Source organism: Lontra canadensis, unplaced genomic scaffold (assembly GCF_010015895.1).
Source record: "Lontra canadensis isolate GAN:19392208 unplaced genomic scaffold, GSC_riverotter_1.0 scaffold42, whole genome shotgun sequence".
In the NCBI taxonomy this organism is placed as follows: domain Eukaryota; kingdom Metazoa; phylum Chordata; class Mammalia; order Carnivora; family Mustelidae; genus Lontra; species Lontra canadensis.
The window spans coordinates 11,059,647-11,131,735 of record NW_022631036.1 but is presented as its reverse complement, the minus strand read 5'-3'; positions in this window follow the sequence as shown (position 1 = coordinate 11,131,735).

Here is a 72,089-nt window from a genome sequence, read left to right as displayed (position 1 = left end):
GAGATAAAGGCATTAATATTGTAAAAGCCAGAGAATGGAGACTGAGGAAACTGTAGATGTCTTACTTGACATTAAAAAGAAAAAAGAAAAAATCAATACAATATTTAGGACAAGCTTATTGATTTTTTTAAAAACAATCATTATTTATATACTAATTTCTGTGTTCTGAAGCACATCCACAAAATCTTGTTGGAGCATCACAGTTACTCATTAAGGTATTATTTTATCCCCATTCGTAAGTTAAGGTGCTGATAATTTAGGAGATTTTGAACTGCCTAAAATGTTATCATATTCAAGGAACAGAACTGGAACTGGATAGAATTCAAGTGTTTCAGCATTGTATCCAGTGTAATTTGTGCTATGTCAAATTTCCTACATGTGTGTTCAAAAATTTTTTTTAAATTTTTTAATGATTTTATTTATTTATTTGACAGAGAGACAGAGAGCACAAGTAGAGCAACAGGCAGACAGAGAGGGAGAAGCAGGCTCCCTGCCCAGCAAAGAACCCAATGTGGGGCTCGATCCCAGGACCCTGGGATGATGACCCAAGCCAAAGGCAGCCGCTTAACTGACTGAGCCATCCAGACACCCCTCAAAATGTTTTTTGAAACAATTTGTAAAGTGAGTCAGAACCAACCTTGGGATATATAATATGAACAAGTCAAACATATATTGGAAATTTATTAGTGTATATTAATATATGATTAAAATTATAGGAAGTAAATACATTCACAAGTTTCACAGGAAATCAGCCAATGTACATTGTTTATTTTTATTTAATTATATTAAGTGAGTTTTCTTTTATATTAAAATATTTTCAACTAATTTTTGCATAGAAGAGACCACATTTAGTTGATTTTATATGAAGGTAATACAAAGTCACAACATGCCACTGTGTTTTCTGAGTTTTTAATGTGTTTAGAAATATATACATGTGAGGAATAATATACTAAGATTAGAAAATAAAAATTTAGGATTCAATCAATGGAGTTACACTTTTGTTATCTGAGTAGGCTACAGCTGAGATATAGTGTTTAGTTCTATATAATGCTAAAAATAGTCTTTTATAAATAGTCTTTAAATAAAAATTTATTAACTACCTAATGTATATTAGACAATGTGTCGTTAGACAGGTGTACAAAGCAAGACAAGACAATATCCTTATTCTCAAGATTCCCATGGTCTAGTTGTGATGTTGGGTAGAAATACACATCTTTATTTTTAAAATGATATAAAAACATATGAAATATTTTCTTTGAATTTTAATGAGGGTTTAGTCCTTGATTAATTGAGTAGAATGAATCTGAGTACTCCCATATAAATAATTATTGGAGAAAATGGAAATAGTTAATATAAATTGTGAAAATTGGCAGTTGCCTTACAATTTAAAATATTTTCACATAGAAGAAAACTTACACTATATAACTCTAGCAGTTGTAAACTTATGGCTTTTTTGTCTTTGTTTTTGTTTTTTTGTTTTTATTTTTGTTATATTTTCTTTTTGTAATTAAGTACAAAGATATTCTAGAGATCCCTAGGCCTCAGTATAATGGAAGATATTTCAAACAATCAGAATGTTCCTGAGTTAATTAGATTGCTATTAAAAAGAATAAGCTCCCTGACAAGGGACATGTTCAAAGAGAAACTGAGTTATCTCTGATAAAGAAATTACAAACTGGGTTAGTGCTTCGGCTAGATTATATTGAAAGACTATTCTAATTCACAAATTTCATGAATCTGGTAGATACTTGGAGGGAATCCATTATGTCATTTATTATAAATCAACAGGCCCAGAACTGAATGATTAAATGAGTGCCAATAAATTTGTCATATCCTATTAAGAATGACAAAAACAAAATGCAATTCAGGAAAAATATATGACTCTTGAATAATATTTCAAGTTAATGAGTTGGTAAGAGGATGTAAATATTGTTAATTCTGTCCTGTGTTTCTTTAACTCACTAAGGAAAAGTAAACACATAATTGACACTGACTTAGAGTTTTGAACGAGTTTAATCAGTCAGGATAATTCAACTGACCTCAAAAAATGCACGGTTGACCCTTGGACAACACAGATTTGAACGGTGTGGGTCCACTTATATCTAGATTTGTTTTTTTACAGGATTCTAGAAATGTATTTTCTCTTCCTTATGATTTTCCTATTAATATCTTTCTTTTACTCTTAGTCTATTGTAAGAATACAGTAAGCCATGCCTCCTTTTGCCTTGCATCTTATATATACCCTTATTTTTTTTAGTTAAAAGTAATGTATGCTGTATGAAAGAGACCAAAAAATACACAAAGAAAATATCAATCATCTGCTCTTTCTGTATTCTTCAGTCTTATCTCTCTAATGAATCCAAAACTACCAATCTGGTATATTTACTTTAGTATTTTTCTCATGCTTTTATGTATGTATATATTAGGTACATGAATATATATTTTTTTGTTATAGTTTTATTTCATAGTAATAAGCATATACTGCAATGCACTGATTTGCAACTTTTGACATAATTTAACAAATACCATGAACAAAATTTCAGTTGGACAAAAACAGTGATAATTAATTATTCTATTCAGGTATATAATTTTTTGAGAAGGCAAATACAACATTATTTAGATACAATTCCCCAGCACTCAGTTCCTTTTTTCCCCCAACTGAGGAAAGTTCCCTGCTTAGGCTCAGGACATGATCCCAGGGTTCTGGGATTGAGCACTGCATTGGACTCGGTGCTCAGAGGGAAGCCTGCTTCTCCGTCTCCCACTCCCCCTGCTTGTGTTCCCTCTCCTGCTCTGTCTCTTTCTCTGTTAAATAAATAAGTAAAGAAATCTTAAAAAATAATAATTTTATTATTATTTCCATTTGTTTTACAAGTGTTTTAACTTTTTAATTAATCCACAAGCACTTTTTCCTAAGTCCATTTGCCCTTTGTTCTTCAAGAGATCATAGTAATCTGAAGCCAACACGGAATTTAATTGAGCCCCATGCTTAAGTCTGGGCACATTTTTTTTTTTTTTAAAGATTTTATTTATTTATTTGATAGAGATCACAAGTAGGCAGGGAGAGAAAGAGAAGGAAACAGGCTCCCCACTAAGCAGAGAGCCTGATGCGGGGCTTGATCCCAGGATCCTGGGATCATGACCCGAGCAGAAGGCAGAGGCTTTAAACCACTGAGCCATCCAGGTGCCCCTGGGCACACTCTTTTTAATGCAGTTTGTTGGCATGGCTTGATGCAGACTTCTAGAGCTGTTACCAAAAGGGGCTGTTTTCTCTTTAATTACTTTCTGTTATTCAAAAGTCTTGATAATGTCTTCCATGCAGCAGTTGCTCAATAAGCTCCATTTAGTTACTGAAAATTGATCACTTGCCCTTAGTGAGTACGTTCCTGTTACAAACGGCACAGCTTATTATGGCCAACTATTAGGATGTTTTGACTAAATGCATCTTGGTAGTAAGTTTTAGGCTCTAAGTGCCTTTTTTCAATGTGAAGGGCTACCCTGATCTATGAACCCTTTAGTTCATTTATATAAAATTAAGAATGTAATGTTTTAATACTATCATTTTATTTTCTATTTACCATCATGTTTTCTTGAATTGGAAATAAAATCTTGAAACTTTATTTTGAGGAAGGTTCTTTATTCACCAGATCATCTCTGTTTCACTTTATTTTTGTTTTTGTCATTGACAATATTTAGTCACTGGCAAATTTTCTAAATACACTGATGGCAAGAGATGGTAATGACTATGTTAATAAGTACTTCATTGAATTTCTGAACCAGCAGAACATTAGCACATTATAATCTATCTCTGGAAGAAATATGTCAAGCACTTCAGCTTATTGGTATCAAAAGCCACCAAGTTTTGATATTTGTTGGGTAGTTGGTGGGGTGGGAGGAGGGCATGGGTAGGGGTGAGCCAGTTCACTACCCAGGTGTGATTTACCACTGAGAATGAAACCTCCTGGAATCATGGATTTTTGGCCAAAGTGAAATGAACTCCTAAAATACAGATGCTGTATCAGAACAAAAGTGGCTCTGGACAGACTCTACCTCCAGTAAATGTCTGACCTAAGGCAAATTATGATAATTTTCTTCATTGTGATTCTGAGAGCCCTGTAGACCATTATAATTCTAAGTTACCTAAAATCACTTATTGCATTTAAAAAGTAATTTTCTAAAATAGACCTAGAGTAATTAAGCCTCTTTTAAAAGCAGGCATGGTTATGATTTATACTGAAACATTATAAACTAAAACTCTTTCAGGAGGTAAATGTTATATTCTGTGAACCTGTTGGAACCCAAAAGCTGCAGGTGCTTCTTTGAAAAATGACATTTCCATCATTTACCTGACAAGCACAGCTGAAATATCAAAGTTATAAACATTCTGCTTGTGTGCCAGCTACTGTTTCCGTGGAAACAGCCTGAGATGCAAAAGGAAGGTAAATGTCCTTACAATAAAATTGCGAGGTTTTGAATGTTTTACTAAATATGTGTGTGGATATATCTGACATTTTTGAGATAATTAAAAGATCCATTTTGATTATTTTATTCAAATATGTGTATATCTATATATATAAGATCAAATGTTATTAAACTATTAAATAAGGGGCACCTGGGTGGTTCAGTCAGATAAGTGTCTATCTTTAACTCAAGTCATGATCTGGGGATCCTGGGATGGAGCTCTGAGCTGGGCTCCCTGCTCAGTGGGGAGTCCGCTTCTCCCTCTGCCCCTACTCCCACTTATGCTCTCTCTCTCTTTCTCTGTCTCAAATAAATAAATAAAATCTTTAAAAAAATTAATATTTGGTTTAACTTTAATCTTGCATGATACAATGTTCTAACTTGCAACATGAATTATACTTATCAGAAATATGTTGATTATTATTTAAATATTAATAAATATTGATCAAAATCTTAGAAAACAGAGGAAATGGCATATGTAACATTTTATTTTTTGTATGATCTATAACACCTAAAACCAAAACAAGTTATTTATTAGTCTATAAATAAACTATTATGTTTTATTATCTAGATTATTTTTATGAGGAAAGAATCAAGTACACTGTTGGGTTTATGTTAATGGAATCTAATATTTTTATTTTCTATTTCTCTGCCAATACACTCAAAGTTTGATATGGCCAAAATGTTATGGCATGATGTCTGAAGCAAAATAGCAACCTAGGTATCAAGATTAATCTTGATATTTTCTTGTGCTATGTAACATTTAAATTTGTGATATGTGATAAGTCAGTGAAAGAACTTTGCCCTCTTCAACATATCTTATGTGGAACTCACAAAACAATAACTTTTATAACTTCAGGAAAGTTTAGAGTATAATTTTATGATGCCCTTTAATTATGTAAGAACCAATGAGATTTAAAATAAACATATGAGTGCTCCTGGGTGGCTCAGTGGGTTAAAGCCTCTGCCTTCAGCTCAGGTCATGATTCCGGGGTCCTGGGATCCAGCCCCGCATCGGGCTCTCTGCTTGGCAGGGAGCCTGCTTCCCCCCTCTCTCTCTGCCTGCCTCTCTGCCTACTTGTAATCTCTGCCTGTTAAATAAATAAACAAAATCTTTAAATATATATATATATATACATATATATATATATATATATATATATATATATATATATATATATATACACATATATATATATAAACATATGTGCTAGGCCCTAAGATCATAGCACTGGGTCGTATTATTAGAAGATATGCTTTCTTCTGTTATCGATAAGGTATTGTTAAATGTTCCTTCCACTATTTTAGTTACTTGGAAGATAATTTTTTAGTAGCAGTGATAATCATTTTAAGAGTTTCCTAAAGCTCAATGGATTAACTTGAATTTCAAAGATACATAATCATAGATGGCTGAGCCACTGGCAGAATTTGTATCATCATCAGTTCTTAATTAACTTTGTTATACTGCAAATACTGTTCATCTCATAGTATTCGAAAGGGAATCAATTCTATTGCCTCTTGTTAGATTAGCTAAATGGAAGATCTACCAGTCTTAGAGGAAACCATTTTAAGTTTCTTTTTCTTTCTTTCTTTCTTTTTTTTTTTTTCTTATGTTAGTCACCATACAGTACATTATTAGTTTTTTTGATGTAGTGTTCCATAATTCATTGTTTGTATAACACCCAGTGCTCCATGCAATCTGTGCCTTCCTTAGTACTCATCACCAGGCTCACCCATTCTCCCAACCCCCTCCCTTCTAAAACCCTCCATTTGTTTCTCATAGTCTCTCATGGTTTTCTCCCACTCTGATTCCCCCCCTTCATTTTCCCCTTCCTTCTAATGTCCTCAATGCTATTCCTTATGTTCCACAAGTAAGTGAAACCATATGATAATTGACTTTCCCTGATTGACTTATTTCACTTAGTATAACTCCTTCAGTCCCATCCATATTGATCCAAAAGTTGGGAATTTATCCTTTCTGGTGGCTGAATAATATTCCATTTTTTCCTTGTTGTGTTATACTGCATTTCTGGTTTCTAATTCATCCCTGCTCTAATCTTTATTGTTTCCCTCCTTGTGCATGGGTTAGGCTTAATTTGTTGTTGATTCTCCAGTTCTTTAAGGTATAAAGGCAGTTTGTGTATTCAGGATTTTTCTATTTTTGGGGGTGAGGCTTGGGTGGCTATATATTTCCCCATTAGGACTACCTTTGCAATATCCCATGGGTTTTGGACAAAAGTGTTTTCATTCTCATTGGTTTCCATGAATTGTTTAAGTTCTTCTTTGATTTCCTTGTTGACCCAAACATTCTTGAGCAGAATGGTCTTTAGCTTCCAAGTATTTGAATTTCTTCCAAATTTTTTCTTGTGATTGAGTTTCAGTTTCAAAACTTTGTGGTCTGAGAATATGCAGGGAATAATCTCATTCTTTTAGTATCAATTGAGACCTGATTTGTGACCCAGTATATGGTCTATTCTGGAGAAATTTCCATGTGGGCTTGAGAAAAATGAGTGTTCTGTTATTTTAGGGTGGAATGTTCTTTGTATATCTATGAGGTCTGTCTGGTCCATTGTGTTATTCAAAGCTCTTATCTCTTTGATTATCTGCTTAGAGGATCTGTCTGTTGCTGAGAGTGGAGTGTAGAGGTCTCCTACTATTAATGTATCATTATTAATATGTCTATTTTGAGTAACAGGCTTATGGAGTTGGCCATTTGCATGTTGGAGGCATAGATATTTATAATTCTTAGACCCTTTAAGAAGAACATAGTATCCTTCTATGTCTGTAACTATAGTCTTCAGCTTAAAATCTAATTTGTCTTATATGAGAATTGCTACCCCAGCTTTCTTTTGAGGTCCGTTGGCATGAAAGATGGTTCTCCATCCCTTCACTTTCAGTCTGGATGTATCTTTAGGTTCAAAATGAGTCTCTTATAGACAGCATATGGATGGGTCCTGTCTTTTTAGCCAATCTGCAACCTCATGCTGTTTTATGGGAACATTTAGGCTGTTCACATTGAGAGTGATTATTGAAAGATTTGATTTTATCATCATCATCATGTTGACTATGAAGTCTTTGTTTCTGTAGATTATCTCTAAATTTCTGTTCTATATCACTCTTGGGGTCCTTTTCCCTTTATGGAACCTCTCTTAATATTTCTTGCAGGTCCAGCTTAGTGGTCACATATTCTTTTAGTTTCTGCTGGTCTTAGAAGCTCTTTATCTTTCTGTCCATTCTGAATAACAGCCTTGCTGGATAAAGAATTCTTGGCTGCATATTCTTCTCATTTAGTACCCTGAATATGTCTTGTCAGCCCTTTCTGGCTTGCCAAGTCTCTATGGACAGGTGTGATGTTAATTCTAATGTTCCTCCATCTGTACATAAGGAATCTCTCCCCACTAACTGCCTTTAAGATGGTTTCTTTGTTTCTAAGACTTGTGAGTTTTACTATTACATGCTGGGACATTGGTCTGTTCTACTTGATCTTGAGAGGAGTCCTGTTTGCCTCTAGGACACGAATGCTTGTTTCAGTCCCCCAATTACAAAAGTTCTCAGCTACAATTTGCTCAAATACATCTTCTGGTCCTCTCTCTCTTCACCCTCTCTGGGATCCCAATAATTCTGACATTGGAATGTTTCATGGCGTCATTTATTTCTCCAATTCTGTTTTCATGGATTTTAAGCTGTTTGTTCAGGGCCTCCTCCTGTTCCTTCTTTTCTATTGGTTTATCTTCTAGGTCACTAATTCATTCTTCTGCCTTGTTTACTCTAGCTGTTAGAGTAACTAGATTGTATTGGACCTCACTGATAGCATTTTTAAGTTCTACCAGATCAGCTCTCATTTCTGCCCTTAGAGAATCTATGTTGCCATTAATGGTTTTCTCCATCCTAGCTATTGTCTTCATAACTGTTACCCTGAAGTCTATTTCCAACAACTTTTTTATATACATATCCATTAGTTTTGTGGCAGAGGTCACAGTCTCTGTGTCCTTCCTATGTTGGGGGTTCCTACTCTTAGTTATTCTGTTGAGGGGTGGTTGAAGGAATGTACAGAGTCCAAATTATTGACCATGACCCAAGCAAGATGCATCTGTTTTATAGGGACCTTAGGATTCCCAGCCTCTTGTTCTTCCAGCATGTCTTCTGAGGGAGGGTCCTATTGCATTGTTACTGCAGCAACCCTGTTTGGGCAGAGTTTCCCTGCCTACTGGGGGGAAGGGATGGGCTCAGTGAAAACATGTTTTGGGATGCTTTTGTTCTCTGGTGGCTTTCCCTAGTAGGTTTCCGCATCTCTTCCAAGAGTCAGAAGTGACCATATCATATCCAGACCTCTGTCTCCAAACAGAGAGATCGCTGTCTGTTCTCCAGTGAGCTCTCCAGGCCACACTGTCTTCATTTCCGTCCGTGCTGCTAAAAACCCCAGTGTCCTGGGTTGTGCACCCCATAGCAGCACTCCCAGCCCTTGCTTCCAGGTCTGGGCATGTCTCTGCCCTTTGTGCTTTTAAAACCTCCAGCCACCCTGAGTTCCCATGTGCACCCCCGCAGCTCCAGGCTTCAGTCTGGGGGGCTGCCCTAAAGTCATTTCCCCACCGCTACTGGTCTGTGAGTCTCTGCCCAGTCCCTAGCGCAGGAGGCTTTTCGGCTCTGGTAGCACAGGATCTCAGAGGCTACCTCCCCCTTTCATTTATCTTTTGATATCTGCCCATAGAATCATGGTTCCTTGCTTCATAAGTTGAGACCAAACCACCTGAGATATTTTGTTGGTATAGATCCAGATATATCTTCTTATATCTCAGGCTGATTTAGTGGGTGTTCAGAGTGGCCTGGTAGAAATTCAGTTCAATTTAGGGGACTGGTTGAAATAGGGTCCCTGCTCGTCTGCCATCTCTGCATCCTCCTATTTTAAGTTTCTTAACACTTCTCATTAATATTTTCAAAATACTAGAATGAAAAATATATAGTATCATAAGGATTAAAAAGCAAGGAATAAACATATACACATATAAACATTTCCACTATGTTGGGTGATCTTTAGTAGCTATGTTAAACATACAGTTTAAGATATTTAGAATGAGTAAAGATTATGAACTTTATAGCAATGAGTTTTCTTATTCTTTAGGTTATTATCATTCCACCTAATTCTGAAAGTGCTAGAAGTTAATGTTTCTTTATTAACTTTGTTTATTTTCTTTAGTACAAGTGATAGCCTGGATCTTAGGCTGAGAAATGTGAATTTGTTGTGGCCATAGCATGTAATTCAGCAGCAGGATTAGAAACTCAGTGAGGAGGGGAAAAAGAAAAAAGAAAAAGAAAAAAAAAAAAAGAAAGAAAGAAACTCAGTAAGATTCTACATGGAATATTAATTTTGTAAACCAACTTGGGTCTTACTAGGAATAAATGTCATAATGCTACTTTTTTTTTTTTACCTTTTCCATGTTTTAATTAGTTAAGATCTATTTCTTCTCTTCCCCTTTTCTATACTCTTTCCTCCCCCTAATAACCTGGTATAATGCTTTCACCCTACTCTGAAAAAACAAAATAATATTATCCATTCTCAGTCTGATTATATTTCATATTATTGATAGAAATAAATTATTTACAAACCATAGTGTTGGTGGAAAGTACAAATTGCATTTTCATTATCATCCATTTGTTATATATTAATATATCATGTGGCTCAGTAAGTCACGAACTATTTTTTCTGCTATCCCTCTCCCTTCTCTAAATTTACTCTGTATGATAATACAGTATGAATGGAATGGCTAAGGTGTATAACCCCTTTAGCATGATTACCTAGCTACTCAGGGATAGAGTTAAAAGTCAAACTCAGTTTTATCTGTTGATAAAATAGCATGTGATATTGTACCAAAATTATCTCAGGGTTCATATATTCTAACCCACAGTGCTCTGCTCTTTTTTCCTTAAGACCGTGTGATTATTTCCTTTGCCCTCTCATAATCCTAGTGAAACAGTAATGAATATTATAGCAGAAAATGCACTAAATATTAACCAGAATGATAGATTATTATGTAAATAAACATGAATGATAAAATATAATTCACTTATACATGATTTTATAATAAAATTGATATATTATCTCATTTATTCAGTAAGGGCCTCTCTGATGCCTTCCATGCTTTTCTCAAGCCCAGAGAGTATCCTTATGGTTGTTCCTTTAAATTTTGTCTCTGACATATTATTTATATCTGTGTTGATTAGATCTCTGGCCATGACAGGAAAGGGTTCATTCATTGGGATGAATTCCTCCATCTTAGCATTATGTCTAGTTCTCTGTCTTTTCTGTGTTAGAAAATCTCATTATGTTTCCTGCCGCTGAGAGTAATGGTTTTATGAAGAAGAAGTCATATAATTTGCAGGGCCTGGTGCTGGAGGAAGTGTCTCTGGTGTGTGCTGCATGCAGTTTGCTGCTGTGTTTTGGCTACTCTATCACTTAGGTCAGTTGTCTATAGAGGTTCTTCTTGCCTGCAGTGGACAGTGTTTGGACCTTGGCCAGAATTGGCAAGTTATAACTGAGTGTGCTCTAGTCTGCTTGTTAAATGAGACTTAATACTCTTTCCTCTAGAACTGAAAGTTTGCAGTGACCTAGAGGATAAAAGAATGGAAAATAATGAAGTTAAACAAAAGAGAGAAAAAAGAATTATGCAACATGAGAAAACACTTGGGGAACTCAGTGACTCCATCAAACATAGTCACATCTGTATTATAGAAGTCCCAGAGAAGAGAGAGAAAAGGGGTTAGAAACAAAGTGGGTGGGGCTCTGTGGGAGCAAGTTAGGTAACAGTACAGGTACAGCACTGGTTCCCACAGGTGGTGGTGTGTTTATGCTGAACAACAAGAGGAAAATGGTGCCTTCCAGCTTCTTTCTTCCTGGCTCAGTCTCCTTGTGATCCTAGCCTTTCTGGGACAGGCTCTGCGATGAGCAAATAACTTTCCCTCCCATGAACCCCAGGCATTTTTCAAACTGCTGCTTCTACGCTGTGTCTTTTCCTGGTGGCTAGTTGTTCTGTGTCTTTTAATGGGGGTGGGGGGAAAACTCAGCTTCCTAATGCCCTCCAGGCTCTCCCAGAGTCAAGCCTGCTGATTTTTAAAATTCTCAGCTTAGTTCTGCTGGTTGTAGGAACTCATGAAATTTGGCCTCTCTTGATTTCAAAGCCAGAGGTTATAGGGATTCATCTTCACCAATGGGGGCTTCCCAGCGTGGTAGTCTATTTCTTACCCTTCACCACACCCCCAGCTCACTTAAGAGCATGGACAGCCACAGTCCCCTTTACTCCCAAATTGTTCCTCAGCCCTTCATACCTTCTTGAATATTGCCTCTTTCTACCTTTAATTGTGGAGTTTGTTCTGCCAGTCTTTGGGTCATTTTATGGGTAATTTACACTGATGTGGGCATGAGCTCATTGTATCCCTAGGATGAGGTGAACTTAGGGTCCTCCCACTCCCCACCATCTTTCCAGCATAGTATATCTTATATTTTAGTAATCATCTAAGTTCACTTTATTTTTTCTTTATTTTTAATTTTAAAAGTTTTATTTATTTTAGAGAGAGAGTACACACATGCAAATGGGCCAAGGGGTAAAAGGAGAGGGAGAAAATCTCAAGCAGACACCCGGTGAATGTAAAGCCCAAAACAGGGCTCCGATTTCAGGACCTTGAGATCGTGACCTGAGCTGAAATCAAGAATCAGATGCTTAACTGACTGAACCTCCCCGGCACCCCTAAGTTTACTTTAGAACTAATATTTGTCTTAGTTTTAACTTGATAATTCATTCCAATATGTACATATTTTAAGAAACTGTCATTGTATGTAGGATTTCAATTTTAAAATTAGCAACTAAAGAAAATTTTAAGAACTTATCACAATCACATATGAATATGAACTTAGGTTGTTTTCTATATTCTTTACTTCACTAGAGATTTTAATTTGTTAACTACTATTAGGATTAAACAGAAGGAACAATAATGGAGAAATATCAATATCATTGCTTTCTTGTTACAGTTGTACTGTTAATTTTAACTGCATTTTGTCAGTTGACAGACTAATAAATATTGTTTCTTATTGTGAATACCTCAGAGAAATGATTTGTTATTAGAAAACTCATAAACATCCTATTGTTTTCAACCAGAAGAGTGATTATTATCTAGCTTAATAGGAATAGAATTGTCTGTGTGATTATGACTTACTTGAATGCGATCTGTATGACAGCAAGTATCTGTCAGTTTTGCTCATTTGTTACATCTAATATACCTATGACAGTGCCTAGTATCTAGGAAGAATTTAATAATTGTTGAATGAATGAAAAACTCTGTAGTTTTAAGTCATTTTACTATTCTTCGGTAGATGAAGAATATGCTATGAATTTATTGTGTTTATATATGCATATGCCTGTTGGCATGTGTAACTTGCCAACAAATTATTAAATTAAACAACAAATTATTAAATTAAAAGTGATGATCTAGGAAATTAAATTATAAAAAATCAGCTTTAAGTATGCCAGGGGAATATTGATATGGGGCAGTCTATTTTTGAGCCGGTTTAAGTCTTATAAAGTAACTCTTTAATGCCATTGAAAATGTGTCTTAATGTTTGCTTGCCTCTAGTTAGTGGTAATAATAGCTTCTAGTTGATGAATCACTATCGTGTAGCATGCAGGGAAATTTCTATTAAATAGTATCTTATAATTATTAGCATATATAAAAATAATTAATCTAAAATCCCATAGGCCTGAATGGCATTTCCATATATTATAACATGCCTAGTTCCTTATAAATAGCTATTTAAATATTGTGAGAGTCTAATCCATGACAATTTGCATTTCTATTTGATATTTTGAGTATCATAGATACCAACTGAGACTAACAATAAACTCAGGAATTAAAAATAATATAGAGAGAGTGGCTTTAGGCATGATAGTGTGAGGAGCTCCATGAGCCCTCTCCCCAGTGAAACTAGTGAACATATTAAAAATAAGAAAATAATTGAAAACCTATGGAAACAGTCTCAAGGGCAAACAGCAAATGAAGAAATTCTTTGAAGAAAATCAATGAAAATTCAATAAGAAAGTTGAATCTTTGATATTTGGACCAAGACCATTTACCCTCTTCTTCAGCTCAATAAGCCAGAGATTCTAATCCAGACTGGCGCATGTAACAGCACAGGACTCCTTTCTTCCTGGATCTCAATTGGAAGTCTTTCTTCCCAGGAAGAGGATGACGTCAGTTTTTCTTTTCTTGCTGCCAGCTATGTGCGGCTGAAGCTAACTAAGTCTTAAATAAGTTCAGTTAAGAGATAGGTATTCTTCTCTTTCACGCAGCCATCACTCATGGAATGAAGGCTCTTCCTTGGATATGGTACACTGAGCATACTGGGGCTCTCAGCACTCTTCATCTTGCTTGTGAGGCTGCAGATCTATGCCAGAAGAGATGAACCAAGAGGACCTCAGATTATTGCTTCGCCTTCACCAAGCATTCAGCTCCTAGAGCAGAACTAACACTCAGAAAAGCTTGTCATGGTCACCAGCCCCAGCTCCAGAACCCTGGCTTAGTGATTTTACTGGAGAGAGAAGAATGCCTTAAAAGAGAGAGTTCCTGACCTTTTACAAAAGGGACTGATTTCATTTTAATCAAAGTATGGAGAAGTTTAAGTTTAAGCGTGTTCTCAAGGGTAGTAGGGTTATGGTGAAAGGCAATTGGGAGGGGTTTAAGAGACAGGTTAAACTGTAAGTCCAGTAGTTTTCAGGAGAGAACTAGGGGATATGACAGCTGAGAGGAGCCCTCCTGGGTCAAAAAATATATATATATTAAATACTGTCTTCAGATACTGTGTCTTTAAAGGAACCAGAATTTGATTGGATTACTTTTTCATTTATGCCAGAAGGCATTGTTGAAATAAGAGAGCAATCAACTAACAGTTAGTGGAGCTTAACAGCTGGGCATGGTCAGGGAAAGAGGAAAGGAGCCCTACCAAAATCAGTCAACCCAGAGTGAATGAGGTTCACTGAAAGGTCATCTCCCAAAGGAAGAATATCAGAGGCTGTGTTTGTGGGGTGAGGTAGTCTTAGGTAATATGCCACTAAAATAATTCAACCAGTCACTAAGCAAATAAAAAAGCAAATAACAGTAAAAATCCTGGGAGAGAATGAGATCAGACCCCAGAGTTACTACAATATATTATCTAAAGCTTCGTGTTTCGAACAACAACAACAACAAAATACGTTGCATATGGAGACAGGAAAGTATAAACCATACACTGGATAAAAAGTAGGCAACCAAAACTGCCTGCAAAAGTGACCAGATGTCAGACTTAACACAAAAATACTCTAAAGATCCTATTATGTTTACAGAACTAAAGGAAACCACGATCAAAGAAAAAAGGAAGTTACAATGAAGATATTGCATTAAATAGAGAATTTCAATAAACAGAAATTATAAAAAACAAACCAAGTAGAAATGTTAATAGTCGAAAATGCAGCAATTGAAATAAAAAAATTTCAGAGGGATTCAACAGTAGATTTGAATTCAGAGGAAAAAGAAAAAGTGAATTGAGATAGGGTAGAGGCCATGCAAGCCAAGAACAAAGGGGAAAAAAATGAAGAACGTCAAAGAGATATGACGAAGAAGTAGGCAAACCAAGAAATCCAAGTTGGGTATGTCAGAATTGGGACAGACAGGAGAAGAAATAATATTTGAAACTAATGGCTGAAAACTTCCCAATTCTTTCATAAAATAATAACCTACACATCCATGAAGCTCAACAGAGTCCAAGTAGAATAAGTGCAAAAAGATCCACAGATAGACACATCATAATAAAAGTATTAGAAGTCATATGCAGCCATCAAAAGAAATGAAATCTTGCCATTTGCGATGACGTGGATGGAACTAGAGGGTATTATGCTTAGCGAAATAAGTCAATCAGAGAAAGACAACTATCATATAATCTCCCTGATACGAGGAAATAGAGATGCAACGTGGAGGGTTTGGGGGGTAGGAAAAGAATAAATGAAACAAGAGGGGATCAGGATGGAGACAAACCATAAGAGACTCTTAATCTCAGAAAACAAACAGGGTTGCTGGGGGGAGATGGGTAGAGAGAGGGTGGTGGGGTTATGGATATTGGGGATGGTATGTGCCATGGTGAGTGCTGTGAAGTGTGTAAACCTGGCGATTCACAGACCTGTACCCCTGGCGCTAATATTATATGTTTATAAAAAAATTATAAAAAAAAGTATTAGAAGTCAAAGACAAGGAACAAATCTTAAAATCAGTAAGGAGAAAAATAAAAAAACACTTACATGGAAATTTCAATAAAACTAATAGTTAATTTTTAAGCAGAAGAGCAGAAGACATCAAGAGACTGAGATAACATATTCAAAGTGCTCAAAGGAACTTTGAGTTCCTCAAAGTGCTCAAAATAACTGTCAAACAAGAATTCTGTATCTAGCAAAACTGTATTTAAAAAATGAAAGCTGATCTGTTACTTTTCAAGATGAAGGAAAATATGAGAGAATTTGTTACTAGGGGACCTGTTTTATAAAAAATACTAAAAAGTTTTTCAGGTAGAAAGAAAGTGATTATGATGTGGTAATTCAAATCTACACTAATAAAGATTACTGTGTAATCATATAAACCATAAGGATGTATTTTTTTTCTCTTTTCTTCTCTTAACTGTTTAAAATGCCATTGTATAAAATTATACCTTTAATATATAAAAATGTGTATACATGATTTGTAAAATATGTAATGTGATATATAATGGATAATTATAACATGTATAGTTATATATTAGTATTTATATGATATATATTTTATATAAATATTTATTTTTGGGCCTATACCATAGAAGTTATGTATGTACAATGTATTTTCCAATGATAGCACAAAAAGTCACATGTGAGCAAAGCTGTACTAGCCTAAGGAAATGAGTATAGATGGTAAATAATAATTAGAATGATTTATTATTGAGTTTGCAGGTTAATGCAATATGCATAATGGTAATACCACAATGACAGAGAAATACAGTAGAGATATGAAAGTGTGATTTTTGTATATAACGCTAAGATTAAGGTGATATAAGTTGGAAGCTGATTCAGATAAGTTGAGATATATGGTAAATCTTAGAGTTGATACTAAAAAAAAGACTTCAAGAACACAGTTGAAATTATTAAAGAAATTAAAATGATACATTAGAAAATATTTATTTAATACAAAAGAAAGCAGTAAAAGGGGAATAGAAGAACAAGACAACATAACACATATAGAGAACAAATAATTTCAAATATATCTGTAATAATGTAAAAGATACAAATAAAGTGGGAGTAAAAATAAAATATGAAAAGAGAGTTCAATGAGCGCCTGGGTGCTCAGTTAGTTGGGTGACTGCCTTCTGCTCAGGTCATGATCCTGGAGTCCCAGGATCAAGTCCCACATCAGGCTCCCTGCTTAACAGGGAGTCTGCTTCTCCCTCTGACCCTCTCCCCTCTCATGCTCTCTCTCTCTCTCTCTCTCTCTCTTTCTCTCAAGTAAATAAATAAAAAAATACTTCAAACAGCAACCACAAGATAGCTAGAGTGGTCATACTCATACCAGACAGAATGGACCTTAAAACAAGTAATGTTTCTATTGGTAAAGAGAGATATTTTACAATTATAAAAGTGTCAATACATCAAGATGATATAACAAGTATAAGCATATATAGCATCAAAAAGCAAATAAAAAATATGAAACAAAGACAAATAAATGAAGAAAAGTAGACAATTCAGTAATATTAGGCTTTGGTACTCCATTTTCAATAATGGTTAGAACAACTAGACTGAAGATCAACAAGGAGATAGGAGACAAAAATATTATGAACCAAGTAGACCTCACAAACATCAATGGAACATTCCACTCATAAACCAAATATACTTTCTTCTCAATGGCACATGAAATATTCTTTAGGATAGATCATATGCTGGGCCATAAACAAATGTCAGTAAATTTAAAGTATAGAAATACAAAACGTTATCACAAATGGCAATATCTCATCCTTTTTTATGGCTGTGTAATATCCCATTGTGTATATATACCACCTCTTTTTTATTCATTCGTCTATTGATGGACACTTGGGTTGCTTCCATATCTTGGCTATTGCAAATGATGCTACAATAAACATAGGGTTGCATATATTAAATTGCATATATCTTTTGGAATTACTGGATCATATGGTATTGAAACTATATGAAACATTAAGTGTCAGCTACTCAAAAAGAAAAGCAAAAGAAATTATATAAAAATGTTTCATTTGATCACAATGGAATGATCAGAAGTCAATAGCAGAAAAGAAAGTGAGGAACTCAAAAATATGTGTAAATAAAATCACATATTCCTAAATAATGGGTCAAAGAAGAAACCAAGGGGAAATTAGAAAATCTTGAAATGAGTGGAAATGAAGATACAAAATTTACAGGATGCAGTTAAAGCAATGCTTAGAGGAAAATTTATAGTTGTAAGTGCCTATGTTAAGATATAAGAAATAACTCAATAACCCATTTATTGGGTAAAGAGTCTGATGGCTATCTCTCCGGAGAATGAAAACAAATGTCCAACAAGCACATTAAAATATGCTCAAAATCATTAATCATCGAGAAAATGCAAATCAAAGCCACCATGAGATACCACTTCACACCTACTGGACATATATAATCAAAAATAGATATTTTCCACATCCTCAACTAACACTTGTTCTTTTTCGTGTTTGTTTTTTGTATAATTGACATACAGTGTTATATTAGTCTCAAATGTGCAGTTTAATGATTTAACAATTATGTACATTATTTAATGCTCATTGAGATAAGTGTTCTCTTAATCTCCTCTGTTTCCTCCCTCCTCCCACCCACCTCCCCTCTGGCAACCACCAGTTTGTTCTCTGTATTTAAGAATCTGTTTTTTGGTTTCTCTCTTTTTTCCTTTGTTCATTTGTTTTGCTTAAATTCCATATATGAGTGAAATCATATGATATTTATCTTTCTTTGTCTCATTTCACTTAGCATTATACTCTCTAGGTCCATTCATATTGTTACAAATGGCAAGATTTCATTCTTTTTAATAGCTGAGTAATATCCCATAGTATATCTATACCACATCTTCTTTATCCATTCATCAATGGATGGACACTTGGTTTGTTTCCATATCTTGACTATTGTAACTAAAGCTGTGAGAAACATAGGGGTACATTTAACTTTTCGATTTAGTGTTTTGTTTCCTTTAGGTAAATACCTAGTAGTGGAATTACTGTACCTTAAGATTTTTTGATGAACATCCATATTATTTTCCACAGTGGCTGCACCAGTTTACATTCCTACCAACAGTTCATAGTGGTTCCTTTTTCACCACATCCTTGCCAACACTTGTTATTTCTTATCTTTTTGATACTAGTTATTCAGACTGGTGTAAGTTGATACCTTGTTATGGTTTTGATTTGCATTTCCCTGATGGTTAGATGCTGAGCATCTTTTTATGTATCTGTTGGCCATCCATGTCCTCTTTTGAAAAATGTCTGTTTAGGTCTTCTGCCCATTTTTAAATAAGATTATTATTATTATTATTATTGTTTTTGGTGTTGAGTTGTGTGAGTTATTTATATAATTTGATATTAACTCCTATCAGATAGATCATTTTCAAATAGCCTTTCCATGGTAACTGTACTTACTGTGGTGAGCATTGCATAATGTATAGAACATCAAGTCATTATTTTGTACACCTGAAACTAAACTAACATTGTATGTCAACCATACTTAAACAAAAAAAACAATGTTATTGTTAAAAGAACAAACAGAAAATAAATCTACACTTTCCCATATTGGCAATAAGCATCCAATTCCAAAATGACTCCTCCCTGCACCATATAGATGAATGGGTATGAATATTTTATGAAATGAGAATCATGCTGTACACAGTGTTTTTCAACTTGGCATTTTGTTGTAATCTGAGTTGGACATGTTTTGGTGTCAAGTATAGATTGGATCATAGTGGCATATGTCATGGCTCTAGGCTATATGGCTCTGCTACTTAATCTGGCTTCTGTTCTTAGGTAAATCACCTAAAGAGTGGCCCATTTGCTTTAAAAAAGTAGATTAATTATGTGTTATTTAAAATATTTGATTAAAAGCACTTACAATGATATTCTGACCAACCTTCTTTGTTACCCAAGTTTTTATTACTCTGTGTCTTTGAAGAAATTAAGCTGACATAAAACATTTTAAAAAATAGGTGGATATAATCATTGTTGCAAGGATGTGGAAAATCAGAACCCTCAGACTTTGCTGGTGAGAATCTAAAATTGCACAGCTGCTTTCAAAAACAGTTTGACAGAATGAACAAAAAATTGCACTTGAATGTTAGTAGCAGCATTACTCATAACAGCTAGAAGTTGGAAACAGCCCAAATGCCCATCAACTGATTAATGGATAAAGAAAATATTCCTTACAAGGGAGTATAATTTGTCCATAGTGAGAATGAACTTCTGATACACACTAAAACATGGATGAATTTTGAAAAAATTTTATGCTAATTGAAAGAAACTAGTCACAACATGTACTTTTATGATTTCATTCATATCAAATATCCAGAGCATAGAAATATATATAGTATGTATGGAAATGTATATATTATAGATGGGAATATATATATAGAAACACATTTACATATGGAAAATATATATTTATATTGTATATATGGAAATAAAAATACATACATTTATATATAGAGAGAGAGAAAAATTAGTGATTGCTTTGAGCTGCCTGGGTTATGGGGATAAGGGAGAATAGCTACAAAGTATGGGCTTCCATTTTGAGATTATGAAAAAGTTTTAAAATTTACTGGTGATGATTGCACCTATTTATGAATGCAGTAAAGCCACTGAATTTTTCATTTTAAATAGATGAATTGTATGTTAAATGAATAATCACTAAAGCTGTTAAAAATAAATATATAATGTGTCAAACTAGTTTTCAAGAAAGTTTATGTCTATTTTAATGAAATACAAGGTTATCTGTTTTCAAATAATTGACTGAATATTCCTTATATCCATTTTTTGCTAGTGACAAGTATACAGAACTTACAACTATTCCTGGAAGCTGATAGGATTCCAGAGTTCTGGGTCCTGCCTGGCCTAAAACATTTGATTTTATGACTAATTTGTCTAATTGTTGCCAAAATTTGCTTACTTGACTTATTAGGCTTATCAAACAGATCAGAGAAAAAGGATAGACCAGGTTTGTTAAAAGAAGGGTTGTTGCTCTCTCACTTATTCTAATCTCTTTCTTCCTTCACAAATTACTGAATTATGTGTTCTTTTTTTATTTGAACTGTCATGATACAGGTAGCTGCTGTTCAATAGCTTTTCCCAAAATTTTGAAGATTCAGAAAGGAACAAAACCGTGTCTTTATAAATTAATGTTATTGTATCCAACACTAGTATTATGAATGCTAACTGTAATCTCATTATTAAATAACTGAAAAGGAAATAATTATTATTTTTTTTTTAAAGATTTTTATTTATTTATTTGAGAGAGAGACAGTGGGAGAGAGCATGAGCGAGGAGAAGGTCAGAGGGAGAAGCAGACTCCCCATGGAGCTGGGAGCCTGATGCGGGACTTGATCCCGGGACTCCGGGATCATGACCTGAGCTGAAGGCAGTCATCCAACCAACTGAGCCACCCAGGCGTCCCGGAAATAATTATTTCCATACAAAATAAGTTATTCATGATAATGACTCTATTTACATCTTCGAATGGTACAGTGATCACAATGCCTCTGTGTAGGTAGTTAACTAGTATGCTCCTGGTATATATACTTGGAGAGGTCACCCTACTCTAGGGTATATAATATGTGACCTATGTGGGGCCAAGGGCTAATGAGAAAATGATGTAGAATAATGCAATGAGAAACTAATAAAGAGTAGTCAGATACTCTCATGTAAATAAGGAAATGTCAAGACACTGAGGTTGTTAGGAGTAGAGCTATATATGAAGGAAGTTGAGGTATCTGTAGGAGTATTAAAATTTGTGGAGGAGGCATGCTTGGGTGGCTCAGTCAGTTAAATGTCCAATTCTAGATTCCAGCTCAGGTCATGATCTTAGGATCATGAGATCGAGTCCAGTGTTCAGCTCTGTACTGGGTATAGAGCCTGCTTAAGATTCTCTTTCTCCTTTTCCCTTGTGCTCGCCCCCTCACCTCTCTTTCTCTCTTTGTCTCCCTCTCCCTAAAAAAATTGTGAAGAAGAAATTAGGAGTAAATAGAGAGACAAACCATATATAGAGAGAATAAGGGAAATGGACAAGGGAAAGGAAAAGTCATAATTCCTGAAAGGGAAACCATATGACATATGAAAAAATTATAGCCAGATCTATCTTGATATTATAAAGATTATCCATGTAAATCTTGACATTATTTGTACTTCAGAAATGAGCAATAGGCTTCTTTATAAAGACATTTGATACTTCCTTGGGAAAAAAGTCTTTGAGAATCATATTAAGTGAACCTCTCAATAAAAACATGTTAAAATTCTCTTTTAAGCTTTTTTGAGGTAAATGGAGCCACAAGATGTTTATTTCTTTAATAGTCTTTATTTCAGAGGTCCCTAAATATTGCCATGTCATTTAACTTATTCTTGACATCTTGACCTTTTCTCCTTTAACAACTGTCTCTATTACAAGCAGCAGTTTCACAGCAATGCTTTCCTTTCCAGAATGCCAGCAAAGGTTTAATCTGAAGTTTGATTGTTTTGAGAGTGACGGCTACAGTTCTCTATCTTGAGCTTTCATTCATGAAATAATGTTGTCCTTCTAAGGTAATATTTCTGATTAAGTATATACAAAATTGAAAATATGTTTAGCAGTGCCAGTGCTCTTCATATATTTTGGTTTTGTCAGAATCCTTTCATTTTTCCTCATGGATCAGAACAGTGCTTGTGAAACAAATCACCCTGTTTGTAGAACAAAAATTAAGACTTTCCTTGTTAATAATTCTTAATAGAAAAATGATCAATTTAAGTGTTAATTTGGCATGTTACAATGCCTGATATGTTTCTTCCATTCTTATTAAAATATATGCTAATATATATATATTAAAAATAATGAAACAAAAGCATTTACCCATAATATGGGTAAAAATGGAAATGTGAACTTTAAAAATTTATACTAGCTTCAATATTTAGGCATTTGCATATTATTTTAACTCAACATTGTGAAATATGCATACAGTGCACCCAAACCAGAATAGCTGCATGACAGCTGAGGATGGGGATAAACAACAGGAGTAGACTAGAGACTTACTTACCTTTTCTTTCTCTAGTTCACAGACATAATACCTACCTATTTCAGAAACTAGGATATCAACTATCCAACCACAAACTAAGAAAAAGTTCAGCTGAATATTTATCCATATCATCAAAGGACCATAAAATGTCATTGTATTACTTGAGTATAAATGAAGAATCAGGAGGAGGGGTGGGAAACAAACAAAACCTTTCCAATTAGCAGCCTGTACTTTATGGATCTCCAGAAAATAGAAGGAAGAGAGAGGAGTAATAAAGATCTTTGAAAAGTATTTCCTAAAACAGAAAAAAAAAAAAAACCCTGAAAATTTTCCAATGAAAAGATCTACCATATGTTGAGTTAAAAAAAAAGAACAAATCTAGACTACTATGTTGAACGCTTAGAAATTTAAATTGAAGAAAATATCCCCCCAAAAGTTTCCAGAGAACTGAAAAGAAAAATACAGTGTCACCTACAAATGAAATTTAGTTTGACTACAAATTTCTCATAATTAACACATTAAGCAAGAAAGCAATAGATTAGTATCTTGAGGAAGATCTTTCATAATCTAGAATCCAGTACCCAACCAGGGCTACATCCCTGCAGAAGGAACAGAAACTTATGAAGGCCAAATACCGAATACAGGCTTATTAAAAGGCTGAGGTTTAATCCCCAAATTACAGAATTGTCTCTCCTCTGTATGTTAACCCTACACCATAAACCTCCAGTATAAAACAGTGATTACATATAAGGATGTACGTCACATAGACTCTCTGTGTAGCAATACATACAGGAATCTGAAAGCCTACAAGTGAGACAAAAACAAGGAGTGTAAACAAATTTGAAGACTCTGGTACCTATATCTATAATAAATGTTAAACATATCCCAAATTCTAGTCAGATTATCATAAGTCCTCACACTAAGGGCCCATTTACCTTAGTTTCTATTACCTTATGTAACACGTCATGCTTTTAATTAAAGAATTACAATGGCACGCCAAAAGGTAGGAAAAAAATTTGGTGAAGAGACAGAGAAAACAGAACAAGACTCAGATACGACATATACATTGGAATTGTCAGTCCAGGAATTTAAAATAAGAACTCTTTATTCAGTGCTCCTGGGTGACTCAATCCTTCAAGGGTCCACTCTTGATTTTGGCTCATTTCATGATCTCAGACTTGTAAGATCAAGCCCGGTGTCAGGCTCCCCACTCAGCAAGGAATCTGCTTGAGATTCTCTCCCCTCTACTCCTCCCTGCCCAAGTCATGTTCTCTCTCTTGCTTTCTCTCTAAAATGAATGAATGAATAAATAAATAAATAAATACTGTAAACAGTATTGAAATAATTTTAATTTACTGTAAACAGTAAAACAAAACAAAATATTTATGTGTCATGGGTCTAATGGAAAAAGTAGACAATGTGCAAGAATGGCTGGGTAATGAATGACATTAAAGAGATGAGAACTCTAAGGAAGAATCAAAATGAAATGCTAGAAATCAATAACACAGAACAGAAATGAGTAATCCCTTCAGAGTGCTCATCAACTAAGGCATGTATCAGGGAACTTGAAGATCTGTCAATAGAAAACTCCCCAGCTGAAATGAAGAGTAAAATATGAATTAAAAAATGTCCAAGAACTTTGGGATAATATCAAAAAGTGTAATATGTTCATAATTGGATTAATAGAAGAAACAGAATGGTACAGAAGGAGTATTTGAAGTAATAATGGCTGAAATGTTTCCAAAATTAATGACAGGAACCAAAATTATATCCCAGAAGCTTAGAGAAAATAAAGCAGGAGAAATATAGAAACAGAACAAAACAAAATATACAACCCACATGCACAATCCTAGGCATATCATAGTCAAACTGTACAAAATCAAGGACTGAAAATCTTGTTGAAGGAAACTCAATGAAGAAAAAAACATTAGCTATAAAGAAACCAGGATAAGAATTACAGTGGCTTTCTAATCAAATCCCATGCAAGTAAGAAAAGAGTGGAATAAAATATTTGTGTTAAGGAAAAAAAATGGGCACCAATAAGTCTATATCTAGTGAAATAATTCTTCAGAAGTGAAAGAGAAATAAATAGCTTTTCAGAGAAACAAAAACTGAATGGATTTATTATAAACAGACATTCCTTAACAAAAATGTTAAAGGAAGCTTTTTAGGTGAGAGATAAATGATTTATATCAGAAACGTTGATCTACATAAAATAAGAGCTTTGTATTCAAGTAAGCTTTTTATAAATGTTGCCAAATTGATTCTAAAATTTATATGATAAAGCAAAAGATCTAGAACACCCAACATAATTTTGAAGAAATGACTCACATTATTGGACTTCCTACTTTAAAGCTATAATAATCAAGACTATTTCATATTGGTAAGATAATAGGTACCTTGACCAACAGAATAGAAAATTCAGAAATAGACTCATAAAAATATAGTGAACTGATTTTTACAAGAGCAATTCAATAGAGCAAGGTTGATCTTTTCTACGTTGTGCTAAAACAATTGGATGTCCGTATGCAAAAGGAAACAAAAGCTTAAACAGACTTTACAACCTAAAAAAATGTTAACTCAATATGGAGTAGAGATCTAAATTATTTTAAGTATTTTAATGGTTAAATTTTTTTTTAATGCTTCAAGTTTTTATTTAGAGATCTAATTAAAATGTAAATCTCTAAAACTTCTAGAACAAAACATGAGAAATTTGTGTAAACCTCTGGTGATGAGTTTTTAGATACAATGACAAATGAAAGCAGTTGATAAAACTGATAAGTTGCACTTTATTATATTAAAAACTTTTGTTGTGTTAAAGGTACTGTTAAGAGAATAAAAAGTACATCATAAACTGGGAAAAAATATATACAAAGTTTGTGTCTCCTAAAGGACTTGTACTGAAAATACACAAATAGCTGTTAAATCTCAACAATAAGAAACAAAAGCCCAACTAAAATAGGGACAAATCACCTGAACTACAACTCACTTATGAAGATATAACAAAAGCAAATAAACATATGAAAAAGGTCTGAATGATATTTGTCAGGGAAAGGCAAATTTAAACAAAAGTCAAATATTATTGCATGTCTGTAAGAATGGCTAGCATATTTTTTTAATGAAAACACAATCACAAAGATAAGAAATACAAGGAATTATTCACTGATGGTGGGAATGAACAATTTATAGTCACTCTGGAAGAAAGTTTGCCAGTTTCTTACAAGGTTAGACACAGTATTACTGTAGGAACCAGCAATTGTATGCCTATATAGTTGCCCAACTGATCTGAAAACCGGCATGTGAAAGTTTATGTTAGTTCCATTCTTAATTGACAAAAGCCAAACCAACCAAGATATCCTTCCATAGGATGAATACATAGATGATGTTATGTCTATATGGAATACTATTCACAGATAAACATTAATGGACTATTATCACACACATCAACATGGATGAACCTTAAGTGCATATTGCTAAGTGAAACAAGTCTGTCTGAAATAACTGCACACTCTGTGATTCCATTTGTATGACATTCCTGAAAAAACAACACAGATCAATTGTTGCCAGAAGCTTGGTGAGGGTTTGAATAGATGAAATTTCAGTAGGTGAAACGCAAGGGGAATAACTGTTAGTATGGCAAAGTTACTCTGATACTGTAGTAGTGGTTACATGATACTTTGCTTTTGTTAAAACTCATAGGAATTTGCAGCACAAATTACAAAACTTAATATATGTGAAAAAAATCAAAATTAATTAGGGAATTGGGAGACCTCAGGATGGAATGTGGAAGGTAATATAAGAATTTAACTGTGTTAAAAATGTATGGCATAACCTCTCTCAACAGGGTTGGGGAAAAGATTTTTATCTAAGTAAGCATGGAAATAAGTGAATACTTTAAGGACAAAAAGAACTGTACATTAACACTGTAGTCTAGTTATAAAGTTATTTCTCATGGGGGTGTGGGTTTACATGTTACGTTTATACTAAGATTTTTAAAAAGTTAAGTAAATTGATGGTAGATGGTGAGAGCCAGGTTTCTCCCTGGTGACATGGGAAGTAATAAATAAACAATGTAGGAAGACTAGGAAGAGCCATGTGGTACTAGATTAGGGCTCGATACTTCAGTAGGAATTCATTCAGATTTAATTCTAGATTGAGATGAACATATATGATCGCACAGAGATAGAGAAAAGCAATCAACACACCAGAGCTTGGTTTCTAATACCAGTAGGAAAAGAGAGGAAAATGAACTACTTGACTGTAGAATGACCTGATGAACATAAAATTCATCAGGTCATAAAAGTTATTATTAGTAACTTTACACCCAATATAATCATAAGAAAAACATTAGACAAACCCATATGGAAGGACAGCCTAAAAATTACATTACCAGCACTCCTCGAAATGGTCAATGTCATCAAAAACAAGGGAAGTTTTTAAAACTGTGACTGCCAGGAGTCATGATGGCTATATATAATGTGGTAGATTGGATGGGATCCCAGAAAACAGTTATTAAGTAAAAATTAAGGACATCTGAATAAACTAGAGTTTCGTTAAAATCAGGTATCCAGTATTCATTTGCATGACAAATATACCATACCAATGTAAGATATTAACAAAGGGGAAACTGGCCATGGTATAAAAGAGAACTCTTTGTATTATCCTTGCACTTTTCTATAAATGTAAAGCTAGTCTATAATTAATGTTTATTTTTTTATTTTTTTTTTAAAGATTTTATTTATTTATTTGACAGAGAGAGAGAGAGATCACAAGCAGGCAGAGAGGCAGGCAGAGAGAGGAGGAAGCAGGCTCACTAGAGAGCAGAAAGCCCGATGCGGGGCTTGATCCCAGAACCCTGAGATCATGACCTGAGCCGAAGGCAGAGGCTTAACCCACTGAGCCACCCAGGCGCCCCATTAATGTTTATTTAAATAGTAAAGATTACAGGTACAAGAAGCAAGTTAAGTTGAGATTTTAAAACTTTTTTATGAATGTGGCAAACTCATTCCAAAAAGAGAATAAGAATGCTGTGTGTATCCAAAGTAGATCTCTATTCCAGTGAGAACATAGCATTCCACCTTCCATTTATAGAATTGACCCACTATGATCAGAAGGTCCTTTGAAGGAATGGGGGTATATTGTGACATCAATGTTAGTCTCTGCTGTTGGCAAGTTTAGCACAGCAGTGGCTGTAACCAGATGATTCTTGCTGAATGGAAGTCCTTGTTGCTGAACCCTCCATAACCTCCATAACCTCCATCTCTGCCCAAGACTACCTTATTCATGAGCCCATCAGACAAGAAGAAGGATGGCTTGGAAAGAGGCTGGCTAAACACTCAAGAAATCATTTTCTTATTCACCTGATTATTAAGATTTTCATCTGCTTCTATTCTTTTCTTAGCTTTGTCATAGGGCATGAATATCTTTATTGGAAATACCTGTGATATATATCTATATATCTATATCTATATCAATATCTATATATCTATATCTATATATCTTTCCTATCCTTCTTGTCAACAATTTTCCAGTCATATTTCTTTGAAGTTCCTCATCTGAAGCCAAACTGTTAGCCACTGCCTACAAGTTGATGCAGACCTAAAATTCTGGTCATTTCTACTTTTGGGCCAAATTAACAAGGCACACTGCTTAATAAGAGGATTTTGTCCAAAATTTTTGTTTCAGGCTACTCCTGAGTAAGGTGCTAATGCTGCAGATATCTATTATTGGTAGACTTATTTGTAAGTCAGGCCAAAGGTTTTGTCTGCCAAAAAGTGAGTGTAAGGAGTACTCATGGACCATAAGTGTTAGTTGAGAAAAGGGAGAAAATATACTGGTAGGAGAAGTCATGGAAACAACATTTTCTCATGTGATTTATTTCTGTTTTCAGTAATCACTTGAACCTTATTTGTTTATACCACCTCCATTTGAAATTTGAGTGCTATTGTGCACACCCAGCTTGAGGCTTGATGGATCATAAAATACCCAATTAATGATGAGCATATGGAATTGGTGGACAAAGTTCAAATGTTTTGTCTCTTATAGGGCCCCCAAGCAAGCATGAAATTGTTTCTCCTCAGGAGAATAGTTATCTAGAGGATGGAATAGCTTTGCTCCAAAATTATGAAAGTGTATAATTGTGATTTGCTCACAGGAGCCTGCCAAACATTCCAGACTTCATCCCTAACTTCAAGTACCATTAAATCTGTTGGGTCATGTGGACAAGTGGACTAGCAATCTGCACAGTAACCTGGACTTACTTTATAATCTCTTCTCTGCATCTTGCTCAAAACTGGCATACTCTAAGCTAATTAGGTAAATCAATTGAAATTGCAAACCCAAATGAAGTATATATTATTTCCAAAATCCAAAGAGGCCCACTAGGCACTGCTTCTCTCTTAAAGATAGAAACCATGGTTTTTAGTTAAATCTATAAGTTCAATTGATACATATTTCTATTTTCCATATTTTCTGTAGGAAAGAGCGCTGCCAAAATTCCCAACACGGGACACCTTTTTCTCTAGCCTCCAATAAAAATTCCCTCATTTCCCTTTCGGTCTTTACTAATATTCTCCTCAGGGCCCTTCTAGCTTGCACCTGACAGCTGGTCCCAAAGCTGATTCACGTTTCAGTTTTTTTGTCACAACTGCTCTGGTACCAATATTTGTTGAGGTTATCTATGCTGCATGACAAATCCATTTTAAAACTTTCTGGATTAAACAATTATTTTTTAAAAATCTCTCATGTTTCTGTTGTTGATTGCAGCTCAGCTGGATGATTCTTTTCCTTTATGTCATTGTCATCAGGTGCCACAGGCATCTGGAGTCTCTACTGGTTTGGAATGTTCAAGACATTTAATTCATGTGGTTCTAATTAATGCTGGCTGGGAGCTCTTTCATGGATGTTGATGAGAACAACACAATTTCCTCAATGTGACCTCTCCATGTGGCTTGGATATCAGACAGCGTGGTGATTGGTTTTTAAGAGGGAATGTTTCAAAAAGGTGAAAGTGGACACTTCAGATGTCCTAAGGACTATGGAACTTACTATCTATCACTTCAGCTACACTTTATTGATCAACGATAGTAAACAGGGTGTGCCAGATTCAATGAGAAGAGACTACATGATCTGCAAATACTAGAAAGTCTCATTCATTGGGAACCATCAGTGTGGATCAACTACAATAGAAAAGTTTCAGAACATTTGTTATTAGATATTTATGACACTAGTGCCTAAAATCCCCTCATCTTGAGCATTACAGTATGTTTTTTGCTTCACTGTTTCTCTTTAGTTTTCAACTATCCAGTCCTTATTACTTACTGCCCCCAGAATATTCTATATAAAAACAGATCATACATGTCTTTCCACTGCTCGGTATCATTTATTGACTCCTTCATACTTTAGAATAGAGTTTTTGGTCCATGTCTTACAGTGTTTTATGGTTTTCTTAGCACAGGGGTGTGTAGGTAGTCAGTGCAAATACAATTTTATAAGTGGATGAATAAATGATGAATGACGTACTATTTAGTGTAAGCTTCTCTAAAGTGCAATTCCAATTTTCAAAATCAAGAAGACGTATTTACTTCCTCTACTCTATTAGAAGATGATATGATCAGCATCCTCAAATTCAGAGCTTAGTGAGAAAACAGATATAGAAAGTGATAAGAAAACTATAGTATGGTAAATTACATGAAAATACATTTAAAAAGTACTTTAAGAGAGAAATGGGAACTACTTAAAAATAATATGTAAAAAGACATGTACACATGCAAAAACAATTTAATCTCAAAATTATTAAGTATTCCTTCAGTGACATATGTGATTGCTTTTTCTATAAAATTTTAATTTATATACAACTGTGTGTATAAAGACATGCTTTGGAAAAATGGTTTAATAGATAAAGAAAATATAGTACATACTTCTTTTTAAAATGAAAGATAGATGCATAGGCAGGAATGGCTTATTTTTATGTTGTGCACTCAAGCACTCATACATAATATAGGAATCAATTAGATTAATTTTCATCTTGTTTTGTAAAATATAGAAATAGAGTAAGTTATGTGTATGTGTTAGGTTCTGGTAGTAAAGTAATAATAATAATAAATCTATTTGGCATTTCAGTATACACATTTTTTCTCCTAATTACTTCTACACTAATCAAAAAATAAGATGTTCATTTAATTTGATTTTAAGGTATTGCAAGTGCATAATAGGAAGCAAATTCCCAAAATTCCTAACTGACTTTGACAAACTTATGCTTTAGATAAATGATTGCCTTTAGCAAATATATTTATAAATATATTTTCTTACTATCATATACATTTTGAAATCTTCTGCATTCTTATTTTACTTATCATTTGAAAATAATATAACTTTTTGATCTAGTGATGCTTGTATTGATATCATTTTTTGAACAGTGCAGAAAAGAATCTGTTTTGCATCTTGTTTTCAGGATGGGTTATAAAAAGCTTCTCTCTAAGACAAAAATCCATATATCTTAGCTATATTAAATGTGGTTTTTAGAGAGTTAAGACAATGCTTTCCATCTAGATTTTACATGTTCTAATAAGAGGGTGTGTATATGTGTATGTATACATTTATACAAACCTAAGGTTATAACATGATTAACTTTCTATACAACCAAATGGAATAGGCTTAATGCTGTAAATTTTACTGTACTATGTATCAACTTTAAGTGATCGTTTACTTATTAACTTCAGTAGATTTGTATGTGATCTTGTACATGCTTAATTTTGATTTTTTAAAAAATTGTTTTACCTAGAAGTACTTTCTTATATGATCCCTCAATCCCATGTAAGCCTCCTTCTCCATCAAGCAATCTGTATTAACAATTGAGTATGTATTCTTTTATATTTTCTCTTCATGCTCATGGGATCAGGAAAGGGAAGGCAAGCAATAAGGGCGTGCCATCAAGCCAGTTAACCATGGAAGCCACTGGAACATATAAGCCATTGTGGAACTTGAAGGGTCAGTAGAGCACATGCACCTCAAGTTCTCTCTCCAAAAGGAACAAAAGAAATGGGGTACTTTCTCACCAGTTCCATCAATTACTGGTTGAGGGCTGTTATTGAGGACAGGTATTACAGAGCAGCACTGCCAGCCTGCAGTATCCACTGGCAAAGTGAGTTCCTAGTGTCAAGGAAAGCCCTGAGGCAAGTGATGCAAATGCTAGTGGGTCGAGAGCAGGCTGAAGTACCTTTCACTCTGAAGCTCCCTGAGGCTCTGGACAAGATAGTGCCAAGGGTTGCTGACAGAGAAACCTTATGAATCACCTGCTGACAATGGCGGAGTCTTGATCAGCCTTTATTACTAAATAACTGTGTGGAACCCCTATTCCAACACCATAGGTTGGACTTTAATAGAGCACAAAATAAAATCATACATGTGAAAAAATGGAGACTCGGGTTTATGTGTTACAGCAGCCAATGCTAATAAGTATCTGATGCTTCTCTGATTCTGAAAGACTCTGAAAATGAGGGAGTCAAATTTTCCATAGCCTAATCCTTTGTTGTCAGGATACCATTACCTCCACATGAAATACTTTATTTAAAATTCTCTTTTTTTTTTTTTTTTTGGATTTGAGGTCCTCTGGGTTTTTTTGTTTTATTTTGTTTTGTTTTTATATTTTATTACATTTTTAATGATGCTCAATTAGCCAACATATAGTACATCATTAGTTTTTGATGTAGTGTTCAATGATTCATTAGCTGTGTATAACACCCAGTGCTCATCACCACATGTACCCTCCTTACCCATCACCCTGTTACCTCACCCCCCTACCCCCCTCCCTTCTGTAACCCTCAGTTTGTTTCCCAGAGTCCAGAGTCTCTCATGGTTTGTCTCCCTCTCTGATATCTTCCCATTCAGTTTTCCCTCCCTTCCCCTGTGGTCCTCTACTCTATTCCTTATGTTCCACATATGAGTAAAATTCTTCAAAGATGGAGGTGCCTGGGTGGCTCAGTCTGTTAAGTATCTAACTCTTGGTTTCAGCTGAACTCATGAGCTCATGGGTTGTGGGATGGACTCCTGCATCAGGCTCCTACTCAGCAGGGTATCTGCTTGAGATTCTCTCCCTTTGCCCCTCCCCCCATCTCTTTCTCTGTCTCTAAAATAAATAAATCTTTAAAATTCTTCAAAGAGGTACTAAAGTCTTTTTGTAACTCTCATTCTGCATTGCTATGGAATAATGCACAAGATATTACATATGATTTGTTTTCAACATGACAGTATCTTGCCAGCTAATGTGTTACCAGAATCATCAGAACTTTTGAAACAGACTGTATTTTTGTTAATGTCCAAGATATCCATAAACTTCATCATCAATCAATTATATAGGAACTCTTTATTCTCTCATGTCTTACGCTCCTTTTTAAAATCATTTTAGCAAGAAATTTTTAGTGCCTTCTAGACATTATGGTAAAAACAAACAGGAAAATAATAATTTTATTTCATCATTTTATTAAATAATTTATTTAATTTATTAAATAATTTCATCATTCTATTATCAACTACCTTTATTGCATTTGTAGGAATTAATTGGCAGCTTATTAAGCATGGAGAACTCAGAAAAACAGTTCATGTGTATTGTATATTTTAGTTATCATAAACACATTGTAGATTAGGCACCAATATTTTGATTGAAAATACCAAAGCTGTTGTCAAAGATTTCAGAACTGTTAAGTGACAAGACCAAGTCTAACTCAAATATAGCTAAGCTAACATATTCACTTTTGTGTACCTCCTCTCTCACTAGATTTATTGTCACTGTATGTGATACCCAGTGTTATAGCAACAGAAAAAAAGTTTAAGATCCTATAATATAAAACATTATTTGAGATATTTAATGATAACATTAAATTCAGGGAGTAAGAACATTTCTTAATATTGAAAATATTTGTGTCTTTGCCTATTCACTTGTAATGCTTATCTTAAGTTACAACAATAATGAACTGGACAAAAAATTTTTTAAAAAAGTATTATGTGCATTGTTCTCAGGTTATAAAAGATATCAGTTGCCTTTAGCAATTTATTCTGGGTTCAGAAAAAATTCTATACATATATTTGGCAGAGTTCTCTATTTGTTGTTATCTGAAGAGATCTATTAATTTCAAATGTGTGGCACATTTGAGCAAAGTAACAGAAAATAATTAATGTGGTACAACAACATTGTGTGGGATTTACTTATGTTAACTGCCAAGATTTGAGCAGAATGTAAGAAATTAGTGTTGATCATCAGTGTCTCATGATTTCTTTTATCAAGCTAAATCACAGTCACATCTGGAGTTTTTAATTGTGCCTTACAATAAGTTTAACATACTGTAAGTGCTAATTAAAAGAATTGGAAAAGGCAACATGAGGGTAAGCAATTTCATGGAATAATATATTTCTTTTTAAGCTACTACTAGCATATACAATTAGTTATAGAATTACTCTAATTTCCATTGTCTCGTACTTAGAAACTTTAATGTAATGAAGCACTTTAGTAAATAGACATGTTCTTACTCTTCCTTTTTTCATTGCTTTTGTCTCATTTGCTTTTAAATTCTTATTCTTTAAACTTATAATTTCTATTCACATTGAATTATTTTATTTAAATATTTTTTTCTTCTCATTCAGAGTGAAGGTGGTAATTTGTTAGCAGATATGTATGTGGTTTTTTAAAAAGGGATTTAACTACTCTTAGGAAAACACTGTAAATAAGCTCCCAAGGAAAGACTCCCCTGTGGCAATACAAAATAGTTATGTGATTTCCAAATTTTAGTGTGTGTGTGTGTGTGTGTGTGTGTGTGTCACCTGGTTTCTTGAAAATGTTCAGTTTTGGGATGCTTGGGTGGCTCAGTCCATTGGGCATCTGCCTTTGGCTCAGGTCATGATCCCAGGGTCCTGGGATGGAGCCTGGGGTTGGGGTGCGGGCATAAGTACCTGTTCAGTGGGGAGTCTGCTATTTCCTCTCCTCCCTGCTCATGCTCTGTCTCACCATCTCTGGGTCTCTCTCTCAAATAAGTAAATAGAATCTTTAAAAAAAAAGAAAATTTTCAGTTTTTTAGGACCCCATTTTAAGATATTTTATTTTCATAGGTGGAGATGGGAAGCAGGAAAATGAGTTTTAATAAGTAAATTGGTAGATCTGAGTCCGGTGGTCTGGTAATGAAGAATCATTTATGTGGAATCTCAGAATAAAAGATCTGATAAAAATACTATCAAGGAAGCCTGTGGTTGTCAGTCTGTGTTTGTTCGTGGGAGGAAGACATCTAATGCCTAAGTCCTCATGTTTCCTTGTACTCCAATGGGCCTGATAATAATATGCAACCCCAGCTAGGAAATCTTTCCTGTTGCTAGAACTTTAGAACAGACAATAGTTGGATCTATCTACCCTAGGTCAATATTTCCAGCAGGCTCTCCACTGTTCTCCCAGCCTATCTCATCTCCTCTGAAATCCAGTGCTGAAGGAGAGCAGTGCTGTCCAGTTTGCAAAAGTGCAAAGGCAAACAACTCAAGCTGTCCAGCACCCTCCTCTAGTTGCGTGGCACAGCATTCAAGTTAAAGGTTCAAGTGTACTGAAAGCAGAATGTGGAAATTAGTTTTTTCTGTTCATTATCAAATAGCCTTTCCTATATGTGATACTATCCTGGTTGTATATTTTAATAGTAATCCTGGTTGAAATGGTAGTATTGAATTTGATTATGTTACAAACTTCTTCATTCTTACCTAAAATAATTTTATTTCTAGTAAATGGGATTATGTTTTTGAGAGAAGAAAATGAATAATTTTCTTAAATATGTATAGGCTTTGCACACAATGAGAGAGCTTCACATCTATATTTGATTATTCATATTTATGCTTCATTTACTTAATCATGACTCTGATCAAAACTGACCACACTAGACCCTCTCATTAAGCTTCCTGTTAATAGACCATAATTACTTCAAAATGTCTCTGTACATCTTTAATATAAAACATACATTTTGTAAATGTAAGAAAAATTTGTTACTATGGACTCATATATTTTAGAAATTATTATAATTTGAATAGTATTCTGTCAAAAATGTAGCATGAAAAACAACATTTATTATATAAATTTATTGTTTTTAAAAGCAATAAAATTTTAGGCAAACAAGTCTGAATAAGACAGTATAAGCTTAGACTGTTAAATGTATCTATTTATACTTGATTAATCTATGATTAGCATTTATTTTTACTTTAACATATTATTTACAGCATATACTAGGGAATGCTTTAAAGAAAAACTATCTTTCAAAAGTGTTTCTTGTTGTTCTAAAGAAATGAAAAAGTATTTTATCTGAAAGAGACTCCTAAGGTGGTATTTTTCTCTTCAGCAGCAATAGTGGGCAGAAAATCCTGCTCTGCATTTCTGAATTTTCAACATAGATTTTGTCAACTCATTTTTTTTCAACTCTTGTTTTTTTTAAAGATTTTATTTATTCATTTGACAGACAGAGATCACAAGTAGGCAGAGAGGCAGGCAGAGAGAGAGGGGGAAGCAGGCTCCCTGCTGAGCAGAGAGCTCCATGTGGGGCTCGATCCCAGGACCCTGAGATCATGACTGAGCTGAAGGCAGAGGCTTAACCCACTGAGCCACCCAGGTGCCCCTCAACTCTTATTTTTAAATAATTTCAAATTCATAGGAAATTTGCAAGAGAATTATAAAGACCACTCATATACCCTGCATTCAGATTTTACAAATTAACATTTTATACTTTTATCCCTAAATCCTTAGCATAAATATCTTAACACCAAGAGCATTTCTTTCCTGCTTATGTAATTATTTTAATTATTATTCTTAGCCTACTGTGGTGAATAAAGTTTGGTCATCTGAGTAAATTGCTATCCACTGGATTTTCCACTATAGAATTAGCTTTCCTTCTTCTGTAAGTAATTATGTAGCAAGAATTTTTTAGACAGTTTTTCATTTACCCAATGATCTTGGTCTCCATTGATAAATCCTACCTGAATTACTACTGCGATGTTATGAAATGGTAATTTTTCTCAATCTGTTATTCCATAGTTATAATTTAGTGTTCTATTGTTTAAAAAAGAGCTTTTCTTTGATTTTTCAATGTCTATCTATCATCTGTCTTCAGCTATCTGTATCTATTTTTATCCTTACTGATTAGTGGATTAAAAATTTATTCAATAGGTCAAAATCTAATACTTTCATTATTCATGTTGATGTCCAAATAATGTTGGATTGGACAGTAGTAATAGCTCCTTCTGTACTATCCCCATGTTCCTTTTACATGATTCCATCATTTTTTTAAGTATTTCCTTACTTTTGATTCAAGACTTTAAAGGCTCATGGTATATATTTCTTGCTCTAGCCCTGGAATCACTAATCTTTACAAGATGCCAAGGAGACTTGGGTTAATTATATTGGAAAAAATATTTTACAGATACATACCTGGATCCTGGTTGTGGTTATTGCTGCTTGGTTGTTATTGCTCCTGTGCCCTTTAGGTAGACAAAGAAAAGAAAAATTAAAATGTCATCACTTCAGCCTGATATGTCGGGATACTTCTAATTTCAACCCAATGCAAAAGTTTTCTCTATACCTCTCAAGTCCATGTTATACATCATTTCTTGAGCAAGAGGAACTAGACTTCCAACAGCTTATCAAAATTCACTCATTTGCTCTCCTACGAAATAGTATCAGAATGGTTACACCATTACCAATTCAAAAGTCAAGCATAATGAAAAGAGTTTTAGATTGGTTTGTAGGGTTTTTTTAATTATTTTTATTAACATATAATGTATTATTTGCCCCAGAGATAGAAGTCTGTCAGTCATCAAGCTTACACACTTCACTGCACTCACAATATCACATACCCTCACCAATGTACAAAACCCAATCATCCTCTCCACCCCCCGACCTCCCAGCAACCCTCAGTTTGTTTTGTGAGATTAAGAGTCACTTATGGTTTGTCTGCCTCTGAGTCCATTTTGTTTCATTTTTTCCTTCCCTACCACCTAAGCCCCCTACTCTAACTCTCAAATTCTAATATCAGGGATATCATATGATAATTGTCTTTCTCTGATTGACTTATTTCGATCAGCATAATACCCTCTGGTTCCATCCACATCGTTGCAAATGGCAAGATTTCATTTCTTTTGATGGCTGCATAGTATTCCATTTATATATATACCACATCTTCTTTATTCATTCATCTGTTGATGGGCATCTAGGTTCTTTCCATATTTTGGCTATTGTGGACATTGCTGCTATAAACATTTGGGTGCACATGTCCCTTCGGATCACTACATTTGTATCTTTAGGGTAAATACCCAGTAGTGTGATTGCTGGGTCGGAGGGTAGCTCTATTTTAAACTTTTTGAGGAACCTCCATGCTGTTTTGCAGAGCGGCTGCACCAGCTTGCATTCTCACCAACGGTGTAGGAGGGTTTCCCTTTCTCCACATCCTCTCCAACATCTGTTGTTTCCTGACTCGTTAATTTTAACCTTTCTGACTGGTGTGAGGTAGTATCTCATTGTGGTTTTGATTTCTATTTCCCTGATGCCGAGTGATGTGAAGCCCTTTTTCATGTGTCTGTTGGCCATCTGGATGTCTTCTTTGCAGAAATGTCTGTTCATGTTTTCTGCCCATTTCATGATTGGATTATTTGTTCTTTGGGTGTTGAGTTTGATAAGTTCTTTATAGATTTTGGATACTAGCCATTTATCCGATATGTCATTTGTGAATATCTTCTCTCATTCTGTCAGTTGTCTTTTGGTTTTATTGACTGTTTCCTTCGTTGTTCAAAAGCTTTTGATCTTCATGAAGTCCTAATAGTTCATTTTTGCCCTTGCTTCCCTTGCCTTTGGAGATGTTTCTAGGAGGAAGTTGTTTCAGCCAAGGTCGAAGAGGTGGCTGCCTGTGTTCTCCTCAAGGATTTTGATGGATTCCTGTCTCACATTGAGGCCTTTATCCATTTTGAGTCTATTTTTTGTGCGTGGTGTAAGATAATGGTCCAGTTTCATTCTTCTGCATGTGACTGTCCAATTTTCCCAACCCCATTTGTTTAAAGACTGTCTTTTTTCCATTGGACATTTTTTCCTGCTTGTGGAAGATTAGTTGACCATGGACTGAGGGTCTGTGGGCTCTCTTTCTGGGCTCTCATTCTGTTCCATTAATCTATGTGTCTGTTTTTGTACCAGTACCATACTGTCTTGATGATTACAACTTTGTAATACAGCTTGAAGTCTGGAATCATGATGCCACCAACATTGACTTTCTTTTTCAATTATTCGGGGTCTTTTCTGGTTCCATAGAAATTTTAGGATTATTTGTTCCATTTGTTTGAAAAAAAAAAGGATGATCTTTTGATAGGGATTGCATTAAATGTATACATTGCTTTTGTCAGTGCAGACATTTTCACACTATTTTTTCTTCCAATCTATGAGTATGGAATGTTTTTCCATTTCTTTGTGTCTTTCTCAATTTCTTTCATGTGTACTTTATAGTTTTCTGAGTACAGATTCCTTGCCTCTTTGGTTAGGTTTATTCCTATGTATCTTATGGTTTTGGGTGCAACAGTGAATGGGATCAACTCCTTAATTTCTCTTTCATCTGTCTTGCTGTTGGTGTATAGAAGTGCAACTGATTTCTGTGCATTGATTTTATATCCTGATACATTCCTGAATTCCTGTAAGAGTTCTAGCAGTTTTGGAGTGGAGTCTTTTGTGTTTTCCACATAAAGTATCATCTCATCTGCAACGAGTGATAGTTTGACTTCTTCATTGCTGATTTGGATGCCTTTAAAATCTTTTTGTTTTCTGATTCCTGAGGCTAGAACTTCTCCTACTATGTTGAATAGCAGTGGTGATAGTGGACATCCCTACCATGTTCGCATCTGTGTTCAACAAGGATATTGGTCTATAATTCTCCTTTTTGGTGGGGTCTTTTTCTGGCTTTGGGATCAAGGTAATGTTGGCCTCATAAAATAAGTTTAGAAGTTTTCCTTCCATTTCTATTTTTTGGAGCAATTTCAGAAGAATAGGTATTAATTCTTCTTTAAATGTTTGGTAGAATTCCCTGGGGAAGTTGCCTGGCCCTGGGCTCTTGTTTCTTGGGAGATTTTTGATGACTGCTTCAATCTCCTTACTGGTTATGGGTCTGTTCAGGTTTTCTATTTCTTCCTGCTTCAGTTGTGGTAGTTTATATGTCTCTAGGAATGCATCCATTTCTTCCAGATTGTCAAATTTCCTGGTGTATCGTTGCTCATGAAATGTTCTTAAAATTGATTGAATTTCTTTGGTGTTGGTTGTGATCTCTCCTCTTTCATTCCTGATTTTACTAATTTGTGTCCTTTCTCTTTTCTTTTTGATAATTCTGGCCAGGGGGTTATCGATCTTATTAATTCTTTCAGAGAACCAGCTCCTAGTTTTGTTGATCTGTTCTACTGTTCTTTTGGTTTCTATTTCATTGATTTCTGCTCTGATTATTATTTCTCTTTTCCTGCTGGGTTTGGGGTTTCTTTGCTGTTGTTTCTCCAGCTTCTTTTGGTGTAGGGTTAGGTTGTGTACTTGAGACCTTTCTTGTTTCTTGAGAAAGGCTTGTATTGCTATATACTTTCTTTTCAGGACCACCTTTGCTGTGTCCCACAGATTTTGAATCATTGTGTTTTCATTTTCATTTGTTTCCATGAATTTTTAAAATTCTTGTTTAATTTCCTGGTTGACCAATTCATTCTTTAGTAGGATGCTCTTTAGCCTCCATGTATTTGGGTTGTTTCCAACTTTCCTCTTATGATTGAGTTCTAGCTTGAGAGCATTGTGGTCTGAAAATATGCAGGGAATGATCCCAATCTTTTGGTACCAGTTGAGACCTGATTTGTGACCCATTATGTGATTTATTCTGGAACATGTTTCATGTGCACTAGCGAGGAATGTGTATTCTATTGCTTTGGGGTGTAATGTTCTGAATATATCTGTGATGTCCAACTGGTCCAGTGTGTCCTTTAAGGCTTTTATTTCCCTGTTGATCTTTTGCTTGGATGATCTATCCATTTCAGTGAGGGGGGTGTTAATATCCCCTTATTTTGTCAATAAGTTTCTTTGATTTTGCTATTAATTGGTTTATATACTTGGCTGCTCCCATATTAGGGGCATAGATATTTAAAATTGTTAGGTCTTCTTGTTGGACAGACCCTTTAAATATGATATGGTGTCCTTCCTCATCTCTTATTATATCTTTGGCTTAAAATCTAATTTATCTGATATAAGGATTGCCACCCCAGCTTTCTTTTGATGTCTATTAGCATGGTAAATTGTTTTCCACCTCCTCACTTTAAATCTGGAGGTGTCTTTGGGTCTAAAAAGAGTTTTTTGTAGACAGCATATCAATGGGCATTTTTTTAATCCATTTTTTTATCCATTCTCATATGCTGTGTCTTTTGATTGGGGCATTTAGCCCATTTATATTCAGGGTAACTCTTGAGAGATATGAATGTAATGCCATTGTATTGCCTGTAAGGGGATTGTTACTGTATATTGTCTCTGTTCCTTTCTGGTCTACTACTTTTAGGTTCTCTCTTTGCTTAGAGGACCCCTTTCTATATACTGTAGGGCTGGTTTGGTGTTTGCAAATTCTTTTAGTTTTTGTTTGTCCTGGAAGCTTTGTATTTCTCCTTCTATTTTCAATGATAGCCTAGCTGGATATAATATTCTTGACTGTATATTTTTCTCATTTAATGCTCTGAATATATCATGCCTATTCTTTCTGGCCTGGCATGTCTCTGTGGATAAGTCTGCTGCCAGTCTAATATTTCTACCATTGTATCTTACAGACTTCTTATCCTGAGCTGCTTTTAGGATTTTCTCTTTGTCTCTAAGACTTGTAAATTTTACTATTAGATGATGGGGTGTGGACCTATTTTTATTGATTTTGAGGGGGGTTCTCTGTGCCTCCTGGATTTGATGCTTGTTCCCTTTGCCATATTAGGGAAATTCCCTACTATAATTCACTCCAGTATACATTCTTCCCCTCTCTCTCTTTCTTCTTCTTCTGGAGCCCCAATTATTCTAATATTGTTTCATCTGTGGTGTCACTTATCTCTTGAATTCTCCCTTCATCATCCAGTAGTTATTTATCTCTTTTTTCCTCAGCTTCTTTATAATCCATCATTTCATCTGCTATACCACTAATTCTCTCTTCTGCCTCATTATCCTAGCAGTAAGAGCCTCCATTTTTTTATTGCACCTCATTAATAGGTTTTTTTTTTTTATTTCAACTTGGTTAGATTTTAATTCTTTTATTTCTCCAGAAAGGGATTTTCTTTCTCTAGAAAGGGTTTCTCTTATATTCAGTTTCCATTTTTTCCCATTTTTTATTGATTTAAATTTTTTGAATATATAAAACATTAATTTGGTTCCCCAAATCAAAGCTACAGAAAAGATAAGCTAAACATAAAGTCACTCTCTTTCTCTTATCCTTGGTTCTCCAGTTTCACACAACTCATGTAGTAACAGAATTCATTAGTTTTTTATTTGCTCTTCCTGTGTTTCCATTTGCAAAAAAATAAGTAAATATTATATATTTTCTTATTTTCCTTGTTTTTAACTAAAATGTCATTATGTATATAAATATAGAAATAAATATATATTCAATTGCACTTCTTTTTAACTTCATAAATCCTAGAAATCCCTCCATTTCATTTCATGCAGATCTTCCTTATTATTTTTACAGATACATAAATTTTATGCTTAAACCAGGGTGCTTTCAAATGATTTTTTATCTAGGAACTTAAGTTGTTGTCACTTATTTTCCATTAAAATTATCATTGCAGTGGGTCATTTGTACACATATATTTTTGTGTAATTGAATGTATGTCTTTGGGATAAATACCTAGAAAGGAAATATGTCAGTTAAAGAATAAATGCTTGCAATGAGAACTGAGTGTTATACACAACTAATGAATCATTGAACACTATATCAAAAACTAATGATGTACTCTGCATTGGCAACTGAATATAATAGTTAAAGAAAAAGGGTAAGTGCATAGGCAATTTTATAATTTGTTAGATATTATCAAATGCTGTTGCTTAAGAGTGGAATTTGCATCTCCTATTATAAGTAAAGATGAATAACTTTTCATAGGGCCATTTTACAGTTTTTTAAAAATTTTATTTATTTGCTTGACAGAGAGAGAGAGAGAGAGAGAGAGAGAGAGGGAACATAAGCAGGGGCAGTGGGAGAGGGAGAAGCAGGCTTCCTGATGAACAGGGAGCCCGATGTGGGGCTCTATCCCAGGACCCTGGGATCATGACCTGAGCTGAAGGCAGACACTTAAAGAATGAGACACCCAGGTGCTCCTACAGTTTTCTTTTTTAATGAATAGATGATTCATGTCCTTTACTGAAGTCCATTTTCCCCAAGATTTTTACTTTATACTTTTCCTCTATTTTAAAGATTCTTTTTATATTAGGGATGTTGGCTTATATTGGATGGATGGATTGATTGATTGATTTTTTACAATGCAATATTTTATTTATTTATATTTCTTTTTCAAGCCAAGTCAGCCTATTCACATACTCAGTTTATAGAGTAATTAATCCTAGGTTGCTTTTAGTATTTGTATGGCTTTACTATTAACATTTAGATTTTTGATCCATATTGAAATTTTCTCGTGTATATTCCAATTTTGTCAATTTTTCCTGTATTACTTTGCATTTCCAGAGCCATTTTTTAAGTCCAGTTTTGCCTATTGATGTGAGATGCCACCTTTGTCATATGTAAGCTTCCTTATGAACTTATTTTTTTTAATTTTTAATTTTATTGGTGTTTTTTAATACAGAGCTAGTAACACAGTTTTAATTAGAAGAATTCTTTTGTATGATTTAATGTTGATATATTGTGTTTCACTTTTGAATATGCCATATTTATTTTTAGTTTTCTTTCTACCATTAGATGTACATTTGGATTATTTCCATTTTCTGGCAACTACTTTGATAGCTTGGTGGATATTCTTCTATATGATGACTGGGGCACATGAATTTATATTGAGTATATATTGAATTTCTTCTGTCACTAGGTATTTACTCTTCTGGTTAGTCTCTCAGATAAATTTAATAAGTATTTCATGTTTTCCTTATATGATGTAATCTATACTTGTGAGAATATATGCTGTGAACCTAAGAATGATCTCTTTGAAGTTATATGTATTATATCAATCTTTTTATTTCATTCAGGTTATAATTTTTCTCCTTTTGGTAACTATTGATATTGTATGTCCTACAATATTTGCATGGCTAGATTTGTGATCCAGATCATATTTTTCTTCCTTTGATAATCACACAGTAATATTTTTCCTGGCATTGGTTTGTAGGAGGGAAAGGAAGATGTCTAAAACAGAAATTTTAGTAAAACATGAATTAAGTTAATTTTAAAAATTCTTTGTAGGAATTCTAGAGTAGCAAAGTGAAGGGAAAGATTTTTCAAAATATAATTCCAGATCAAGATGGAAAGGCATGCCTGTATCATAGAATCTTGGAAACTTGCTCTAAAACCTCTAGGAGTATCCAAAATTTATTGCTCTTCCATTAAGATCGAGGTATCCAATATATGTTCTGAAGAGTAATAAGCAGCCTACCTTAAAATCCTAGTTATAACATTTCTGAAACTATAAGCAAATAGCAGAATTATCCAATCATTTGGAATATTGCATATATGTAAACCAGAAGGGCCCCCAAAGGTACCATCTGGTACCCCTTGCTTCTAGCTTTTGGATAGAATTTACTGGAATTATATTGACTAACAAATTTAAAATTGTATGTAACTCACTATATAATGAAGCAATTTATGCATTTTATTTTACTAATATATTAGCAAAAGTAGGCCTTTGAGGATTAATGACAAAAATGCATTTGAATACACCGATCATTCATTCTTAATTATCAGATACCTACAAAAGATCAAACTCAATTGTCTCATCACTGTTAGTTAACCAGTTAAAAATTTCATGGAGTCCATAAATTTCGATGATCAGTTATGTAATTATTTTTAGAAAATAAAAAATAAACTAAAAATTATAAAAAGCATTGGCTAATAAAATATGCTCATGTATAGTGTCTTCACCTTCCAACTGAGAACAGAAAATCTGAAGAAATCTTAAGAGTCATTGCCTATATTAAATAACAGTAAAGAGAAAATATTTAGTGTTACCCATATGAATGATCCCATGTGTTTTATTTTTAAATATGTTTATATATATTTTTTTCAATTTTATTGGTATATAATTACAGATAATGTGTAACTTTTAAGGTGTACAACATATGATTTGATATGTGTGTATTGCAAAATGATTATAAAATGTTTAGTTTACCATTACCTCCCATTGTTATAGTTTTTCTTCTTGTGATGAGAACTTTTAAGCTAGCAAATGTCTAATATCTTAGCAAATGTTAAATATACAATACAGTATTGTTAACTATAATCATCAAGTTGGAAATTATATCCTCAGTACTAATCTAACTTAGAACTGGAAGTTTGTACCTCTAGATTACCTTCACCTAGTCACCCTCCCACCTTCCACTTCTGTCAATCACAAATCTGATCTTCATTACTATGATTATTATTATTACTTTTTAGATTCTACATATAACTGAGATCATACAATATTTGTCTTTGTCTGACTTATTTCACTTAGCATAATGCCATCAAAGTCCATTCATGTTGTTGCAAATGGCTGGATTTCCTTCATTTTATCACTGAGCATTATGTATATGTACCAAATTTTCTTTATCCATTTTATCTGTTGGTAGACACTTAAGTTGTTTCCATGTCTTGGCTATGGTAAATAATGCTGCAGTGAACATGGAGGTACAGATATCACTTCAGGATAGTGAAATCATTTTCTTTGGATCTATATATTCCAGAAATGGAATTGCTGTATTACATGGTAGTTCTATTTTAATTTTTTGGGGAACCTCCTTATGTTTTCCATAGTGGTATACCAAATTACATTTTCACCAAGAGTATTGTCAGAATTTATTCTTTTGCGTTTTTGATGACTGCTGTTCTAACAGATGTGAGGGGTTTTTTAAGGCTTTTATTTCCTTATTGAACTCATTTTGTTCATACATTGTTTTCCTAATTGCATTTAGTTTTCTGTGTGTTTTTTTAGTTCACTAAACTTACTAAAAACTTCCAATCTGAATCATTTGTCAGACCATTCATAGATATCCATTTCTTTAGGGTACATTATTAGAGCTTTATTAGTTGGTGTGTGGAGCTTTGGTGATGTCATGTTCACCTGAGCATATAGCTGACATACAACACTGTATACAACCATAAAGGAAACATTTTTCTACTCACATTCAAACTGTTCCAGAAAACTGAAATGAGAAGTTTTTCCTTTCTCTTTGTATGATGCAAGAAATCTTTGACACTGAAAATCAAAATGAGAGTTGACAAAAACAAAATTATTATAGATGTTAACATTCCTAAACAACAACATAAAACAAAAAACTTTGCAAACTAAATGCTGAAGTCAGTAAAAAGATAAGAGCAATAGAGCAGACTTTTAATGAGTGATATTAAAAAACCTTCCAATGAAATATTACTTTGCATTTTATAATGTGTTGCTTCATATTTATAAACTATAGAAAAATAATGACAGAAGTATCTTTCTGAATTAAAATCAATTTGAGACACTTAAACATTTTAATAATTGTGAAGTATTTAGAAATGCTTAGCAAAGTTGATTGTAGCCAAATTTAGAAGTGTAAAAATAAAGTTTGATGTTTGTTCAATGTATAGCTATAATACAGTGTTTAAAATTGGAAGTATATAACATTAATCAAAAATTAATGTTGATATTTCATGTTCAGAGACTGTAAACTATGTGTTGTGACTATTCCCATATGTCAGAGTTTCAATTCTGTGCTGCTTAGTGTTTACATTCTTATAAATCAGGGAGAGCTTGGGTTTACAATCATATGCTGGTTAGCTTGAAAGAAAATTTAGGATTTACTCCTACTCTTTCCCTTAGAAGAAAGAGAAGAATATGTAAGTTCATATTACTGTCCATCAAAGAAATTAAAGATACAATTCCCAATGCTGTTAATGTAATATGGAAATATTCTACACTTCATTACATTTATGGCTATACATACACTTTTGAATCATTTAAATGTTATTACAAAATTATGGTTGGATATTATGAAAATGTTATAATTTTGTTTTTTTGATTACCAAATTTGTCATAAGAACAAGGCAGTATAATTTTAATATTTTGTATGCTCTGCAAACTGCAGCAGAATAGTGTATTTTCATTTATATCTAAGATTGTTTTTTGAGTAAATTTGCACCTTCTATTTATAATATTAATATCCTAGAAATTAACAACCACCAGAAAATACTTAAAGTAACATAAAAATTGTTTATATGTTTGTTAGTCTTCCTGACTGGTAGTCACTCTTTAGGTTTAAATGTAGCTAATGTACATTAAAAAAGAAAACAAAATGCAGATTTATATAAACCTGCTGGGCTTTGAACTTTATATTAGTCCGTATTTTGGTCAAAAAATTTACACTTCTAATGCTGAGTTCAGTCACAATGACTTTGATACCAGATGACTGGTATCAAAGAATACCAGGTGACTCTGTGTGTGTGCACGTGCGTGTATGTGTGTGTATTTTATTGAACAAAAGTCCATGGCGTTATTTATAGTCATGTGTAAGCATGCCTACTTTATAATTTTATTTATTTATTTATGTTTTTAAAAAGATTTGTTTATTTATTTTAGAGAAAGAAAGATTGAGAGAGAGAGTGCACAGGGACTGGGAGGGGCAGAAGGAGAGGACATGAGAGTCTTAACCAGACTTCTAGCTGAGTGTCAAGCCCAAAGTGGGGCTCAATCCCAGGACTCTGAGATCATGACCCTAGCCAAAATCGGACACTTAGCTAAGAGTCGGACACTTAACTGACCCAGCCACCCAGGCGCCCCTCTATTTTATAATTTTAAATTAATTAATGATATCTTGGTCATGGAGGCAGGCTGTATTTAAAATTGGTGTTTTAAATTTTACCTTTACATTTCAAAAAAGATGTTATGTATCTATTAGAGAGAGACAACATGAGCAAAGGTGGGAGGCAGAAGGAGAAGCATACTCCTCTTTCAAGCAGGGAGCCCCATGCAGGGCTTGATCCCAGGACCCTGAGATCATGACATGGGCTGAAGGCAGAGGCTTAAATGACCGAGCCACCCAGGTGCTCCAGTATTTTAAAATTTTAAAGTTAAATATCTACTTACTGATCTTTCCGTATAGTATACAAACATATGTAATTATTATAAATTATCCAGTGCACCTGAAAGCACAAGTTTCCAGAGAAACTGTATTCATCTAGAAAATTTTTATGCATATGCAAGCAATCTTCTAGGCTTAAAAATTTTTTTCTTTGATTCTTTGTTATTATTTAATTTTTTCGGTATTTGAGACAAAATTGGATTGAATTGAATTGAATTGAAATTGAATTAAAATGCACTTTGAAAGAGCATAGGAGAATTAATTTTCAGAAAATGAACATACTTGGATAACACTACATAGATGAAAAAAGAGGATATTGCTAGTGCTTAGAAGGGTGTTCTTCTAAAACTCTAAGACAGCAACATATTTGGAGAGCTGTTTCATTTAATTGAAATGTGGTCATTTGAACCTCATACACCAATAGCCAATTGAACCTCATAAACCAAAGCCAAAGAATCAGAAAACAGTTTACAACTTTCGCTACTGAGAGTAATGGTGGAAGTAGGGGAAAATGAAGTTAATGCTACACAAGGAGGAAGAGGAGGAGCAGTGATGGAACTCAGGGGATCCTGGAATACTTCCCTTAGAATGTCTTGCTCAGTGGAAGATATATTGACCCTAAAGACACAGGACTACCAATGTGTCACAACTCTCAGGATTAAAGGTCATATCACTAGATAAATATTTTAAAAATATGAAGAGAAAAAGTAAATAAAAATATGGTGAGAATACCGAGAGAAAAGAGAACATGAGATACATATGTGGAGCTGAAAAATAGATAGATAGAGATCCTCAGGAAAGCAATCACCTTGATACATATAATACTTAGGAGAGGAGTCACCTCATGTGAGAAGAGTTAAGAGTTTGTTTAGGTGTCTATCTATCTATTTATCTATCTAATCAAACTTTTACCTCTTCCCACTTAAGGTGACTGTTTTCCTGAATCTTATATGTATTATTTAGTGCCCTTTTCTTTTAAGATTTTATTTATTTGACAGAGAAAGCAGCCAGAGAGGGAACACCAGCATGGGGAGTGGGAGAGGGAGAAGCAGGCTTCCTGCTGAACAGAGAGCCCAACACAGAGTTGGATCCCAGGACCCTGGGATCATGACTAGAACTGAAGGCAGACACTTAATGACTGAGCCACCCGGGCGCCCCTGTTTAGTGCCTTTTTATAATATGTGTTTTTCTTTTAAATTATAGTTGATTTTAACTTTATGAAATAGTATCATACAGTTAAAAGGGTTGGATAAGTGTCACCACAGTGTTTGTTATTAGAAGGCTAATGTCTCAGTTTTATTGAAATATAGCTGACCTACAACACTGTATAAGATCAAGGTGTACAGCGTAATGTTTTTAGAATATTTCATAGGTCAGTCTACTAGATTAATCACACCTGATGAGATAAATCATTTGTTCCACTGTAAAGTTACTTTGTTAAACTTAGATTGCTTCTCAGCACTTTGTGAATGTTAAAACAGAACAAAAACAAAAACTATTGACTAAAAAGCAGTATATCTTGTATTTATTATAAAACCTTCCTGTAGAAAATAAGAACCTAAATTAGAGTAATTTATTTATAATAGTAACTTGTGAGGATCTTTTAAGAGAGATTAGGCATACATTCTTTTTTGGCAGGTGTAATTATGCTCAGGTTTGCATATGTAGTCATGTTGAGATAGACCATTATTTCAAAATACTCTATGTTTCCTCTCTCTCAATCACTTTATAGTTCATGTATGGTTTCTCAGTGAAATAATAAGAAATCTTGATTCCTACATATACAAGGAAAATGAAAATTTCAAGTATCTATTTATTTCACATTTATGTTATATTTTCATTTACCTGGTACAATCAAAAATCCTGGTGGAACTGATAAAAGATTTTCTAAAAGATTATATATTATATAAAACTGCTCTTAGATGGTGAACAGTATCATCTGGTAACTGTTATAAAATATTTTTTTGTCCTATAACAATTAACTTACCCAATTTGACAACATATTGTAACTCATGTAGCTCTATAAGATTTTTCATTTTTAGGTGAATATCAGAAAAAAATAAGAATACTTGACAAAAATTCTTTCTTTTATTTTATCTTCCTTGCATGATATGCATGATATTTAATTAAGAATTTTTATCTTTAGCAATTTGTGAATACATGGTTTGATACTCATTATAAAATATATCTTTTCTGAGCATTTCAACACCTGGGGTGAATTATGATAATTAAGTACTATATCATTATGTTCTTACTTTTCCTTTCCGGCCCCTACTGTGAAAATTCAATTTCCAGATGCTTTTGATGTTTCCGGTTTAAAGGTGTAAAAGAGATCTGTCTTTTCTAAGCCCTCTCAGGTTTGTCATATTGGAGATTTATTTTTTTATAGCACTCTTTCAGTGGTTTCTTGCTTCTCCAGCCAAATTAGGACATAGATTTTTCAGGGGAAACAAAGATTCTGCATGTATAGGTTGGGTTTCATTGAATGGATTTTTAATATTTCAAATTATTCTCATCAGTATTTTTGAGAAAACAAGAAAGGGAGGGATAATCAAAATTATATGAAGTTTGTTGTCTGAAAACATGCAATCAAATTCCAGCACAACTATATAATCTTGAGTGGGTCATTAATAATTTGGTCATTTTTTTTTCCATTTTATCAAACAAATACAACCCCTTTCTAACATAAATGCTGTAAACATTTAAACATTAAATGAAATAACCAATATTATACATCAGATAAAATATATAGCTTTATATAAGAAATTAAGGTGGTATTGCTGTTGTTGCATTAATCATGATTTTCTTAAATACGTATTCCTAGACTTGATCCTTGATATAGAAAAATACTATGTAGGGTGTTTTATTGTTACATATGTATATATACACATACATATATAAAGGAAACTTTTTGTAAAGGGCTATGGAGAGGCAGAGTATATAATATTCTGAAATTTTTAAATTAGCTTAAGGGGGTTACATAGTTTTTTTTATCTATTCCTTACCTCACAGGGCAGATTTTAATAGCAAAATACTTAATATTATTTTTGTTTAATATTCTATAGAGGTTTATACAAAAGTAATTCAAATACAAATACAAATGCATGCTAAATGTGTGAGTAGTTTTGTGTGCATAAATATACATAAGGTAATGTAATTTTTTTTCTTATCTCAAGAATCTGTGTGTATTATGGCTGAAACTGTCTCAGAATTGGCAAGTGGCATTTCTGAAAAAAAAAAGGAAATAAGCTAGAAATAGAGATTTAAAAGGTGAGTAATTTGATGCGAGTGTCACATAGATTCAAATTTGTCTTAAGATATTACATGTGATAATTACAATAAATGATTTTGAGGCCTCAAAAAAAGGAAGATATTACAGATGATTTTCAGTGGAAGGAAACAGGGCACTGGTATATTTTATTTTGTTATATTTAAGTAAGCCATTAGTGTGTGACTTTATATTCTACAATTTTAAAAATTGTGAAGACATTAAGGAGGGCATGTGATGTAATGAGCACTGGGTATTATATAAGACTGATGAATCACTGACTTCTAACACTGAAACCAGTAATACATTTTATGTTAATTAATTGAATTTAAATTTTAAAAATGATAAAAAGAGAAAGCTATCAATATATTTTTTAACTTTTAAACATAATTTGGAAATTTATGACAAAATGGAGTACAGTATTGAGAAATAGGAATGGAGAATTATAATTATTATTTAGTTTGGGAACTTAGAAAAAGACAGAAAATCGAGAAGAGGGCTCGGGAGCAAATATTAGTAAGTCACTCTTCCAGACAGGTGTTTATACTAGAAAGGTAGGACACAAAATGGTTAGATCTTTGGAGCCAGATTGGCATTAAAATCCTAATTTTACTATTTTCAACTGTATGACCTTGGATAGAGAACCCCTCAGTGTATTAGTTATTAATTAGGAAACAAGGATTAATTCAAGCAAATTTAAATAGCTCCTGTCCAAGTTAAATTAGGTTTTCAATCTTTCAGACTTTAGCCCATTGCAGCTCAAGTGAAAAATAAAGATAATTTTAGGTATCTTTCAAACTAGCTTAATATTATTATTTCTGCAGTAAAATGGATCAGTCATAGAAGTATTATCTAAAAACTCTGTTTCTGTAGGTTGCAGATAAACACTACGGCCTAACCCATGACTTCACAAAATGTCATTCCATGTTCTCAACCTGCTGTGTGAACTGGATTTCTAGTACTCAGAAGTGCTATTATTGAGAAGTCCTTAGGGGGTTCACATGGGAGGGAAGGCAGAAAAAACAAAACCTGAAATTCAGAAAAATCTATATTTAAGAGAAATCAGGGCATGTATATGCTAAAATAGAAACACCACCACCACCAACAAGAAGAAAAATCTGATGCATAGATTTTGCATATCCCACTCTGATTCAGCCCGAGGGCTAGTTTGGGTCCAGAATGTATCATTATTGAGGGGCCAACATTCCCAAGTTTAAATTATATTGTAATGTAGTCTTGTTTGACTCATTTAGTGATATTAAGATTGACCAATGAATTCAAGGGGTAACAGCCTGATCCCATCATTTTAGTTTTGTTGTTCTTCATGATGAGAACATAAAACAGTGAGTTGCATTTGGCTTCGTGTAATCATAGTTTCCCATTAACTTTAACTTTTCAGGTAAATTGCTTTAAAATTGCCTTAAAAATTACAATATATTGCAAAATAATAATATTATCAAATAAATAGAATTAGATTTCAATTAAATGTGAAGGTGTATTAGCCTTAAACTGCATGTTCCTAATTACACAGCTTCAGTATGTAAATCAAGAGAATTACAAGGAGAAATTGAAAAATATACATAACATTTGGAAATTTGTATATACTTTCTTGGCAATTGATGTAGCATGAAAAGAGCAAACAAAAAACAGCTTTGAAGAATCTGAAGAGCATAATCCCTACCTAAATTATGGGCATTAGAGAACCATTTGATTGAATAATCTAAGAATATTCATTCTATTCAAGCACATGTGGAATATTTACAAATATTGGTCATATTTTTGGTGATAAAGGTGTTTTTAACAAACTCAAAGGTTTAATACCATATAGCAACATTCTTTGGCCAAAGTGTTATTGCTAAATGTGAATAACAGAAATATAAATTAAACCAATTACATACATTAGTAACTTAAAAAAATGCATTTCTCCAAACTTATTGGCTTAATAAAAAGTAGGATATGGTTAGAAACAAATAAAAAGTTACAATTTTAATTAACATTTCATTTTGTTTCCTCTTCTGTTCATGATGGATATTGTTTTTCCTACCCCTATTCTGTGAACTCAGAAGATTAGGGTTTACTTTGGCCAGTGAGATGTTTCATAGACGCAAGAAGGAACTTGAAACATGACCGTGAAATTGTGGGTTTCCTTTTGAACTTGTGCCTTTACCATGAGGAGAGAATTCCCTACTCTTCTGCACCTTTCTCAATCAACTGTCCAGAATGAATGCATTTGGAGCAGACCTGAGCTCGATCCACAGTGAATATCCAAGCCCCAGTTGGCTCTGCAGGGTGTAAAAAATGTCCACAACTGAGCTTATCTAGATCAATTGAACTAGCACAACTGAAAGAGAGTTTCCCTAGTGGCCTCAGAGATGCATGAGAATTTATTATTTATTATTTTATGCCACTAAAATTTTTAAAAAATATTTTATTTTTTTGAGAGAAAAAATAGGGCTGGGAGGGGCAGAGGGAGAGGGAAAAGCAGACTCCCTGTGAAGCAAAGCAGTGAACCCAAAATGCGGCTCAATCCCAGGACACTGAGATCATGACCTGAGCCTAAGGTAGACACTTAACCAGTTGAGCCACCTAGGCACCCCTGAAATTTTTTTGATATGCACTATTATTTTACCAGTAGTTAACATGTATACATACAATATATATACAATATATACAGATTCTTTAAAAAGTAATGCATATAAGGGCCCCTGGGTGGCTCAGTGGGTTAAGCCTCTGTCTTCAGCTCAGGTCATGGTCTCAGGGTCCTGAGATCAAGCCCTGCATCAGGCTCTCTGCTCAACAGGGAGCCTGCTTCCCCTTCTCTCTCTGCCTGCCTCTCTGCCTACTTGTGATCTCTCTCTGTCAAATAAATAAATAAAAATCTTTTAAAAAAAAAGTAATGCATATAAAAAATACGACAATCTGAAAGAATAGAACTAAGAAGTGATTTTAAACATACAACTGACCCAGAAAGAAAAGTTTCTAAATCAGTGAGCTAAGCATCCACCAAAAGAAGTTAGAATTAGAAAAATAGAAGAAGCCTAAAGAAAGTAAAATACAGTTAACAAAACAAGTACTTATACCAAGTTGTGATGACTATTTTATGTGTGAACTTGACTAGGTCAGACATTATTCTGGGTGTGTCTGGAAGGATATTTCTGGATAAGATTGGCATTTGAGGGTATTATGCTTAGTGAAATAAGTCAATTGGAGAAAGACAACTATCATATGATCTCCCTGATATGAGGAAGTGGAGAGGCAATGTGGGGGGCTTGAGGGGTAGGAAAAGAATAAGTGAAACAAGATGGGATCGGGAGGGAGACAAACCGTAAGAGACTCTTAATCTCACAAAATAAACTGAGGGTTGCTGGGGGGAGGGGGGTCGGGAGAGGGTGGTGGGGTTATGGACATTGGGGAGGGTATGTGCTATGGTGAGTGCTGTGAAGTGTGTAAACCTGGCAATTCACAGGTACCCCTGGGGCTAATACATTATATGTTTATAAAAAAATTTAAAAAAAATTAGCATTTGAACTGGTAGAATGAGTAAGTAGATTGCTTGCCCTAATATTGTTGTTGATAATTTTTAAATTTAATTTTTTTCAGTGTTCCAAAATTCATTGTTTATGCACCACACCCAGTTCTCCATGCAATACATGCCTTTCTTAATACTCAACACCAGGCTCACCCAACTCCCCACCCACCTCTCCTCCAAAACCTTCAGTTTGTTTCTCAATCACAATCTCTCATGGCTTGTCTCCCCCTCTGATTTCCCCCAACTCACTTCTCCTCTCCATCTCCCCAATGTCCTCCATGTTATTCCTTATGCTCCACAAGTGAGTGAAACCATATGATAATTGACTCTCTCTGCTTGACTTATTTCACTCAGCATAATCTCCTCCAGTTCCGTCCATGTCGATACAAAAGTTGGGTATTCTTCTTTCTGATGGAGGCATAATACTCCATTGTATATATGGACCACATCTTCTTTATCCATTCGTCCTCTGAAGGGCATCTTGGTTCTTTCCCCAGTTTGGCGACTGTGGCCATTACTATTATGAACATTGGGGTACAGATGGCCCTTCTTTTCACTACATCTATATCTTTGGGGCAAATACCCAGTAGTGCAGCTGCAGGGTCATAGGGTAGCTCTATTTTTAATTTCTTAAGGAATCTCCACAGTTTTCCAAAGTGGCTGCACCAAGTTATATTCCCACCAACAGTGTAAGAGGGTTCCCCTTTCTCCACATGCTTTCCCTAATATTTTGACCCTCATGCAATCCACTGATGTCCTGAATAGAACAAAAGAGCTGACCCTCACAGGAGTAAGAAGGAAATTTTCCTGTACTTCTGACTTCCAACTGGGACATTGGGGTTTTTTGGTCTGGGATTATATACACCATTGGCTCTCCTGGTACTCAGGCCTTCAGACTCAGACTAAAATAACACCTTAGAGTCTCTGGGTCTCTGACTTGCAGACTGCAGATAATGGGATTTGTCAGCCTCCATAATTATTTGAGAAAATTCCTTTTAATAAATATCTTTACATAATGTATATGTATGTATCCTATTGGTTCTGTTTCTCTAAAGAACCCTAACACAAGAGTATATCAATAAAAATAAAATACTTTCTCTATAAAAAACAATAGCAACAACAAAAAGACAAACCTCTGGGAGAAATAATAAATAAAAAAAGATTGAAGATATATATAAATAATTATAGAAATGAAAGATATAAAATTTATATTATATAGAGATATCAGATTATATCAATATGCCTAGCAAACTCTAAAAATATAGAGGATGACTTTTAGAAAAATCTTTTACAATCAATTTTAATATAATTAGCTAGATAAGTGTAATGATAAAACTAACAGGGTAAAACAGAAAACTAAATAGTGCTATAATCATTATACTTTGCATGCCTAATTAAGCATCTTCCAACTAGGAGAATACCAGACCCATTTGGGTAAAGAAACTAATTCTACCAAATAATCCAGAAATAAATCATTTAATCTTAACTAATTAATTCAGAGATGAGATAAAGACCACTTATCCCTCAGATTGTGAGTTTGATATTAATTGGATCTCAAAACAAGATAAGGACAGAATTGAAAACTAAAATATGTGTCAAACATTTTTTTTGTCACCTCAAATGAGAACATACTAACAAAATATTGGTCACTGCAATTCATAAGTGGAAGTTAACAGATCTCACTATTTTCAGTTTATTTCAGGAATTTGATATTATTTCTGTATTATTTTTCATATTAGCTAATTTATCATATTAACTATTAAAAGATAAATGCAAATAATCATCTCAATGGGTGCAGTAAAATATTTAGAAAGTTCATAAACTATTCATAGAGAAAAACATTCAGTAAATTAAGGATTAAAGAAAACTTGCTTACTCTGAAAAAAATTGATAGCAACCACAAGACTTATACAGAGGGCTCAATGAAAAATCATTAGAAGTATACTTTGGAAATCAGTAACAAATTAAGGATGCCAAAAATTACTATTAACATTTTTCTGAAGTCTCTTTCCAGGCAATGATATATAAAAGTATAAAACTTTTTAAGTATTGGGAAGAATTAGAGTAAGTTTGTTTGTTTCTTTTTTTCTCTCTCTCTATGTTTATGTCTCTTCTATCTCTGTTTCCATCTCTGTCTTTCTCTCTCTCTCTCTCTCTGTCACACACACACACAAATCAAGAAAGAGCAAAAAATATCTATTATTTAACCTATTACTAGGATCATCAAAAGAGAATGGCAAGGTGTTTGTTAAATCAACTATAAAATTACTTTTAATTTGCAATAAGCAATAGAAAACATAAGTTAAAAGAAGATTCATTTAAATTGCAAAGGGAAAATTCAAGGGATCTAAAAATATATCATATGAAAGATAGCCAAGTGTTAAAACTCTGGAGAAAATAAAGGAAAGTCCTATTTCATGATAGGAAAAAACAAAATATTCTAAAAATATTACCTTTAGATCCAATAAAATTTAATTAAAATCTTTCTCATTTTGTGGTTTTCATAGAATTTAACAAAAATTTTCCAAAAGGTATTTCAAATGCCAAATAACTAGGAAAATCTGTCATTGCTTTGAGTATCCTTCCATTTGATATCTAGATTTATTATAAATATGGACTAATTCAGAGGAAATAGCTATTATTTTAGTTGTATATCTTAATATATTTTCCAAAGTTTAAAAGAATCAAAATATTTTTCATTTTAATATTGTTTATGTCAAAGTGAAATGTTCCTAATTAATATATTAAAAGTTAACTTAAAAATTGCATTCATGTTGTATGTAGCTTTAAAGAAAGTACCTCATAATTTGCATCTTCTAAGTTTTTATTTGAATTCCAGTTAGTTAACATATAGTATAATATTAGTTTCAGGTGTACAATATAGTGAGTCCGTGATCACAAGTACACTCGTTAGTCCCCATCACCTATTTAACCCAGCCAGCAATTGCACTGCTAGGTATTTATCCAAAGAATACAAAAATACAAATTCAAAGTGGTACAAACAAACTCACATGTTTATAAATGTAGGTATTTATCCAAAGAATACAAAAATACAAATTCAAAGTGGTACAAACAAACCCAGATGTTTATAACAACATTATCTACAGTAACCAAATTATGGAAACAGCCCAAGTATCCAGACTGATGAATGGATAAAGAAGAGGTGATTTATACACACATACACACAATGGAGTATTACTCATTATTCATCGATAGGATCATATTGTCTGTGTATGTGGATGTACATGTGTGTGTATAAAGCATTTTATTCCCCAGTCTCAATAAATTGGAAGTCATGCAAAATGCACAGTATTACAATAAAATGGGTTTTTCATCAAATTCTTTTCTCCTAACTGTGTATACAAATATGTTTTGGTCAGAGCAATTATGTAAATTCATGTAGTGAAATTATTGCATTAAGTGATTTAGTCATCAAAACACTAATATTTGTTATCACAATATAAATATGAAATTGATTACAAATTATCCAAGTAAAGCTATTTGCAATGGAAATGTAATTGAGGTGAAAAGACAAGGAAATTAATGTTGAGGTAAATGAGGTTATTTAAAACACCTTTGGTTGTGATTGCATTATTTTAAAATTCACTTTCATTTGAATAATTTAAATATGCAAAAAGATGATACTTAAGATATGGGACTTTCATGTTTTGTGATATTTCTGCAAATTTAAATAAACCCATCTCTAGTCAATTTCTTTTTGAGAAACATATCCAAGTCTCAATTTGTAAAGAAAATTTGCATTTAGAGTTTTTGTTGCTGTAGTGTTCTTCCTTGCTGGTGAGCTAGGTACTGCCTTCACAGTCAACTTGACAAAAATGTAAGCATGCCCATCATTACAATGCCCATCATTACAATACAATGCTGGTGAGCTAGGTACTGCCTTCACAGTCAACTTGACAAAAATGTAAGCATGCCCATCATTACCTGGTGAGCTAGGTACTGCCTTCACAGTCAACTTGACAAAAATGTAAGCATGCCCATCATTACAAAGCATGCCCAACATTACAAACTTTGTAAGTTAAACTTTTCTTACCTTTTTACTTGATTCAGCCCCTTCCCCTTTATATTAATTAATGCACTTATTTATCTATCCATTCATTATATATTTGCTAAATATCTACTCTATGCCATGGATGCTAGAACAAATACATCTATTGTTAGTTAGAAGCACATATTGAATCACTGCCAAATGCCTCAATCCCTGAATATATCATGTTGTTTCCCTACTTTAACGCATTTATTTTTCTCTCATACTACACTCTTTACTGGTTACCACCACGGTTATTTGGCAGACATTCTATAATTATTCAGAACTTTGACCACCCGTAATTACTGTGATGCTTTCTGGAACAGAGTTCGTTATTCATAGGCATGCATAATTATTTAATTTTACATATGCATCCAGTACAAATGCTTGTTTGCAAGTATAAAATCTACTTTAAAAAATCTATTATAAGACTGTATTTCTTCCACATAGGGAAATTTGCAATCCAAACAGTGCCTCAAACTTTTAGAGCAAAGAGAGAAAGCCCTAGCATCTGTCATTCTATTACAGTCGCTGCTGCTCTTTCTCCTTACTGACACACAATATTGCTGTTTTATGTGGTCTTCTAACATTTGGACAACAAATCAGAGCCATGCTAGAACTAAATCCTGCAGATCCAGCTGTCAGCACAGATCAATATGATTTAAAGGAGAGAAAAATATCACTAAAGATGCTTCTCTCTCAGTATTATATGCCACATAGTGTGCTCTAACATGTTTTTTTTCAGTCCATAGCTCTTAAGTTTCATATAATCTTTTTGGTAACTCTTTCAGACATTGTCTTTGGAGGCCATGACACCAGAGGTTCAGTCTCTAAAGTAATTTAGATGTCCACTTCTATTAGAACCAATACAGTTTTCCCCTGGTTCCAGGACCTGGGTCCTACCAGGATCTGGGCTAGTTTCCTTTTCAGCTCATGGAACACAATAGGATCTTACAATTTTTCTCCTTGCCACAAGTGTTTGATTACTCTAATGGGGCAAAACTTTGGAATATCAAGGTGTTGTCTTGGGGTGTCCTTATTTCCTCAACAATTTTCCTTTTGTAAAATCAATACAAATGGCTCATTATTCCTGGCCTTCCATGTGGCTTATCTACTCCATCCTTCCACCTTCCCAACATACAATCTAATCTATGGTTTGGGGAAAATGTCTGTAAATCTATGTTGACATGATTCTTATAGGTGGCCAAGTTGACCACTTTGATAGAACAGAGAGCAATAAAAGACAAATTCCATCAATGTTTAATTCAGAGAGCTCCATTTTACTTAACGTATTTTTGGTTTGTACTTAGACAATATTTTGTAATAATGTCTTTAGGTACCTGACAATCTTCCCATGTGAAGTCTCTCAAGCCAGGAGCCATGTTTATTTATCATAGTATCCCAATTTGTAATGATTTGGGTTGTTGGGATTTGACTTTCTTTTTCTTCTTTTAATATTTTATTCAATTCATGTGTAGCCTACTATTGTAATTTCATTAGAAATAAAGTTGTATAACTCATGATAGAAACTCATATTTGATACATGTTTCTCAGAATCATGTTAAGACATATATGTAGGTGGAGTCTGTGACTGTCATGATAAGATCACACATGGGGATATGTACTGAAAAAAGAGACAAAATATAGACCCCTGAAAAATGTCAACATCAGTAGGATGGCAGAGGACACGGTTCCTGTGAAAGAACAGATTGTGGACAGAGATTGAGAACCAGGAGAAAATACCAGCACAGTAATCTTGTAAACATAAAGTCTAACAGTGTTTCAGTAGTGGAAAATACTGTTAAGTAGGATCAAAGGTGGGGTTAGATTTGGCACTTACATCGTCATTATAAATGACAATAGAAGTATATATGATGGAAAAAAGACAGTCTCTTCAATAAATGGTGCTGGGAAAACTGGACAGCTATATGTAGAAGAATGAAACTCGACCATTCTCTTACACCATACACAAAGATAAACTCAAAATGCATAAAAGACCTCAATGTGAGACAGGAATCCATCAGCTTCCTAGAGGAGAATATAGGCAGTAACCTCTTCGATATCAGCCACAGCAACTTCTTTCAAGATATGTCTCCAAAGGCAAAGGAAACAAAAGCGAAAATGAACTTTTGGGACTTCATTAAAATCAAAAGCTTCTGCACAGCAAAGGAAACAGTCAACAAAACAAAGAGGCAACCCACAGAATGGGAGAAGATATTTGCAAATGACAGTACAGACAAAAGGTTGATATCCAGGATCTATAAAGAACTCCTCAAACTCAACACACACACAAAACAGACAATCATATAAAAAAATGGGCAGAAGATATGAACAGACACTTCTCCAATGAAAACATACAAATGGCTATCAGACACATGAAAAAATGTTCATCATCACTAGCCATCAGGGAGATTCAAATTAAAACCACATTGAGATACCACCTTACACCAGTTAGAATGGCCAAAATTAGCAAGACAGGAAACAACATGTGTTGGAGGGGATGTGGAGAAAGGGGAACCCTCTTACACTGTTGGTGGGAATATAACTTGGTGCAGCCACTTTGGAGAACAGTGTGGAGATTCCTCAAGAAATTAAAAATAGAGCTTCCCTATGACCCTGCCATTGCACTACTGGGTATTTACCCCAAAGATACAGATGTAGTGAAAAGAAGGGCCATCTGTACCCCAATGTTTATAGCAGCAATGGCCACAGTCGCCCAACTGTGGAAAGAACCAAGATGCCCTTGAATGGACGAATGGATAAGGAAGATGTGGTCCATATCCACTATGGAGTATTATGCCTCCATCAGAAAGGATGAATACCCAACTTTTGTAGCAACATAGCAACATGGACAGGACTGGAAGAGATTTTGCTCAGTGAAATAAGTCAAGCAGAGAGAGTCAATTATCATATGGTTTCACTTATTTGTGGAGCATAACAAATAGCCTGGTGGACAAGGGAGTTAGAGACGAGAAGGGAGTTGAGGGAAATTGGAAGGGGAGGTAAACCATGAGAGACTATGGACTTTGAAAAACAATCTGAGAGTTTTGAGGGGGCAGGGGGTGGGAGGTTGGGGGAACCAGGTGGTGGGTATTGGAGAAGGCACGGATTGCATGGAGCACTGGGCGTGGTGCAAAAAACAATGAATACTGTTACGCTGAAAATAAATTTAAAAAATTAAAAAAATAAAATAAATAGTATTTAAAAAATAAAAATAAATAAAAATTGTCAACTGTGTAAAACGGAAAAAAAAAAAAGAAGTATATGATGAAAGCATTGGAATACAGAAAAAGTTAAAGAATTATTGGAAATAGTGAAATAGAGCAAGCAAAGAGGAACACCAGAAAAATAATTTTAGGTATTTGAAGAAGTTGAGATAGCAGGAAAACAGTGCTCTCAGAATGCCTACAAAACCCAGTTCACCATGCATGGAAACTTTCCATATCAAAATCCTTACCAATATGGAGCAATGTTCAATTCATGGCCCTACCCATTCCCATGCTGTACCTGACTTTAGCACAGGTAGGTATCTTACACAGAGATGTTGGTTCTTCTGATTGTAGAGAATTTGCACTTGGCTAGATTCACAAAAGAGCTAAAGCAAATAGATTATTACTTTCTTAATTTTTAAGTAAGACAGAGAGAGACTAAAAAGATGGTATGTGAAATAAAACCTGTGAAACAGCAAGCTGAAACAGACATAAGGGTACAGAAACAATGAGAAAATGGTGGATGCCTGTCAGCAAGGAGAAAAAAAAAAGGAAGTAATATTGTAAGCCATAGTGAAAATAACCATTGAGAGCATAACCCATATTGAAAGAGTGGCTGCCCCTAGAGATGAGATTTTCTTGTTTATTTTTTGTTCCAGCTTACTCCAGTCCTTAATAATAAATTAGTTTGAAGAACTTAAGCTAGTGTTTATTTGTATGTAGTTTTTGCTTTGTTTTGTTTTGTTTCATTTATTTGTGTCAAAAGGGCCAAAAGAAAACACATGGTAAGATTTGAACGCCATCAAAAATTCATTCACTTTCTAGCAACAGATATTCTTCTTATGGATGTGTTTCATCCATAGTTCAGTTCCAAGACCTGGAGGAAGTACAACACAAGCAATATCAAATATAAGCTATAGGTCAGAGAAATAAGTCATAGACCTAGTTTCCAAGAAATGGGTTTTTATCGCAGTAGAAATGGTGTAAACGACGAAGAAACAAAGCACGAGCGGGGGGAGAAAAGATTACCACAAAGTTTGATTTCCATGCCTTTCAAATTAGGACTTTATTTTGGATTCTAAACTACATTGATCCTGGTTTGAACCCTCAGCTGAAGAACTGGGGATTATTTTCAATTTAGAATGGACCTCAGTTCCAGGAATTATTATATCTATATTTGACTATTGTTGATAACACTGTTATAAACATTGGGATACAGGTATCTTTTGAATCCATATTTTTATATCCTTTTGGTAAATACCTAGTAATGAAATTGATGGATCATAGGGTACTTCTATTTTTAACTTTTTGAGGAGCTTCCATACTGTTTTCCAAAGTGCTGCACCAGTTTGCATTCACACCAACAGTACAAGAGGGTTCCCCTTTCTCCACATCCTTGACAACACCTATTGTTTCTTGTGTTGTTAATTTTAGCCATTCTGACAGGTGTAAGGTGGTATAACATAGTAGTTTTATGTTTCCATGATGATGAGTGATGTTGAGCACCTCTCATGTGTCTGTTACTATCTGGATGTCTTCTTTGGAAAGGTGTCTTTTCATGTTTTCCACCCATTGCTTAACAGGATTATTTGTTTTGGGGGGCTGTTGACTTTGATAAATTCTTTATAGAATTTTAATGCTGGCCCTTTATCAGATGTGTAGTTTGTAAATATACTCTCCCATTCCATAGGCTGCCTCTCATTTTGTTGTTTCCTTTGCTATGCAGAAACTTTTTATGTTGAAGTCCTGATAGTTCATTTTTGCTTCTGTTTCCCTTGCCTCCAATGATGTATCTAGTAAGAAGCTGTCACAGCTGAGGTCAAAGAGGTTCCAGGTTGTGTTCACATTTAGGTCTTTCATCCATTTTGAATTTATTTCTGTGTATGGTGTAAGAAAGTGATACAGTTTCATTATTCTGCATATTGCTGTCCAGTTTTCCAACACCATTGAAGAAACTGTCTTTTTAACATTGAATATTTTTCCCTACTTTGTGGATGATTAGTTGACCATATAGTTGTGGGTCCATTTCTCGGTTCTCTATTCTGTTCCATTGATCTATGTATCTGTAAACAAGCTTTTAAATGAAAATATATAAAACATCTCCATAACTTTTGAGAAGTCAAGTATTTCTTAAACATGTCACAAAAGTACCAAGCACAAAAGAATAAAATTGATAGACTATATTAAAATTACTAACATATTAAAATACAACATAAACACAGTAAAAATCCATAGCATACAAATGTTTCAAATGCATATATCCTATAAATGTCTTGCATTAGATAATAGAGAGTACCATTTAGCAAAAGACAATCTAATTGAAGGTAAGCAAAAAAATCAAAGGAGAATTTGCAAGGCTAAATTAGTCCATGAACAAGTATTCAACATCATTAATCACCCGCAAAATGAAAATTAAACTATAATGGGATACATTTGCATAGCCACTAGAAATGCTGAAATCAAAATGATAGACAATGCCAAGTGCCAGTAGGAACTGAGCAACCGGAGCTCTCATATATATCTGATGAATATTTGTTTGGCAGGTATTATATATGCATAGCCTATGACCCAGTAATCCCATTCTTAGGCATGTATAACAGAATCATGTACATGTGTTTATCAAAAGACAAGTAAAGTAATGCTAAAATTAGTGCTTTTGTTTTAAACTGAAAATTATAGAACTCTCCATGGAAAAAAATAATAGATAAGCAAATAGTTGTATATTTAAACAATGGAAAAATTTACAGCACTGAGTGTGTTTGAACTGTAATTTTAAAAAGTGATATGGTTATCTCACAAAAATAATGTTCAGTTATAAAAAGGATCAAAGACAAAGTAATACAGTTTCATTATAGTTACATGAAGTTCCAACAGACAACACTAAGCTGTGACTTTATAAGTCAGAACAGTGGGAATTGTAATGGTTAAGAGAGGGAAGACTTGTTCTGAGATTCTGGTAACATATGAATTACACAGTACATTCAGTTTGTAAAATTCATGATCTCTTCACTTGTGATTTGTGCATTTTTGCGTGCATATTGTACTTCATTAAAATTTTAAAATGCAGGACACCTGGGTGGCTCAGTTGGAAGAGCATAGGACTCTTGATCTCGGGAGTTGTGAGTTTGAGCCCACTGTTGAGTGGATAGAGATTACTTAAAAAAATAAATATATAAAATTTACAAGATTTATATGTACATATATATTTTATACACTTTCAGTATTTATTTTTTAATAACAAAACATAAAAGAATAAAAGAGGGAATTGCAAACAGTTTTTGTCAGATAAGAAGAGATTACCATCGGATTTGGTAACAAAGCATCAGTAACCTTGATAAAGAATATCTAACTTGTAGTGGTTGCAGATTGGTCTAACCGAAGAAAAGTAAGAAAGAAATGTGGGATGGACAGGTTAAAGATGTGATTTTAAAAACTCAGAAATTTTCCTGTGATGGGAAACTTAAGGAATCTTGTGAAATGCTTTTGTGTCAAGGCAATGATTTTTAATGACAGGTACCCTTAGTAATTTGGTATTCTAAAGAGAACGATCTAGTATAGAGCAAAAAGGTGATGATGTATGAGACAAGGTCTCATTTTGTTGGAAATGTTCTAAAAAAATGCCTAAAGGAAAGGGATCTAGAACCCAGGTTGAAGTCTAGATCTATCTTTTTGTAGGACTGGGGGAACTTTAGGTATAGTAACAAAAAGAAAGCAAAGATCATGGGTATGCTTGGGAATAGATTGGCTGTTTGGTTAAAAAAAAAAAGAAAGAGTTTTATAGTTCTATACTGTCTTCTCTACAATATATGACACAAGGCCATCAGTCAGTAGAAGGACTTAAAATAGGAAGGTTGAAGACAGAAGGGAAATATGAAAAGCAGTCACCATAATGAATTGTGGCATACGTCCTTTTCCCCCTTGACCATGTCTTTTATGACAATACTAATAATACAGTTTTATGTTGCCTTTTCACTAGTACTCATAATTGCGAGCTGAGTGAAAATGTTGGCTGATATTTGGGTTTAAACTGAGTTCGTGTCATGCTTGGAGAGTATAGATGAAGTATAATGTAGGAATTCTGCAAAGGACGACTAAAGTAGTAAAAAATATACTTCTTTACTACTAAAAAATGTAGGATTGGTGTATTAGAAAATGATAAAATTCAAGCTTTGTAATACTAGAGTAGATAAGTTAGAATATGGGGGTTGGTGGTCAGAGTTTAGGATTTTAAAGTTTACTTTCTGACATGATGCAGTTATTGATAATGAAAAAGTCAAATATGTAACAGGAAGAGTAGTTAGAATGGATGGATGTGAGAAAAAAAATTGGAAATGAGGTAGTTAAGATTACACGGGGAATTGACTAGAAAAATGCTAACTAATAGAAAGATTATGCAAGCCACATATGTAGTCACACATATATTTAAAATTCTTAGCCACATTAAAAAAAGGAGACAGACAAAATTCACTTTAATTTAATAATACTTTTTATTTAACATGATATATAGAAAATTGGATAATTTTTACATTTAATTAATATAACATTTTAATGAGATTTATGTTTTGGTTTTGTATAGATTTGCATAGTAAATCTTTGAAATGTTATGATTTTATAATTTCCACATACTTTAATTCAAATTAGCCACACTTCAGGTTGTTAACAGCTATTTGTGGCTGGCAGCTAATGTACTGGACAACAAATAGCTAAAAATTAATAATAACACTGATATACCTAAGAAAGCCTAAATCTGGAAATGAAATGCCACATTTCTCATGAATAATAAATGAAATCACAAGGGAAATTAGGAAATATTTTTAATTGAATGACATTGAAAATATAAACAAAATTTGTGAAATAAATTGAAGAAGACATAGGCAAGTGGAAAGATATCCCATGTTCATGAGTTGGACAAATTAATAATGTTAAAATGTCTGTATTATTCAAAGCCACCTACAGAATCAATGCAATTTCTACCATGATTCCAATGACATGTTTCTGCAGACATAGAAAAACCAATCCTAAATTTCATCTCATTTTAAGCTGTTCTATAAAGCTATAGTAATCAAAACAGTATGGTACTGGCATAAAAACAGAACCATAGTCAATGGAACAGAACTAAGAGCTCAGAAATAAATCTGTTTATATATGGTCAACTGTTATTTGACAAGGGAGCCAAGAATACATGGAGTAAAAAAGTCTCCTCAGTAAATGCTGCTGGTAAAAGTGGATATTCATATGTAAAATAATGAAACTAGACCCCTATGTTACACTACTCACAAAAGTTAACTGGAAATGGATTAAAAACTTAAATGTAAGACCAGAAACCATAAAACTCTTAGAAGAAACACAGGAAGAAAATTCCTTGGCATGGCTCCTGACAATGATTATTTGGATAGAACATCTAAAGCACAAGCAGCAAAATAAAAATCAACAATTGGAACTGCATCAAACAAAACTTCCATGCAGGAAAACTTCCATGTTGAAATCATCAACAAAATAAAAAGTAACTTACAGGATAGAAATTATTTCTTTTCTTTTAATTTTTTTATTTTTTATTAACATATAATGTATTGTTAGCCCCAGGGGTACAGGTCTCTGAATTGCCAGGTTTACATACTTCACAGCACTCACCATAACACATACCCTCCTAACAGGAATTATTTTCAATTTATATGCTTCATGAGGGGTTAATATCTAAAATATATAAAGAACTCATACAACTCAATAGAAAAAAAAAAGTAATCCATTTGAAAAAATAGGTAAAGGACCTGAAGAGTCATTTTCCCAAATGAGATATTCAAATGGCCATGGTATCACTAAATTATAAGGGAAATGCAAATCAAAACCATGCTAATATATTAACACATCTGTTAGAATGACTACCATCAAAAAGAAGAAATAAGTACTGGCAAGAAAGTGAGGGAAAGAGAATCCTCTTGCACTGTTGGTGGGAATTAAGATTGGTGCAGTCACCAATGGAAAACAGTATGGAGGTTCCTCAAAAGATTAAAAATATAGATGTAGTGAAAAGGAGGGGGCACATGCACCCTGATGTTCATAGTAACAATATCCGCAGTAGCCAAACTGTGGAAAGAGCCAAGATGTCCTTCAACAGTTGAATGGATAAAGAAGATATAGTTCATATATATAATGGAATATTACTCAGCCACCAGAAAGGATGAATACCACCATTTGCATTGACATGGATGGAACTGGAGGGGACTATGCTAAGTGAAATAAGCCAAGCAGAGAAAGACAATTATCATATGGTTTCATTCATATGTGGAACATGAGGAATGGGGTGGGAAGAGAGGAAAAAACTGAATGATAAGAGATCAGAGAGGGAGACAAACCATGAGAGGCTCTGGACTTTGGGAAACAAACTGAGGGTTACAGAAGAGAGGGAGGTGGGGGGATGGAGTAACCAGGTGATAGGGATGAGTATTAAGGAGAGCACATGTGGTGATAAACATTGGGTGTTATATGCAACTAATAAATCGTTGAACACTACATCAAAAACTAATGATGTACTATATGTTGGCTAATTGAATATAATAATAAAAAAAATTTTAAAAATTGTTCTTCCAGAAATAAAAAAATAAACTAAAAATAGAACTACCATATGATCCAGTAATTCTACTTCTGGGGATATAGCTGAAGGAAACAAAATCACTATATTTAAGTGATATCTCTACCTTCATGTTCATTGCAGCATTATTCACAAATAGTCAAAACATGGAAATACCTTGTGTCCATCAACTGATGAATGGATAAAGGAAATATGGGAAATATATACATAGTGGAATATTATTTAGCCGTGAAAGGAAATTCTGCCATTTGTGACAACATGGATGGAACTCGAAGGCATTATGCTGAATGAAATAAGTCAGACAGAGAAAGACAAAGACATACCATATAATCTAATTTGTATATGGAATCTAAAAACAAACAAAAATTTAAATTAAAAAAATCAGATTTGTGGTTACCGGAGGTGGGGGGATTGGATGAAGATCATCAAAGGGTACAAACTTCCAGTGGTAAGATTAACAAGTTCTGGGAAAATAATGTACATATAATGGCTATAGTTAACACTGCTGTATGGTTTATTTGAAAGCTGCTAAGAGAATAGATCCTAAGAATTCTCATTACAAGGAAAAAACTATATGAGGAGATGAATGATCAGTAAATTTATTATAGTAATCATTTTGCAATACATTTAAGTCAAGTTATTATGCAGTACATCTTAAACTTATACAGAACTGTATGTCAATTATTTCTCAATGAAAATGAAAAAAAAAAAAACTGTTGGCAGGGCTGCATTCCTTCTGGAAACTACAGGGGAATAGATTCCTTGCATTTTCTAGCTTCTACAAACTCCCTGCATTCCTCGGTTCATGGACCCCTTCCTGCAATGGCATTTCTCTAACATCTGCTGTTATGATCACTTTCTCTGATTCTGAGTCTCTTGCCTTTCACTTTTAAGGACTCTTATGATTGCAGTCTGCCCACCAAGGTAAACCAGGACAATATACCTATCTCAAGATCCTTAATTTAATTCATCTTCAGAGTCTCTTTTGTAATTTAATTTTGGGGGTTAAGATGTGGACATCTTTGGGGAGGCATTAGTCTACCTACCACATCAATGCCCAAACATAAGAAACAAAGGGAGAAAGAGCAAAACAAACTGAAAGTAAGCATAAATAAATAAATAATCAATATGATAACAGAAATTCAGTTTGGACTATAAGCAATCAACAATTCCTTCAAATGATCAACAGAATTAACAAACCTCTAGCTAGATTGATCAATGAAATTAAGAGAAAACAAATTCATCAATATCAGGAATAAAAATATGATTTTCATTACAGATCCTACTGACATTAAAATGAGAAGGTAACAGGAAAAAAGTTCTAGCTGCTTAGATGAATTGAACATTTTCTAAAACATAACTCACTAAGGAAAAAGAAAGGAAAAATCTTAATGTCTCTATTTAAAAAAGTGAACATTGTTGTTATTAAAAAAAAAAAAAAAAACTTTCCTCACAATAATAATCCAGGCCTGCACAACTTACAATTTCACTGAATTCTATCAAATATTCAGGGATGAAATAACATCAGTAGTGCTTGTTGTATTTTCAGAAAATAGGAAAAAAATGATCTTTGTCAAATCTGCTTTATGAGGACAATATAACATTAATACCAAAATGTGATAAAAATATAACATGCTAAAAATGTTACAGTAATGCAAACAAAATTATATACAGAATAAAGGACAGAAATAAGTAACCAAAATGAAAGTTAAGAATGGGTTGTTTATGTTGCCGGGCTATTTACATTTTCCTTTTGTATGTTCGCATAAACATCTTCATTTGATTTAAAGAATACTTTATTTATGGCTACATATAATTTTTAAGAGTAAACATTACAGGTCTCTTAATAAATTCAGATATTTAACAACAGAAGAACAACTCACATGATTGGATAGCAAGAAAACCAACATAACTTGACATAGGGAAAGAGATATCTAACATTCAATAAAAATCTTTTAGCTCTTCTCTACCTCCCAGTACCCTAATTTGTGTGGGGTATTATGACTGGTTCTGGCTAATAAATTCAATCTGAAATGACTTGTGTTACTGAGCTAGTATAAAATACCCATATGGCCAAGCAGGTTTCAGTGTCCTTACTGTGTTAACATAATACCCACAGGTTGAGATTGTGGCATCACAAGATGGAGGCAGTCTGAATGAGTAATTCTAACCCTGAGCTGGCCCATACAGCTCTTCTTCCTTAATCAAATCAGCTACCTGAACAGAATCTCTGGTTTCTCCCTCTACTTCTGAGCTAGGATAAAGTACCACACTGCAGGACATTGGGTCTGGTTTCCTTAGAATTTGCTCAAATGGCCAGGAGGATGACTTTCAAGCAATGGAACTTAGGAGGTAGGATAAGCCAGGATATTAATCTACCAACTTTTCTTTCATTAAGTATTCCTAACTTCAGTTTCCCAATACAGTGGTCTGGGGATGTCACACATGACCACACAATATTTTGTATCTATTTAGGTCTTGTCATGAAGTGATGCTTGTATGGAAATGCATCATAATTCACTTCTTACTCTTCTCTGCCTCCATGCTTTTTCCATCACTCTGCCTGCCCTGGGTTTGCACCTTACAAATAAATCTTTAGCAATTAATTCTTACTCTAGGTTTTATTTTTTTTTTTCCCTAGTAAAACAAGGATAAGATTACTGACATTGAACAGTAGTGGGTTCAGTGGGTTAGGGCCTCTGCCTTCAGCTCGGGTCGTGATCTCGGAGTCCTGGGATCGAGTCCTGTGTCAGACTCTGCTCGGCGGGGAGCCTGCCTACCCCCTCTCTCTGTGCCTGTCTCTGTGCCTACTTGTGATTTCTGTCTGTTGAATAAATAAATAAAATCTTTAAAAAAATGTTCTAGAAATATACTTTGAGGATAGGATTTTTGAGTTGTATTGTGCAGAATGGCAATAAGGTGATATTCTGGTGGTAAGTGGAATAGTAATAATCATAGTCAGGCAGTAGCATCACACTTACTTAAGCTTTCCTCTGTTGTTATTTGAGCTTCACCTCAAGCGGAAGGCAAGGTATTAGGAGATAAAAGTATACAGTTATTAATCTGGTGGGACCCAAGGAAATTACATACATTTGAGACAGAAAATCTGATTAATGGGACTGAAGACCATAAAGAAAAGAAAAGGTTAGACTCAAAGCAATTGATTGCTAACTGACATGATCCGAAACCCAGAGAAAATCAATAGAACCATGGAAAATAACTTTTACCTTTTGTAGTCATAAGGCAGACTGTGCTGAGAATCAGAAAAGAATCTACCAAGAAGATTAAAGAGGTGGAAAGGTAAATAAATGCATAGTTTTGACATACTTCCTACGTTAAAATAAGGACATTGACAGGAAAATAATGGGACACCAGAACCTGGAATTAA